Raw genomic sequence first — 72,089 nt, 5'->3', positions numbered from 1 at the left:
CTTATTATTAAGTAGAATGGATAGAATAAAACAGTATATTTGATTGGCTTATTTACAATTGTTCACTGATTTCCTTGGAAGAAGATTTAATCTGTATGAGTATATAATGTTTAAGTGTTTGTAATGTTTAAATTGTTAATAAAATATAGTGTGAAAAAGTGGCTAACTAGTATAAAATGGCAAGCAGATGCAATAAAGTCAGATAATATTTTTAAAAAAATCAAAATACAACCAAGACAGATAGAGGCTAAAAAAGTTTATATATTTAGACCAATGAGATCAGAGCCAGATAATGGCCCTCTGAAATATACAGAGTTTGCATACAGATAGTTCCACAGTTCTGGTCCACACCAAGGGACACAGATATGTAGAAGAGCAGTGTAAGTAACAGCTGGCCAGAGGAGTGCATTTGGCACATGGGTTCATACAAAGAGATGAGGTCCTTCAAATATGTATGTTTCAGCATGTGAAAGGAAAGAACCAGCACCTTAAATTGAGCCAGGAGGAAAATGTGCAGCCACTGGAGCAGTTTCAAAAAAGGTATATTAAGTTCAAAGGAACCTGCCACTGTTAAAAGATGGGCAGCTGCATTTTGCACTAATTGAAATGTCCAAGTTGTTTTCAGGAGTACTCCCATGTTGTGTTCTACAAAAGTCCAGCCTAAAAGTTAATGTACCATGAATCAGTGTAGCTAGGTTGGAACAGTACAAGTACAGAGCCAATTATGTGAGGAATGTAATTGACAGAAGGTACTTTTAGCAACAGCTGCAATATTCTTCTCTATTAGCAAGGCTTGGGTCCAAAAGCTCTCCCAAAATTATAAGAAACAAGTGATTATATAAAATGTACTGATTCATTATATCTGTAGTGGCCTGTGGCTCTGAACAAATAATTCAGATTTCAAAACCAATGCTGTTTAGTTTTCCTAGTCCCTTCTTTAGGCAGTTTAGTTAGAAAGCTCTATCAGTTTACACTACCATGTAAGCAAAGCATCTCCTAAATCCAGTTCTTCCCTTGAAGGCGTGAGAATTTCTCTGCTGCTTGAGGTTTGTGCAAATTATCTGCACTACAAAGGAATAGCATCCCAGTGTATTTTCGTAATCTGGGAAGGGCAAATATTTAGAAACACTCTGTGTAACAATAGCAAAAAGAGAAGTAGATTAAAGTTTTCTGGGACCTTGTCCTGAGCTGTGTGTGGCTTAAAGATGAGGAAGGATCCTCTTTAATTCAGTTGTTTAAAGAGGGGGAGAGATGATTCCACACCCCAAATAAAGACAAAAATGAGGGTTTGCTTTCAGATTGTAGCTTTAAACTTCTTTGTTTTGCCAAATCCCATAGCATTCTGGTGTAACAATGTGAAGCAAAACTTGCTGCAAAATGCAGATAAGTTGAGAAATGATCATGTTTGTCTCAGCTGTTGCATCAGTGGAAATGTGTCTTTAAAATATGGTGTCTATACATATAATACAAAATTTGTAATTAAGATTTTAAAAACTAAATATAATGTAGGCCTCACCATAGGGTGAAAGTGTAGTAACTTGCTTTGTGTCAGTTCTGCTTCTGATCAGAAATCTGTAGTAATTCTCACAAGTATACAAATGTTTCACAATAAAATCATTAAAAGTAACCACCTTAATATAAAACGCTACAAGGCCTTGCTAAGTGTCCAAGCTCAAAACATACAAAACTTGAGGGACCCAATTGAGTGATGTGTGGCTTCCACAGTTCCTCATTTTAGTCTTGCCTAATAGGTAGGAACCAGGGTATCACTTCAGCTACTTAAGAGCTTTCTGTTTTTGATATTTCTTTCATTAATATTCTTTTAATTACTCCCCCCCCATCTTGACTGTTTTCCTTCCTGATATGATTCAGTAGATTCAGATACCTTTATTGGCATAGAAAGGACACTGATATTAAAATAACAATGGTACAAAGCTATATAATAAACACTCCATCCTACAAACATAACAATACATGTATCCAACAAGTGACTATGAGCTACAATAGACCCCTGCACTCTATTTGATGATGAAGCCCCGTGCTTTCAAATAACCTAGGTTAATTTTATACCATTTACTTAATCGTTACTCTTTTGTTTTGTTTGATGACAGCCATCAGAAACTCAGCCACATGATCAGTGACAGCAGGAATCTTGTACTCAAGTAAAAATTTAATGATATCATGCGTTGTATTTTCTGAAGGTGTAATATGGGGATTTATTAATTCTAGACAATAATTATGGTACAGGGGACAATGCAGAAGAATATGTTCAACTGATTCTGGTTTTGCCATCTGGCAGGTACAAATTCTTTTATTCCAGGGTATGCCCCTGTATCTGCCAGAAACTATAGCAGATAGGAATATATTTAATCTGGCTAGCATGAAGGCCCTGCGCTGGAATGGGTGAGTTAGGCTGGAAACATAATCGGCCATTGAGTTTTTTTTGAAAAGTAAGGCCAAAATATGTAGGGGAGCAGATCTTGTTTGCTCCTGCAATTATATTCTGCGAATCAATATCCCTAATTCGCCCTGAGATTGTCCGGAGGATATAGGCATCCTCGGAATTAGCCAGACCCTCAATATCAATGCCTAAGGTCTTTATTTTCTTTTGAATAAATTCAGACCATTTGGATATATACGGGTCAGCGACCAAACTTGCTATAAGGCTGTTTGAGGGGGCACCGAAGTGTATGTGCAGCCAGAACTTGATAGTTGAGATCCAGGCTCTGCTTTCAATAGAATGGAGGCCTAGCTCCACACAAAGTGTATGATAACCAACGGAGTTGGGTATGCCAAGTATACGCCGAAGAAACGACATATTAATCCTTTCCACCTCCTTGTTAAAGGTCTGGATCCACACCGGGGCACCATACAATAGATGCGGAATTAGTGTGGTCTGGAAAATTCTTATGGCCACAGGGACAAATTGGTTCCCATTTCTAAAATAAAATTGGGCAATAACTGAAAGTTTACTCTTAGTTGATATAAGTGCTCGCTCCCTATGTAAAGACCAGTTCAAGTTGTAGGAAAACAATAAACCCAAGTAACGGAATGTTATGACTTGTTTGATTTCCCTGTCCCCAATTCTCCAGATCTGTCTCCATGATCTGGAGAAAACCAATATTTTTGTTTTAGTATAGTTAATACTTAAAAGGTTTTTATCACAGTAAGAAGCAAAGGCTGATAATGCCCGCTTCATGCCTACTCTGGTGTAAGAAAGCACCGCTGCATCATCTGCATATAGCAATATAGGCACATGGTAGGAGTTCAGTTTGGGGGGATGGTTACCTTGATTAAACATATGAGATGGGAGGTCAGAAAGGAATAGATTAAATAAGGCTGGGGCTAGAATACAGCCTTGCTTCACACCTTTGGTGACCGGGATCTTATTGGTCAGGGACCCCTTGTTGTCTATTTTAACTTGGCAGGTGTTAGAAAGGTGGATTTTGCGTAATAGCCATAAGAGGCGTTGATCTATTCGCAATTTTTCCAATTTCTCCCAAAGGATTGGCCTGTTAATAGAGTCAAAAGCGCCTTGAAGTCCACATATAATTTCCCTTTGGGGAAATGAAGATATTTTTCAGCCAAAAAAGACAATGTGATGCAGTAGTCTAAGGTCGAATGGTTTGCCCCAAAACCAATTTGTTCTTTCCCCGGGAGCCTGTGCATGCTCATCCATTCATTTAGCTTTGACTGTAGATGTTTGGAATACAATGTACTCGGGGCAACCCTTGAAGAGTGTTTGGAAGCTGCAGCTAGTGCAAAACGCTGTGTCTGGACTGCTGGTTGGGGCCTCTATCAGGAGCGTGTGACCACAATGTTATAGCAATTGCACTGGCTACCACTCCTGAGGCCAGTTCAAGGTACTGGTTTAAAGCCCTATACAGTTTGTGACAGGGGTCTCTGAAGGACTGTCTTCTCCCGTATGCTCCTGCCTGGGAATTAAGTTCCTCCTGACTGCACCATCAAAGAAGATTGTTTGGTGGGTACACGAGAGAGGGTCTTTTCAGTGGCATCCTCAAGGTTATGGAGCAATCTTCCCAGGGAGGTGTGCCTGGCCCTCTTCCCTTTCAATCATTAGGAGGTAGTTAAAGACAGTTTTTATTTAGGACTGCATTTTGTTAAGTTTACTAGCAATCCCAAGTTGTGATTTTAAATTTTGTTTATGTTTTTGATGTATTCTATTGTATGTGTTTTGTCTAAGCCACCTTGTGCTCCATAAGGAAGGAAGGCACTTAATAAATGTTTTAAACAAATAAAATAAAAAAAATAGGTCAAGATAGGTCTTTTAAGGCTAGGAATAAGTACCATTTGTGATCCTACTGCCCAAGAGCCTGACATGACTGGGATCCTCAGCTACTTGCTGCCTCCTTTTAATGTCTCCAGTCCGCTTACTCTATGCCTTTGCTTCTGGCCCTCATTAGGGCTACAGCTTGCAATACTCTATTTCTACTTTAGCCAAACCTTCCCTAGCCCAGACTGAATGAACGGAAGTGGCAAAGAGCAATACTTTGCCTCCTTGTGATCACATCTTTTTCTTCCAGGAGCAACTTGCCAGGGAAAGGAATAAAACCCAGTGGCAATTCCTATCTCCTCCTCCTAGGAAGTCAATATTAAAGACAGGTCTAGCCAGGAGCAAGACAGGCCTAGCCAGGAGTAAAACAGGTCATCGGCTAGTAAACTAATTTTTATTCCTTACCTGAGAAGGTCTTGGAACATTTCAATGTCTTGCCTCTGGATACTGGAGCTGCAGCTACCATCATCAACAGGAATAATTCTTACTGAGTGGGAAGGAGGGCCCAAGGATAAGTTAGTGAAATTTTGTAATCATGGAGGTATCTTCACTAACCGTGCAATCCTGAAGGGGGGGACAAAGCGCTATAGGAGCCGGCGTAACCCCGTGCCGGCATCCATTCCACTTTGCACCATGATATAGTGGCACCCACGCTGGCGCGGGGGTACTTAACACTGGCGCAGTGGAGTGACACAGCAACTCAGGCATCAAAAACCCAGAAGCAAGTGCCCACGCCAGCATCGGGGGGGGGGGGCATTCTCAGGGTCAGAGTTGACGTTAGCTTCCAAACCCCTTTCAGGAACGCCTATCTATGCTGCAGTGTTGCTACGCCAGCAAAATAACCCCATGTAACTCCATGGAGGAGTTTCACTGGTTTTTTAAAATTGAATTTTGAACCTTTATTTTTTGGCTGGGAAACCTCTGTGGAAATGGTACAGTTGCGCTGCTCCTGGCTGTCACCTATCTACCCCCCCTCCCAAAATGGGCTGTAAGTGTTCTTTGTCTCAGTTAATTTGGCCATTCGGGTTTCTGTTCTGCATTGCATTACATTCTGTTCTGCACTAGCATTTTGAATCTGGTCTTAGGAACTGTGGAGGGCCACCCCATGGTGGACTTTGCCATCTGAAATTTCCTTGTGATAGGATGAGATTGGATATTAAAAAAATACCCTTCTACCTTCCTCAAGAACAGGAATTTATAAAAGTTGTTTTTTTGTCATCCTCACCACCAGTGCATGCCCTTGAATGGGTTCTAATAATTGGTTAACTCTGACACAAGTCTTCAGTCACTTGTGCACCCATGTGCACCCATTTTTTACCTCTTGGACATCTACTCTAAAGAGAAGAAAGAGGATGCCTCTACTTATCAGTAACCATTAAAAAAGAAAACAGTTGTGGGGGAAGCTGTAGGATTTGAAGGGGCATAGCCAATGAAGATAGTGTCGTACTGTTCTCAGATGAGCATCAGAACCTGGCTGGGGTAGGTGAGGGGGTGCCCACACACCCCTTTGACTTAAAACTGGACCCCAACTCACTCTTTCTATATAATTGGGGCTGTTTAAGTGCACAGAACTCCTGCTGTCACATCCAGTTTTGGCACCTCCTGCTTATTTTATATAAGTGTCTTTCCCTCTTGTGCCATTACAGAAATTAACAAAGTTGTATTTCAAACACAAATACGAAAGCTACATAGGAAGTATTTACATTTATCTCACTTTAGATGTGCATATGTGCTTGCCTGACATTACAACAGCAAGAAATTTGTCTTTTGTGCAGTGCTGAACTCGTTACTTAAAACAACATTTTTATCATGTTGGCATCTTCTAGTAAAATGGAAAATCATTTGTCATTAGTTAAATTTACAGTGGCAGTTTTAAATTTTGAGGAAGCTCTAGTGACCTCTAAAAAGTAATTCGTTGAACCTGTCACTAATAATTCAGCTCTTTAGCTAATAGTACTGAGTTTAATCCAGAAATTATGAGCTAGGCCCCTTTCCCCCAGGGAAGAATTTCTTACCATCTTGAAGAGTAGGAGTATGTGTACACTGTATTCTTCTCTGAGCCTCAGGCATCTTGAGTTGTGGGCTATTTTCCTTGCTCCATCCAGGGAGGCAGGACCAAGAGTATGTGTACACTGTATTTAAACTAGTTTTCATAGGTTTTGTACTTTTTGAAAAGGACTTAAGCTTTCTTTAAGTTCCAGAGTGTTATACTTCAATGTAAGTCATAAGTTATATATGATAGTATCCTTCTTAATTTGATGTTCCTAATTCTGAAACGACACACAAATTTGCCTGAATTCTTTTGAATAAAAGTGTGTTCTCACAAAACGTTAGCTAGTAAAGGGATTACTCTAGCATTACTCGCCAGGAGACCGGAAGTTGTTAGTTTAGTCCTGCCTACCCCTAGCAATGGGCGAGAAACACCCAAAGATCAAGATGCCCTTCTACTTCAGAGCGAAAAGGAACTTCTCGGTGAGTAAACAATGTACCTTTTTGGCTTCCTGAACCTGATTACTTTAGGGTAGAGGAAAATGCTCTCAAATTTATTTTTGTGATAATGCCTCTCTTCCCACCACCCCCAAATTAAAGGCATCACCAAACAATTGATGTAACTGAGAGACTGGTTAACACAAGTAGACATTATAAACAGTTGACAATTAATAGGGCTTTCTGACAATATATAAAATTGATACCTAAAGTGGCAAATAAAGTTCTAGTTTGAACAAACTGCAACTGTACAGTATTTACTCAAATGCAAGACTACTTTTTTTCACAGTGATGCCACGTCTTACATTCACGTTACAGTTATGTCCAAGAATAGTTTTTGTGTGTGTATGTTTTAAGGAGGTTGTCTTGCATTCAGGGTCATCTTCGTTTCAAGTAAATAAGGTATTTACATACTGCTGTTCATGTTTTAAAAGATTTTAAACATTTACTACAAATTCATTTGAACCGGTATATTGCAATAGTTAGTAGCTAATAATTAGAGGTACTGGGTTTCATTTAGCATGCAGTATACAAAATCAGTGTGACCCAGAGAAATTTAACACATACTTCTGAAAGCATTGATGGTTTGTATTCTAAAGGCTTCATCATTGATTTATCTGCATGTGGGAGAAATTCCCAGGCTCCCGTCTCTTGGCAAAGTGACAACTAGAAAAGATTGTCTCTGCATTGGAAGATCTGTGTTTGGGCAGTTCTCTAAAAACGAAGCAGTCTAGTGAATAAACATTTAAATTTGTGCTCAAATAACATTTTCTCTTGCCTTGTCTGCTTCAGCCTTCATTAGCGTGTCAGCAAATCTCAAATCAAATAAAACCTTCTGGATGAGCTGTTGCAGTGTCCAGTTTACTCAAACCACTTGGACCTCTTTTGTCAAGAAGGAAAAACCTAGTCTAGTACTTATTTCCCTAAGCAGGAAATGAGGCAGTATTCAGTAGGTGCCCAATAAAGGCAGGAAAAAATGTTCTTATGTGCACCATTTGAAGTTTTGTGCTCTACTTTCTGGAAACTGCTTGGAAAAATAATCCCAAGTGACTAGAGCCCTTGGTGTTACAGTTCTCAAACAAGTACCAACCTCCCAGGTTGAAACCAAGATTATTAATTCAATTATTAATTCAATAAGCGAAATATTTGTAAGAACCACATACATAGCTTAATTTGTTCTTAACTGAACATTCACAATCTTCCACTGCTCATGTCCATGGAAAAAACTAACAAGTCTTATTCTGAACCTCTGCAACTAGCCATAGTTCAGATTTTTGAGACTTTTTTCATAACCATTACTCCTACTGAGTCCTTTAAACAGAACCCTAAGAGCCAAGTTTTAGGGCAAAAGGACTAATGACCATTTAGTCCACTCTGGCCCTTGCCTTAACTGTCTCAAAGTTATCCCAAGAAAATATCCCCTCACCTTCTTTCTTTCTAACAGCATTGATCATAAATGGGCAGGTGGTATTTTTTAATAGACATCTGACGAACAATGCAGTGATTACATATCAAGATGGTAGGATTTTTTTCTTTAAGTGCCATCCGTGACCAGTTTATGATGTGCTATATATGGCTATTTGTATCATTTGTTATTTTTATGAATGATGAGTTCTCTTATATCACTTCTCTCCTTGCTGCTTGTAAAAGCAAAAATCCAGCCTGGAGTTTTGCGTGTACTTGTTGGAATAAGTTTCCTATTATAACCCATAGTGGAAAGCCAACACCTGTGATAATGGAATGCATATGACTATGTAACTTTGTATAAATGTTAGTACAGCTGCACTTCGGTGTTACTCGTTCATTATTGTGAATGTTGTAGGATCATGCAGCATACTTGAAGTTACAAACAGGTGTGCTAAATGGCAGCTAGAAAGTCAGACTCTTACGATTGGTAGCATGAGTGATTTTTGGTATCCAGTTTGACATGTTTGATCAAGGCCTTCTTATAACATTGCTTGAAACAGACACAGATTTTTGTACAGGCACTTTGTATGTGATGCAGGGAGAGCCAAGCTGATCTTCTACATGATCTATTGATGGCTTATCAAAATCCTATTATTTGAATATACGTTTCATATTTAAGACATTTAATTGTCTTAATCCTGTGATTAGTATGAAGGCTTTCGGTTATTTAATGACGTAAATATAACAACTGTGCTGATCTGAGTAGCCCAGCACACCGACAAGTATCAATATAAGGTGTATCAACATAATCAATATAAGGGTATATCCGAACAATTGACTGCGAATTTTTAAGGAATAGTTCACTAGCATGCAAATACAGTGCCAGTAAGCATGGACATAGGGCTCCTTGGCCCAGTCTGCCCTTTCCACTTCTGTGAAATGTATACATGTCATTTGGCAACCTTTGGCTGACATGTGGAGCACTACAGGCACATAGAGCCTTTCCTGGCAATTGTGTCTCTATATGCAACACTTGGCTTCCAAGTTCTGCATAGGGTTGTGTGTGTGTGGTGTGGTGCCAGAGAGCCAGTTTGGCAGGGGGAAGGACGGTAGTGATGTGGTTGTACTGGTTGTAATGTTTCCATTTTCCATAGTATCTTGTGATCTAGAAAAAATACATGGTACCAGGTGTCTAAGGTATAACATATTTTAGAAGAATCACATTATACCAGCTTTATTGCCTTAGTTCACTGTATCCCTAAAAAATGAAGGATTGCATAAATTGGCAAATGAATAGCCATATCATACTATACGTTATTTAATTTTAGTCCTTATTCCTGCGAATATATAGAGTATGATAACTTTATATGTATGAGTAAAGTTTATAGGCTCATAAGTGGTGCTCTAAAGGTTGGCACCGGACCTACTCTCCTACCTCATAATAAGCCCCCAGGCCTTTTAAGTTGCCAGAAAGGAAAGACACGTGGGACCCTCACTCCAGAAAAGCCACACATTCCACAGCTGACTATATGAAGTGAAATGGAGATCAGTCAAATAGGTTTTGTGGTTTGATTGAAACTCCACAGGTGTGTGTATGCGTAGTGTTTCTTTTGAACTCAAGAGGCTATATTATTTATCTCTACAGAGCTGAAATTAAAGCATGTCTGGCAAGTGTATTTCTATTGTTTGAAAAAAAATTGGTTCTTTTTCAAACCTGGCATCATTACTTGTCTTGTTTTTAATCGTTTTGACCTTTAAAGTGATGATGGCAAAAAGACCATAGTTCTCCACCACCATTATATCTGCAAGTAATCATCCAGCTGAGGTGTTTTGCGTGGTCTGGGGGCTTTTATATCATAGCTCAAGGGAATTGGATTCTGACCACACAATAGCCTGCTGTGATCAATTTGCTATTTACTTTGAAGAAGAAGAAGAGGTGGTTTTCACATGCCGACTTTCTCTACCAGAAATCAAACTCTACCAGAATCAAACCGGCTTACAATCACCTTCCCCTCCCCTCCCACAACAGACACCCTGTGAGGTACGTGGAGCTGAGAGAGCTCCCAAGAGAGCTGTGAGTAGCCCAAGGTCACCCAGCTGGCTTCATGTGTAGGAGTGGAGAAACCAACCCATTTCACCAGATTAGTGTCTACCGCTCATGTGGAGGAGTGGTGAATCGAATCCAGTTCTCCAGATCAGAGTCTACCACTTCAAACCACTGCTCTTAACCACTATACCATGCTGACTTTGCAGATGAAATCAGCCATATCCTCTCTGGGTTAGATGCTGGCATGGTTGTTTGTTCAGTTGATGTACCTTTGGCACCTGCTTGACCAATTTATATGGATAACTTTCAGCTTGTGGAACCTGAGGATGTGGACAAGATTCTTGGAGAGGTGAGACCTACCACCTTCTCTCAACCCTTGCTCTTCTTGGCGGAGCTGGCTGAGTGGGTAAGGGGAGTGGTAAATGCTTCCTTGAGGGTGGGGTTGTACCACCTATGGTTCAAGGAGGCAGTGGTTAGACCTGCTTTGAAAAAACCCTCCCTAAGTCCTACTATGTTGGAGAACTTCCAGCCAATCTTTGAACTAATGAAGTTGCCTTGTACTGAATCGGACCCTTGGTCCAGCAAGGTCAGTATTATCTACTGTCATTATTTTCTATTGTCAGCGGCTCTCCAGGGTCTCAGTCTTTCACATCACCTACTGCCAGATCCTTTAACTGGAGTTGTCAGGGACTGAACCTGGGACTTTCTGCTTGCCAAGCAAAGGCTCTTCCACTGAGCCATGGCCTCTTCCCTAAGATCTTCAATCTTCCATTCTTGGGCAAGGTGCTTGAGTGGATGGCTGTTTCTCTGCTCCAGTGGCTTTTAATTTTCCGAACCCATTTCCACCTAACTTCAGGATGGGATTTGGAACAAAGACTGCTTTGGTCACCTTGGCTGATGACCTTTACTGAGAACTAGGTGGGGGGGGGTGACCCTTCTAGTTCTGCTGGATCTCTCAGCAGCCTTTGATGCGATCAACCAGTGTCCTACTGAGCTGCCTCTTGGCACTGGGACTGTGTCATGGTGGTTTGAGTCCTACTGGGGTGCAGTCAGAGGGTGGTGCTGTGGGATTTCTGCTGTGCCCCATGGTCACTGACCTGTGGGGTTCCGCAGGGTTCGAGCGTATCCCCCATGCTATTTAATAGCTATGTGTAGCTGCTGGGAGAGGTCATCATGAGGTTTGGGCTGTGGTGTCACCAGTATGCAGATGATACCTACCTCTACCTTTCTTTCCCACCTACTTCTGAGGATGCTGTTGATGCTCTGAACTAGTGGTTGGAGTCAGTAATGGGCTGGATGAGGGTGAACAAACTGAAACTCAATCCTGACAAGATAGAGGTTCTCTGGGTTAACAGAAAGGCAGACCTGAGACTTGAGAGCTTTCCTGTCTTGGGCGGGGTTATGCTTCCCTTGAAAAGCCAGGTTCACAGCTTGGGAGTGCTACTGTACACAACAGTCACCTTAAAAAACCAAGTGGCCCCAGTGATTCAGAGTGCTTTTGTCCAGCTTCAACTGGTGTGTCAACTGCGTCCATTCCTGGTTCAGTCAGATCTAGCCACAGTGATGCATGCCTTAGTCACATCCAGACTGAACTATTGCAATGCACTCTACTTGGTTCTACCCTTGAAGAGGCTGCAGCTATTGCAAAATGCTGTGGCTAGATTATGAGCAGGCTATTCTTACATTCTTTGTTTGTTGGCTATTGAGCATGTCACTGGACAGGCAGCATGTATGCTTTCTTAATAAATTTTACTGTTTGGGATTTTCAGAAAAACGTAAGGGCTTTTATCCCACTGAACGTTTTTTCTGTCTATACAATAGACTTCCTTCATCTCCCCTGTTCCACAGCAACCTACAGTGCCCCTTGAAATACTGCTCCCGGGGACAGTGGACCCCTCCAGGATCAGGTATGAAGGGGGGGGGAAGTCATAGGTCTGCAGTGTGAGAGCCAGTGTGGTATAGTTGCTAAGAGCGGAAGTTTGGAGTGGTGGAGTTTGATCTGGAGAACCAGTTTTGATTCCCCACTCCTCCACATGAGCTGTGGAGGCTAATCTGGTGAACTGGGTTGGTTTCCCCACTCCTACACACGAAGCCAACTAGGTGACCTTGGGCTAGTCACACTCTCTCAGCCCCACCTACCTCACAGGGTGTCTGTTGTGGGGAGAGGAAGGTGATTGTAAGCTGGTTTGATCCTGCCTTAAGTGGTAGAGAAAGTCTGCATATAAAAACCATCTCTTCTTCTTCTGTAATGAATTAGTGAAAACCTCCCACCCTTCTATTCACAATAATCCTCTGCAGGACCCAACCCAATGGTCTTAATCCAGTCCTAGTAAATTTGATTTCTTCTTTTAAAGTTATAATTAATAGAAGCATTATTTCAATCCCCTATAGAAATAGGGAGGAGACCCAAAATATTCACATGCTACCTTTATCTCCTGGCTTTCTAGCCTTGCTCTGTGATCAAGCCTTCCCCATGCCAGCTGTTACCTTTAAATCCTTGCCCCTTGAGGTTAAATGGGAGAGAAACTCAGCTGTCCTATGAGAGAGAAAGGGAGGACTGGAAATTCCAGCCCCCGTGAAGCTTAAATCAAGGCAATCTGCATGTGCTGTGTCACTCCTCTCTGCAGTATTGCAGAGCAACCAGCTTTTTTGTTTCTGCCAAATTGAGTGGCTAGCCAACAGCATTTGGCTTTGAGGAGATTTCCTAAAAATATCACATGCATATCTCTGAGTTTTCTTCAGCTCCCTTTAAGGTAATACTTTAATTCAGTATTTTGCTGTTCTTTGTTAACCGTGGAGACAGTTTTAAGAAGAAATGTGCTTCATTTTCATCTGTGCTTTCTGCACTACATTTTTTGATACAGTTTTGAAAGCTAGACACTTCAGAATAATTTAGGTGAGTTAATGTACACAGTAAGATTTTTGCTTTGTTTTGGCACCGGTATGTTTAACGTGCATAGAATTGTTGGTTTAGAACGAGACTGCTGTAGAAGAAAGGTTTAGGATGCCTGAAGAAGGGTGGCAAAACTTAACTATGTTCTGTGGTATATGTATCTGCTGTTGCTGAATGTGTCTTACTGTGTATAAGAATCATTCTATTTTTAATTAGTGTGAGGCAAATATTTGCTTGAACAGTCACTTTAGATAATAAATATCAGGTGTCAGCAAAATTGGAAGGCAAGAGACTTTAAACGTAAACTTAGTTTTTATCTTACATTTACTTGGAGACATACAAGCCATTTTCTCAGCAGATAAAGATTTGAATGGCACTGAATGCCATCTAAAGCTTAATTGTCAGTTTTTTAACATACTGAAATTGTATTGTGCTGATGTTAGTTTTCCATATTAATTGTGTACAGATGTGTTAAGGTATTCCAAATATAGCTTCACTTTGAAAAGTATGCACATACTGTTTAGGTATAAAATGTTTAACCAGTTATATGTTTAATTTGTAGCTCAGAGGGCTAACAGTTGTGTGTTAGAAGTTGCCTTAATTTATTTCAGATACATAACTTTTGCTAGTGCAAATACACTGAAAGGTAAATTTATAGTATAATTATAGTTATAGTATAATTAAATAATAAGTATAAATTATAGTATAATTTATATATTATACTATAGATTATGTATAGAATTATATGTAATGTATAGTATATACTATACATTATATATATATAGTGTATATATATACTATATATAATATATGGTATAATTTATATTATATGTTTTTAAGCTTCTTGTATAGAGTAGTAATCAAGAGTGCACACTGAGATTTTTTTTACAGTAATTAGTATACCCTACCAGGATTTGCTACTAACATGTTAATTTAAATGTTGACCTTCCCTGTTTGCATAACTTATTGCATATCTATCTGAAATTATCAGGAAAAACTAGTTTCTTTCAGTTGAAAAAGTATCATTGTAGCCACCATGAGTACACTCAGTGTGTGTAGCGCATTATTGAGCAAAGGCTGTAAAATAATAAAAACTACATTTATATAGTAATGGAATATCATTTCATATTAAGCTTTGTAAATAAGGATATTTATGCTACTTAAATTATAGGTTTTATAGCTTGTCTTTTAAAACTGTGCTGAGACTTATGTTTTCCTTGGTTTACCTGATGCAGAATATCTTATAGTATTTAATGTCTTGATGATACATAATTTTAGTCTGAATTATTATTTAATTATTTTAAATAACTGCTTAATATGACCATTGGCCTTTGCTGAACTTAGTAGCTTGGGTAACTATCCAGTTATGTAATAACTTGAGCCAATGTGGTGTAGGGAGTAGAGTACTGGACTTGGATCTGGGAGAGAGGGACTAAGGTTCGATTCCCCACTGTACTATGGTTTGCCTGCTGGGTGACCATGGGCCAGTCACATGTTCTCAGCCTGACCTACCTCACAGTATTGTTGTGAGGATAAAATGGATTAGAGCAGGATGATGTAAGCTGTTTGGTCCCACTTTGGGGGAAATGCAGTAAATAAATTAAATAAATAAAAATAATGTTAAGTTATGTATTTTATTTTGGGCTGTGTGCAGTTTTACCCTAAAGCAATTGCAGTTGTATAACTAAGCTCCTACTAGTTAATTTGGTGTGACCTGAGGTTTCAGGGGGGGGGATTGTTTTACGTCAACTATTACCCATCTTTCTCACGGAAAGTCAAGGTGAATTACAAAATATTAAAAAACAATTCAGCTGGAAAGCATAAAAATATCCAATAAATAATGCAGTAGGACCAGGATTACAGAATTAGAAAATTGTTTGAACAGTAGACTGCCTAAGGCATGACATAAAAGTGTAGCCAGTGGATTACAAAAGTGGAAGACTGTACAGTTAAGAGCAAGATGATAATGTAGTACCGTATATACTCATGTATAAGCCGACCCGCGTATAAGTCGAGGTGCCTAATTTTACCCCAAAAATGGGGAAAAATTAGGCACCCGTGTATAAGCCGAGGGTCGGCTTACACAATGCCCCTGCCCCAGGTCGCCCTCCCGCCCGGCCTCCCGGGCCCTCCAGACCCACCCCGACCCCAGTGCCACCCCCTCCCGGGCCCTCCACACCCACCCTGACCCCAGCGCCACCCTAGGGGGGAGGGAGAAGAGCCCCTGAACCCCTTACTCACTGGGACGACGAGGCCTGCTGATCAGCTGGAGGTGGCGGCAGGGAAGGCCCGGAGGCGGCAGCGGGGCCCTGCCTGAGCGCAGGCAGGCCCTGCAGGCCTCAAAAAAGGGGCGGGGGGCGGCGGGGGGGGGGCGGCAGGCCCTGCCTGCACTCAGGCAGGCCCTGCAGGCCTCTCCCAGGCCGCAGAGAAGGCGCGGGGGGGGGGGGGGCCTGCCTGCACTCAGGCAGGCCCTGCAGGCCTCTCCCAGGCCGCAGAGAAGGCGCGGGGGGGCGGGGGGGGCTGCCTGCACTCAGGCAGGCTCTGCAGGCCTCTCCCAGGCCGCAGAGAAGGCGCGGGGGGGCGGCGGGGGCTGCCTGCACTCAGGCAGGCCCTGCAGGCCTCTCCTAGGCCGCAGAGAAGGCGCGGGGGGGCGGCGGGGGGGGCGGCGGGGCCTGCCTGCACTCAGGCAGGCCCTGCAGGCCTCTCCCAGGCCGCAGAGAAGGCGCGGGGGGGGCGGGGGGGGCGGGGCCTGCCTGCACTCAGGCAGGCCCTGTAGGCCTCTCCCAGGCCGCAGAGAAGGCGCGGGAGGGGGGGCGGCGGCAGCGGCGGTAAGTTCCCCCTCCCTCTATCCCTCCTCCCCCCTCCCCCCTCCCCTCGCCTACCGTATTGACCCGCGTATAAACCGAGTTGGCTTTTTTCAGTACTTTTTTTGGGCTGAAAAACTCGGCTTATACGCGAGTATATACGGTAAGCATTGCAATCGACTACAATCTTGAGTGGACATTCATCTTTACATTTCGTTTCTCCTAGGTAAGTTAACTTGTTAGTAGAATTTTCATAAGGCTTTTCATTTCATCTCCCCAACTCTGTCCATATTCCCATTAGTCATTCCTTCTGCCAGCAATGAGTTAAATGTGCATTCTCAAATTTAATTCATTCTGTGCCTGTCCTCAGTATAGTTTTTACAACCCTGGCATAGTGATCTCTGAAACTCTTTCAGAGGCACTGCATTTCCTGATGCAGCTTTCAGCACAGGAAATGAAATAATGATTTCTCGAGGTCAGGAGAGACACATAAAGTCACTTAGCGTGTGGATTGGCAGTAGCGTAACAAATATGTTGGTGTTTAAGAGCCTTGTTTTGTAGCTTGGGTGTTATATTGTGACTATTCGGTTTGGCTAACAAATATGTAAAGAAATGGCAGCAAATGATGGACTTGATGACCATGTTAACGTGAAGTTCATGTACATTGTGTAAATACCCTGTGCAAAAAGCCTTGTGGTAGAAAAGTAAGAATGTAAAATTAATCAGTGACATTTATAATATAGCTAGTTGCCCTGATCCAGAGAATCCTGTCTGTGTGCTAATGCAAGTGAGTGTGCACACAGCTCCGCTGCTGAAGCTAAATTTTGGTGAGGGTGCATTCTCATTGGGTACCTAAGGGTTGAGCTGGAAACTATAAATTCTTATACAGTAATATATTTATTAGGTGTACTCAATAAAATGGATAAAAACTCTGGGCCTGGAATGCAGGCTACATATCAGACCACTAGTCTAAACAGTTACAAAAATAATCAACACCGTTGATGATATACAAAATATAAATGATCAATATACAAAATAAAAATGACTAATAGACCATACATGTTTCAGCCTCTTGGGCCTTCCTCGGTAAAAGTCCCTTGTGCAAGCACTGGGTCATTCCTGACCCATGGGGTGATGTTACATCCCGTCATTTACTAGTCAGACTTTGTTTACGGGGTGGTTTGCCAGTGCCTTCCCCAGTCATCTTCCCTTTACCCCCAGCAAGCTGGGTACTCATTTTACCGACCACGGAAGGATGGAAGGCTGAGTCAACCGTGAGCCGGCTACCTGAAACAGACTTCCGTTGGGATCTAACTCAGGTCGTGAGCAGAGCTTGGACTGCAGTACTGCAGTTTACCACTCTGCGTCACGGGGCCTTCCTCACTACACCTAATAAATATATTACTTTACAAGAATTTTTAGGTTCCAGCTCAACCTCTTTAGGTCCCTTGTAATTTTCTGGTTGAGTTCTTTCCCCCTTTTTGGTTTGTGCATTCACATTTGGTGCCATGGGTACACTGTCGCACAAGTGTTTGGTGTCTTCAGCTCTAATGGCTCTGAACTCTTCATCAAAGCCTGGGAGGGAAAAAAATGTTTCAATCCAGGTACTGGTTATATCAGGGGAGTGTCGGGGGGGGGATTTGTGAGTTGTGCTCATGTTGCAAGCAGGGTACTTGCTTGGGGATGAGGGACAGAGAAGATAGTTGACTAAGACAGTTGTATTGCTGAAGAGTTGTTTGTTTTATTCCGTTATAAGTGTCTTGGGACAGACATTTCTTGATAAGCATGTTAGTGTATCAAAATAACAAGGTTTTAAAAAAACAGCTAGCTGTCCACGAACAAAATAGAAAGCAAGTGCCAGGAAACTGAGACCAACACCCACATATTGTTAATAGCCAAGATGTTAGGGAATTTAAAAAATGCATAGCTGGAAGCCAGAAGCTAAAATTAGTGACATAAAACATTTTTAAAATCCTTAACTGCTTAAGGAGTACTGACTTAATAGGTAAATAGGTTTTGCCCATAAAGTATTAAGAACCACCTGTTGGTTTTATTAATGGGGGAGTAGGGAGATGATCCTGAAGAGGAAAGCTAGCTTTCACAGCTTGCCTGTATATAGGTTGGAAAGGCTTATATCCAGCTGATGTATACATTTTTTTCTCAAAAAAGAGGAATTATATGAATGTAAGCTGGGCCTGAGTTTCAAGAAGACAAGGCTTGTCTTCTAAGTATTCTGTTGAGAACCATAGAAAAGTAACTTTTACAGACGGCTCTTTGTATAACGCATGAGGATGAGTGAAATGGGGCCATATGCAGTAATCTTGCAAAATTTAAGAATAATATTTAGTTGAAGACTTCGGCATGTGAAGACATTTCACATGATCAGGTATGATATTTCTACAGCTGTTGTGTTTATTTGACAGAAATTTCAAAAAATGAAAAATTACCTGATTAGAATGAATAGGCTAAATAGTTGAAAGCTTTTTTTTTAGCAGTATATAGGAATGGATTCAGACTGTGCAATAGCATGAGCCGGAGTGCAGGCTTAATGTGAGAGGGGGGCATTTTTATTTAAAGCTGGACCTTACTCTTTTTCAAGAGTCTTGGAATTCAATATATTAAATTGTTAAATAAGCCCATTAGCTGACTCCCAAGTATTCTAAAGATCTAAATGCTGTGTGCTGTAAAGCAATTTAAACCATATTTCCAATACATCATCCCTACCTGAATTTTCACATATCATTTTGAACAGTAAGTAGTGGCGGTCCAGATGGCTTTTCTTGAGCCAGTGTTATTTCAAGCTTGCTCCCCCCTTTAAATAAAAAAACAACTTTTGGAGCAATAAAAAATGTCACCTGGATCCTGAGTAATGGGTAACGTTTATCCACAGCTAAAATTAATGTTCACTCGAGTGAACACAAAATCCTACACATGTTTGAATGTAGTACATTACAGTTCTTCCTGAAATGCTTGAACTCCAGAGGGCAGCTGTCTGCAAAGAAAACAGCGCTCAGTGTTGTTTAAAAGAAGAAGCAGGATTGTTAATGGAAACTGTTCATGTGTAGAGTTGCTGTACTGCTTGAGTAGATGAGTTTTCCCCCAGATTCTCTGCATGCCACCTGGTGCCCATTTGGGCCATTAACTGGTCTGGATTCTTGGCTTCATTTAAACAAAAAAATCTCTAGCCTTTGTGGTTGCAAGGGTGTTAGTGAAAATTGGCAGTTGGCAGTATTCTGCCGAATGCCCTGACCTGGATGGCCCAGGCTAGCCTGATCTCATCAGATCTCAGAAGCTAAGCAGGGTAGGCATTGACTAGTCCTTGGATGGGAGACCACCAGGGAATACCAGGGTCTTATGCAGATGAAGGCAATGGCAAACTGTCTCTAGCCTTGAAAACCCTACTGGGTCGCAGTAAGTCAGCTGCCACTTGACAGCCCTTCACACACACACACACACACACACACACACACACACACACACACACACACACACTCACTCACTCTACCAAATGTCTGAAGCAAGTCTGTACCCACCTACCTGCATTCTACCCAATGAGTAGAAGCCAGAGTGGTGTAGTAGTTGAAGTATAGGTACATATTTGTAGGATACAAAATATAAAATGACATGCAGAGATATTGGAAATTACAAGAGATGGCAAGGCACTTAGCCCTAAATGAATTTGTCTTGTCCATATTATGGTTTAGTTTTAGGAGAGCTGAAATGGAAGGTCTTCAGTAGTGGATTTCTTGTTTGTTTGTTTTCTACACTGTCCTCCCCGGGCTGAGAGCGGCTTACAACTATATAACGTAATAGAGTATAATAGGATAAAGCATACAAAATAATTATGTAAAATAATTAAAACCATAACAAATTGAACAAATTAATATGACTAATGCCGCACTATTCAGGCCCAGGCTGTCACCAGCTTGCCAACGCAGCCAGGACCCCCGTGTAATCAGCAAAAAAAGGGGGCAGTGAGGCCAGATTTGATAAAACCGTTGTGTTCTACACCACATTCTTAATAACTATTTACAACAGCTTGGTATCAAAAATGATTGGTTTCCAAATGTTTGTTCTGAAAATGGGCTGTGCTGGTTTGGAGGCATGGGGAGGGTAAGATGATATTAAGCAAAAATGTGAAGAATTGGTCACAAGCAAAATATTCTTGCCTAGAAAATATTGTCAAGTTAGAACTAGTTGTTTGGTATTTCCTCTCCAAAGAGCCTGGGTATAATCTAGAACAAATAATATAAAGTTACTTTATTCAGCACTTAAATGTTTTTCCCCTGTAGCTTTAGGCGAAAGACTTATTATTGGAAACCAAAGTGACTGTGAGAAGCAGCACCCTGCGTTGCTATGGGCAGCATTCCATTGTGCAAAGCACCTTCTCATTTTTGTGATGAGCCAATTAAATAGCTTGGCTGGTTGGAGTATTTGAATCACTCAGCCCACTTGGTAGTGGAGAAGGAAGAAAAAGCTAATGTTGTAAGGTCCTTGTGAAGTGAAAATCATCCGTTTGAGTCTCATCAAGCTGTATATTAACACTAAGTTTTAATTTGGTATATTTTCTAGAAAGGTTGATACAATAATGGCACTTGCCTTTTCTAAATGTATGAAGATGCATTAAGAATGTGTCCCCAATGATGTACATATAAAATAGACAAATGCCCCAGCACTTTCTCTGCCATATTCTTAAAAGTCAAAGATTCCATCACGTTCTAAGATCACAAATCAAAATAGGAATATACAGATGGAGGATGGCTCAGTTCTTAATGATTGCGCTTGTATCTTTCAGAACAAAGAAAATAGGCTACATTCTTTTTACCAATAACAGTGGGGTGACCCCACCCAGTGGGGGTGTTGCAGAAGATTATCATTTATTTTTATATGGGGAAAAAATTTGTATTGAGGGACTAATTTGCAGTGTGGGCACAGGCTACCAATTCAGATGGTGTAATCCAGTGGTTCCCAAAGTGGGCAGTACCACCCCCTGGGGGATGGTGGTATTACCTGGGGAGCATTATTTTCTTCTTCATAAAACTATAACAAAAATGTATAGGGATAACTAATGATGCTGAGTGTTCCTGAGGAAGAGCATACTTTTGTTAGCCGAAATGCTCCTTTATATGGGGAAATTAGCTGAGCAATCGGTAACTATGTATTTTTATAGCGATCTTGCACTCAACTATACCAGAATCCATTTAATGAGACGTTTGAATAAAGACAGAGACTAGGAGTTCCAAATTAAACAGTGTTTATGTATTCAAGCATTCAAATGGTGCAGTACAGACATACAAGAGGCTAAGAAATATCAGACAGTAGCACAGAGACGTTTGCCAACGTGGCAGGAGAGCGTTGACCCAATATTTACCTTATTTAGATGAGGTGTTGTCCAACTCACGTAGACTAATAACAGATTGAAAAGGAAGACCGAGATGGGGGGGGGTTCCCGTAGACTTGACCAGCAAGGCGGGAGGGAGCGTGGTAAGGCTCGCGAAACCAAACCAACAGAGTAACGGCAAAGATGCCAGTAAAGACCTAAGGTGACTAGAATGGGCCAGGGGTATCCCAGTTATACTATTTTCTGGGGGCGGGAAGAGGGGTTTGACCCCTCCCAGGTTCCCAGGTGACAAAAGGTGGCAGAAGGATTAAGCTGTGTCTACCGGGGCAGGGTAGTGAGAATTTGGAAATCTTTTCTAATGCCAATGGCTTTCGCAACCCGAGATGGTCAGGAATCTCTCTGCTGATCTGATTTACATTCAGGAACAATAGGTGCGATCTGTGCAAATGTCCTGGGGTCTCTGCAGCTGGACAGGAGAGATGACTCATCTGGATATCAGGATTACTGCTAACGACCCATTGAGCAACGGAGGAAGTTGGGAGGGGGAGCAGCTCGCATTGAGTACGTGGCTGTCAGCTCTCTGCGAAATGGCTGCTGCTAGAACAGAGGTTTTACAGGAACATGGCTCCTCTCAGGCTCACAAGAGACGGCCCTTTGCATCTGGTTCCTAATGGCTGGTTGCCCGGGCTGGCGAGAGCGGCTGTGTCAGTTTCAAATGAGCCGCGCCGCGACTGCCCAGTAGCGTTTGAGGCAGGCGCGCGGCTGGAAAGCAGTCAGTGCGCTTGCATACCGGGTTGCCAGGTCCAGTCCTGGAGATTTAGGCAGGCCCGTATGCTATCACTTTGCTGCTCCTTACATTAAGATCACGGTCTCCTTTTGACTTTTTCTAAGCTTTAGGACTTCATTCAGTTTATGCATTTTTGACCCCCATTGACTGCTCAGCACACAGGAAAACCTTTTCTCTTTAAAGTGCTTTTTTCTAGTTACAGCCATTCTTCCTATGCAAACCACATCTTCTTGCCTTTGATTTCTGCTGCTTGGGAGCCTCAGCAGGCCACACTGATCTTGCCGGGAAATCACAGTGAAAGGTTAGAACAGAAAATTCCCATCCCAGTAAATGTCAATACTAGGTCAATGTAAATGTCAATACTTTTTTTTTACAGAAAAAGCACAGCCTTTGATTCAAGGAAGGAGCCTTAGTAGGATTCGTGGTATCTTTTAAAAATATCCTCATCTTCCAAATTCTGTATGCTTTTTGTATTGTTCTTTTCGATATAAAGTCTCTTCACCAGCACCATCAATGCTCCTAATTGCCAGTTACTTTCCCTTCCAAACTGAGTACCCTGTACAGCTCCCCATTATTTAAGCTCTCGTTCTGTTTGCCGTTGCTTGCTTTTCAAATTCCTCTTGTGTACAAAACGGGCTGCTTCCACTACTAGCCCTAAATGCCGTCTTAAGTCTCTTCTAGCGTCCAAAGGCTGCCACACCCATTTTTGTATGCAAATACTCAAGTAACAGATTTTCACCCCTTTGTTACCAGCTCTGCTTGTTTAATTAAAAGAGGGGAGAGGGTGATTAAGGACACATGTAACAGAAACTAATAGAAGGTTAACCCATATAATTTCTATCTTAAGGCCACTTTTTTTAAGCTATTAAGTTGGCTCAGTAGTTTTTGTGGACTGTAGCAGAAATCCTACCTTGGGAATCCTAGGAGTCCTGATGACTAGAAAACTATGATGTGCCTTCCTTACCCAGATTAATCTTTCTTCAGGAGATCATCTCAGAGTTGAGATTTGTATAGTTCTGAAAGAATTGTATCTTTTGAAACATTATGCTTAACTTTCCTTCCCCCCCCCTTTACAGTATTGCAGGCCATCAGGACTCTGGAGTATGGCTACAATCAATGGAAACAACGATTTTGTGGTTCTGAGTAATGGCAACATTCCGTCCAGTGTCACTAGTCCTGATATCCTTGCAACCAGTGATTGCAATGTTGCAGTCCCAAATCTCCCATCTAAGGAAACCACAAGAAGAAAAGTGAGTGAAAATGGGTGCCTTCAGCTTAATGGTGTGCTAAAAGCATCATTTTTGTCTGTAGATGACCAAAGAACCCCACAGGTGCTATCACAATGTTGTCATCCTTGCCCATATCATCATCCACTAAATAACCGTGGTAGTCAACAAGAATGTCTTCCGCTGACTGGCAATGCAGCACCATCTCCATTGACTTCCTGCTGTTTAAACCCTCATACCGAGTATTCAGCTTCTGCTTGTCAAAAACGCACACCCCTATATCAGCCTGCCTGCTGCCTTCAGTCCTCCCCATCTTTCTGCCTACATCATCAGTGGCCAGAACATTTTCAGCACCAGCCTGTACCACAACATATCACCATTATAAGGTAAGTTGATTAGGTTTTCTGTAATGTCTAAACTGATATCAGTGTTATACCCTACTTCTCAATTATAGTATTCAAAGCAGCTAGTGAGAAGTTCCTCAAAAACCAAAGTACAAATTAAAATAACATAAAACAATCAATAAAAGAGCACAATCACACTGTTCAGAAAATAAAAAATGGTAGCAGCAGCAGTTCAGACACTATTTGAAAAAAAAGTCTTCCCATCTTGCTGCCTAAATGCCAACCAGGACTGAGCGAAGTGGACCTCCCTTTAAGAAGTTCTGCAGTGTTGGTGCCCTGCCCTTTGCTGCAGGGTTAGAGTATTCTAACTGGTTGGTCTTCACTTGCATCCAAATAGTAGCATTCTGAACTGCTAGTAGTATATGGCCAAGCTTCAGAGACCATTTACACACCATGCAGGCATACACCTCAAAGGGCCTAACTACTCAATAGCTATGCTTGAAAATGTTAGGGTGGAAGAAAAGTACAATTATTATTATTATTATTTTTGCCATCACCAGATTTGTGGAGTAAGCTGAGCTCTAGTTTGTTTTCAGTTGAATTCATCAGGAATATTCAGCTGTCAATAATGGAGCTGTTGCTACTGCTGTTTCACTGTTCCAGCTCCTCACTTAATCAAGGGGCTAGCCAGTCTCCACTGATTTTGAAAGGGTATCTAGGCATGTTGACTGTCTTGCTAAATTCGTTATTCCCTGAGATCAGGCAAGGTTTGAACAAGACTGCCAGCCATGCTAAAGGGAATTTTTTTCTAGAACCTGCAGGGATCCATCAGTCTCTGAGGATGGACCAATCTACTTTGTTCCTCCTCTCTCTCCCACCCCCAAGTTTCAGCCCACTTCCAAACATCTCTTGCCTTGAAAACCCTACGGGGTCACCATAATTCAGCTGTGACTTGACTGCACACAAAAAATGTTGTTTCCTCCCACTCCTTTCTTGCCCTAAGCAGAGCATCAAATTGAAGATATAAACTGCCAGACATATATAGCAGGGAATAACTTGAGACTTTATGAGAATGCGTATATTTCAACTGAGTTTTAATAGCAGATGGTCTTCAATAAAATTCCTTGAAAACGATCTTTAGTCGTACTTTTTTGGACTCCCATGTTGAATGCATACCTTGTATAGCAAGCACCAAGTCATGATTTGGTGGTGGTAATTGAGCCCAATTTGTCCCAGTTTGCCCCCGCTCTTGCCAGTGATAGTTATTTTCCACAGGTCCTCACAACACAGACTGAACCTGTGGATAACAACCATCATTGGTGGGGTTGGGGTGGCATAAGTGCACATAGAGCAGTCTGGGAAGATCATGATCAGCATGGCATTCAGGAAATATGTAGGGGAGCATTTCACGTCTCCAGCCTAGATGGCATGGACTTTTGTGGGGTGAGTTTAGTAAGAGAAAAGATCTGTGGCTTAGCAAGAGAAAAGATCTGTGAAGGAGAGGCATAAAGCAATCTGGAGCAAATTGGAGTGGATTAACAGGTGTTAGGCCTGAACTGTCTGAGACTGTCTTGAGTCAGTTGTTGGGAATGCAGTTCACAAAACCACTGTGTGTGTGAAACAGCCCTAGCTGGAAGTCGTCCAGTGCTGTACTTGTTATGACAGAGTAATATTAAATGCAGGTGTCGTCCTGTTTTTTGGTAAGGCACATTAATTAAATCTAGTGTATAATCAAACCAGCTTTCACCGCTGTTCGTTAACTGCGTATGCCCACATTGTTAACTTTAATTGGGAACGGGAAGAAAGTGGTACTATTACAGGGGAAGGAACACAGTACCACATTCAACTAGAATTTGATGCTTGGCAAGTAATCAAATATACAACACAGCAGGTTGAAGTATGTTTTTCAAGCCTGTAGAGCTTAATGTTTCTCAGTGACCTGACATTAAAAGAACAAAACATTGATTCTTTCCATAAATTTATTAGAAAATTATGCTCTGTTTCATTGTAGTTGGTTTCAGTTGTATATGCAGCTTAATTATCTGTCATCCTCTAACTTGTTTTTGTGTGTGTGTGTGTGTTATGTTTGGGAGATGAAGGGGAAAAGTGCGAGTCAGAGTAACAGATTTCATTTACAACTTGTAAAACAATTTTGCATATCTCCTTTTAAATCAATATAATTACATCCAGATCTTTCCCCCACATTTGTGAACAGTATCACTGTTGTACTCATCATAGCTACCAGTGTAGCGGGTATCGTTTCCCGTTAGAGGCCACAAGGATTTTAGTAAGGGGAAGAAGTGAAGCCTCCCCTGGCATAAAATATGGCATTGCCATATCCCGTTCTAATGTGTTAGTTACCTCTGTCACCCATTAACACTACTTCTGGGGTCTCCAACCTTTTTGAGCCTATGAAATTCAGACACGGGAATGGGCACAACCACAAAATGGCTGCCACAAGAGGCGGAGCTACCCATAAAATGTCAGGGAGTGAATTCATCCATAACTCTTTATAGTAACTCTTCAACATTTCAGGCAGAAGCTCTGTTTAACAGCATGCCTTTTAAAACGAACATATTATTTTAAAATATTTTCTTGCATGCACACACCTTACCTAACAGTCATTCATTGAAGATCCTTGTGCTGTAGTGGCACAAAGTTGCTCTGGAAGCAGCTTTTAAAAAAAATCTGCACAGCCAATCAGAAACACTGCTGGACGAAAGCCCCACCCCTTTCTAAAAACACTTGGCGGGGAAGGTGTTGATTGGCACCATGTTGGACCCCTGCATTCCTCTAACAGAGGAAGTATAATTACTGGTTTTAGCAGTGTGGAAATTTCAAATACTGGTGCAGGCTAATGCTGGCTCACACATATTTGTTCACCACTTGCTGACAACATCAAATAATAACTCGGTTGTGTGAAAAAGCCATAACACATATTATGCCACAGCTAGTACTTTCAAATCACCTTAAACACACTTTCTGATTGAGTCAATTCACAGATTCAGCCGCCAGTGATTTGCATACATTTGTGAGCAAGCACTAAGACTGAGGGAAGCTGATAGGTAATACATATGATACTGCTGCATAGTGCTCAGTCAACTACATTTTATTTGGCTGAAACATACCCGTGTTCTATTTTTTGTGGTGTGTCAACCATGTTGTTGACATGAAATATAGCACAATGAAATATAGCCTTCATGGGGAATGGGACTGTCAGTTAATCAAATGCGCTGCTTTCTCAAGCTTTACGCTTTGTGAATTTGTTTAGAGGCTTGAAGGCATGCCTGCACATCTCCCCATGTTCCAAGTGCCTCTTGCATTGCTTTGGTCTTCCTGTGGTTTGCTGTCTTGGCTGCTGGCTTGCCACCCCTCCCTTTAACCCTGCCCCCCCATGGCCCAAGTTCTCTTGTGTGCAGCTTCATTGCCACCATGGCTCACCGTCTCTTCTCCCAGCCACCAATTTCACAAGCCATTTCAGTTAACTGAGCTTTCCAGATAATAAAGTTTGTATTGTAATAGCAAAAGGACTTACAGGTGAGGTGTATTGTTTTGTTGTGAAAGAAAATCAAAGCTGTTTGTGACATATAATGGTGATAATTTCTCTGTATGTAAAAGTTCCAGCAGTTTTACAAAACAAAGAAATGAATTTTGCACATTGGCTCTTGGGTATTAAGTGAGTGTATGTGTAAAGGTGCTCCCCCCAACCATCTTGCACATAACTTATGAAGCTTCTATTGTATTCAGTAGCGGAGCTGGAGGTCTTGGAGCTGTGACAATTTAGATATAGTGGGCCTTTCAGAAACTGGAGGACTGGGAGAAAATCAATGAAACACTACAATCCCTGGATATAAACTCTGTAGGTAGGACAGAAAGGATCATGTTTGGGGCAGTGTTGCTCTTCATATCAAGAAATAGTCTCTGGAGCATGGGGTAGGTGTCATATTGGACAGCTCTGAAGATCTACATGTGTCTCCTGAGCCACTGTGAGTATCACTGCCCCAGTCCCTTCGCCATGTTTGTGTCTGTTCATTGAGCCATTTCAATTCCTATAGCCGAACTAGTTTTAATTTTCAACTAGTTGTAGAATATCTTCAGGAAACCTCAGAGGTTTAGTGATAGCCATCAAGACTCTTTTTTTTTTTTATATAGATTTTATTGGATTTTATACTAAAAATTTTCCATTGCATTAAACAACATCTATGACAATATAAAATTTCAATTCTAACCTAAAGTTGTTATAGTTCCATAACATATAATAAAGAAAAAAAAAATGGAAAATTTTGACTTCCCCTTCACCTCTATCTTCCTCTTAATAAAAAGTTCATCTCGTCGTAGTTAATCTAATCTTAATAAACTATCAATATCCTGTATAAAAAAAACCATAATCTGTTAGTAAATATAATTATGCTTATTCATTATAAAAAAAAACCAAAAATAATCCTCTGGATCAGATTAGAAAATATTCTTCCATTCTTCCCAATTTTAACTCATATTCACAATAATGCATCCACGCCCCCCATTCCCCCAGAAACCGAACGTCATTTTCTTCATTTAGAATAGCTGTGAGTTTTGCCATTTCTGCCACTTCAAACATTTTAACAATCCAGTCTTTTTTCTCAAGAATTTCTAACCCTTTATTCCCAAAATGATGTCTTAATCTTAATTCCACTACATCATTAATAGCCATGCCACCCGTCCACACTATCAAAGCCTTTGGATCCAGCAATCATATTTAAATCAATCCTTTAACCATGGTCTAATAGTTCCTTCTGTAACTGAAATAGGCCAGTCAGGTATGGGAACAGGATTTCTTTGTTCTCTCTCATTTCCTCAGACAGGATACGTATCCAAAAATAACTCTTTCTGGGCTTCATCTCCATCGTGGCTTCAATCTGTATTCCTTGACCTGCTCTCTTCTTCCTTATATCCACACGTCGTTCCATGACTTTTTTAAATGAAAAGTCTATTTCTTGTATGTCTGATCTCTTTATCGCCGGCTGGTTGCTTTCTTGAACTTCTGTCTTCTTCTTTGTATCCTTGTATTCTTCCATGACTTTTTGGGCAGAAGAGTCCATTGCTTGTATGTCTGTATTTGTGGTCATCGTTTGAATTTTCAAGACTTTTATGTCTTCTATAACCAGATCCAACTTCTGATTGCCTACCTGTGATGATTGGTCAAGAGTCGTCATCATTGAAATCAGTTGAGCCATCTGTGTTGAAATCTGTTTTAATTGTTTAATTGTCGCCTCAGAATGTTTAGCAAGCATGTCCTGTATTTTTTTTTCCATGTTTGAATTCTGTAAAATTCCCTTTGATTTCATAGGAGCAGGGCTATGTATTAAGCCAAAAGAAGCTGGTAAAATACATGTCCACAGACAGGGCCTTTAAAGTTCTAATTAAAAGATAATAATTCAAACATCAGCCTTATAATTTTTTCGGGTTGAAAAGAGTCGAAATTGGCTCTAGAATTGCGTTTTAAAGTTTTGAAATACCAGTGAGTTTTTTTCGGTCGCTCTAGGTCGGGCTGATCAGGAAGTATACAGGAAGTTGCTAGTGCCGTGGACCTTCTACCGCCTCTTCTCGATGGTTGTTCCTTCAGGAATGATTTCCAAGTAACTCGAGTGCGACGCGTAATCGGTCCTACAACTACTTCCTGTTATTTTAGTTCCGATGATAGATAGGTTGTTATAGAGGGTCTTCCGTTCCAGGCGCTCCCTTACTGCAAACGTGGCAGGATATTCTTCGCCGAAAAATCAGGAAGAAAAATCACCCTCCCCTTCCCTTGGACCCATTGGTGATAGTTCTTGTCAATCAAAAGGTATCCTTCCGACTCTTTATTATGGTTTAGGCTGATCGGATTGATAAGGCTCCTGTTGCTAATCCCGATGGCTAACTCAGATCAAACTTTTTCAGTTCGGATTAAGGAGGAATGGGGGTCCCAGAAATATTCTTATCAGCCCCCCGTCTGTTCAAGTTTCCAGTAAGTAGACGAAGAGTTCTTTTGTACTCACTTGGGTGTCAAGAGGTGAGGTTCTTTTCTTTATGTAGTCCTTATGTTGGTATTAAGGTGGTGGAGGGTGGAGCTTGATGCCTAAGTTGCGTTTTGGCGATGTCCTTCCCTAGTGCCCTCGCAGGACCGGCGTCCAGGACTCCGAGGGGCTTAAAAAGCCCCCTCAGAGTACCTAGGAGGTCAAACCGCGTTTGCGGGCTGCAGGGAGTTCCTGCTTTCCAACCCACTTGCAAGGGTCGGATTGGGGTATCTATGTACCCCAGAAATAACGCAAACTTGGATTTCTCCCAGGACAGCCTGGGGAAATGGAGTGCTCTCCCCAGCAACACCACCGGAAGTCCTATAGCCATCAAGACTCTTGTTCCTCTTCTTTCTCCCTCAATCACTACCTCAACCACTACACAAAAGTAGAAACATAGCATTAGATTCCACAGAAGATTTCCGCTGGCAGAAGGGAGGGGGAGATTTTTGCTAATGTACCCTTCCCATGGCAGAACTGACAGAACCATGGCTTTGCTGACAGAAATCTTTGTAGAGGAAATTTTTGGAAGGATCCAAGCTGAATTCTCTTTTGTCTGAAACTGCGTCAGTGACATTTTCTGCTCTAGAAATTTCTCATCTGTGAGTTCTCTGTTGGGTTTCAGCTGTTGGGTGAGTTAGTCAACATTTAGTAGGTTTGTTCAGACTTTATTAATATATGAAAAGATATCCCATATTGATTATTATTCAGCATGTGTTACACATGAACAGAATATGCTGCACTTCTTGCTTAAACTTTGCCCCCATTGCCTTAGAGTCTATGATACTATACTAGACTATAGCAAACCTTTTTAAATTTAATACTAAACGTTTAACATGATAAAAAGACCACATTTGCTTAGTGTAATAAAACAGCACATGAAATAATGACCCCCTCAAGGACTTGTAATCATAATTAAGCTGCACTCTTTCTTTAAATCTTTGTGGTTTACAAAAAAAAAAGGCTCCTTAAGTCTTGCTTTGGCTGCAGTTCCACAGTCCTGGAGCACTGATGTCTTCTGACCTTTAGAATCTGGCATTTGCAAATGGTAGCAACAAAGTATTAAACTCGATTCCCATGCCCTGTTTCCCTCACCTTCCATGAAAAAGCAGAATAGTTAGTACTTAACCTAATGATCTGTTAGTCCTTTGAACTGTGGTGTCTAAATGAGATAATTAATAAGAATAGGCGTCTTCTGCCTATGCAAGAAAACTGGAATGGTGTTCCTCTGTTAAATATGACAAGTACTGCTTAAAACAGCTTGCAACAAACTATACAGAAGTTGTGTTCAAAACGGGGGCTGAGAGTGTTGTAATTCAGTCACAAAAAAAGCAAAGATGTTTTGGCCAGATGGATGAATGGCTTCCTTCTTCCAAGGGTTTAAGCAAGAAGACTCTTCTAAACAAGACACTAACAGTCTGAAAAAAGACCAGACTCAACAAGAGTCTCTTGGCTTTTCAGCATTCTTGAATGTATGTAGAAGTGCTAGACATTTTTATTTTTCTGAAGCTTCTTTATTGGATGGACTTCAAGAAGAGTGTTTTTGGAAGTGTGTGTATATATACACACTTTCCTATTTTCTGTCCTCCTCAAAGGTACTTGATATGACGTTAGTAATTTTGTATGGTGCATTAGCTGAGAAATCCATCATAACATATACAGTTGCTGCATTAAAGCATAAAAAGACTTTTTATGAACAAATGGCATCATACTAAGTGACGCTGTAAGGGTAGTACTAGAAAACTGTGTCTCCTGTGTTTAAACTTCATTTTTCCCATTTCTACAAATAACATACAGAAGTGTTAGCATATTCTTTGGATGTAGCTAAAGTCTTTTTTAAGTTTCCTCTTAATGAAGACTACATTTTAAAAAGTTTTTTTTTTCCTCACAGGAAATGAAGTAGGTGTCTAAACAAGCTGAAGAAATTTTAATAACTAGGTGTGTCACCAATGAGTCAAACTTTTTACTGGATTTATAAGGATCACTAATGGGGGGGTGCTGTAGGCTGAACACATGTTGTAAGCTTTATAAAGAAAGCACAGCTAAGGTGCCATTTGTTATTAGCAATGAGCTGTCTTGGTGAAAACTGTGAAAAACAGCCCGTAGAAACAATAAAGAGCTTTGCTGTGCTGCTTCCTTCTCCTGGCCTCACTGCCATGGGAGATCGCCTCAGAGGCCCTTAAGCCTATCTCCCATTTCCTGAACGTGGAAGGGTCCACCTAAGGCAATGAAAACCAAGGGGGAATTGAAAGTCAGATGTTCTAAGAACAGTTTCTAGTTTAGACAGGTACAAAATATGGCAGCCTTGGTAGCTGCATGGATAAATCGTGTGTTCACAGTAAGCACTTTTGGAAGTCCTGTGTCCACTTTTAAAGGCTACTAGGAAATACAAGAGTAGCATCCAGCTCCCACAAACTTGAATACTTCGCGTTTATGATTAGAGCAGAACAAGAAAATTTTATTAGCTGCTGTAAACATAAATGTTTTATTGGATCCATTAATGTTCCTTCTGATGTAGTTTTAAAGGACATCAAGAGTTCTGATTTTTGGTAAGTCGTTTGTTTCAGATGCCCACTTAGGAGACCCTGTTTGGGTGGAAAGGCGGCATAAAAATGTTTTAAATAAATAAAAATGAGATGGGGCTTGGCCTTGTGGTGACGTATTAACAGCATTCACAGCACAATCCTGAGGGCTGCTTTGCCATAGGAACCCTGGCAACACCCACCAGTCAGAAAACGGCAGCTGACGACATTCCTGTTAGCGTTACACACAGGCGCAACCCATCACCACTGTCTGAACTGGCCTCTGCCTCTTGAGTACACTACCCTCCCCTGCCCCACGGAGAGCCAGTGGACAGGGAGGAAGGACCCAGCAACAGCACAACCCCAACAGGGTCATGTATCCTATGTGATGGATGCTGCTTCCTGGTGAAAGGCCTGACTGGGAGCAAAAGTGCTGCCCACACACAAGCATCCCTGCTCCAAGCTATACACACTCATGAAAAAGTAAAGAAACAGAAGAGAAGACAGAGATCAGACTCAAACCCACATCCCCTACACCCAAGACCAGTGTTGTAACCTCTGGGCCAAGAGGATAGGTTGAAAAGAGGCATTCCGTCAGGCACAGGGCACTCCACTGCAGCCCTGACATCGCTAACAGCCACAGGGGACTGGGCTGAGACTATTGCACTGACAGGCATGGCTCAGTGGAAAGCCACTGGGATAGTTTGGCTGGTACTCTTGGTTCAGTCCCCACATGGGGAGAAACCAGTCCCCACATGAGGCAAAAGCCTCAGTGATAATGTTTTGTCCCCCAGAAACTGCCAAAGGGAGAACAGGATGGCCTAGCTGTTGGGCCACCCTGGACATCCATCACTGCGGCAGGGACGCCACTCCACAACCTCTCTGTGCTGCACCAACGCCAACAGCTCCCTTGCATCCACTCTGGGTCCCCTGAGGGGGAGAAAACGCTGTTGGAACTGCTGGAGTTGCTGCATAGGTTTGTACAGGGAGCAGTAATCCATTAAGTATGTGGGTCCCAGCTGTTGCAGCGAAACAGGAAAAATTAAATACTCCATTCCCCCCTTCGGAAATTAGCTATCTTAATCTGTTCATTTGTGTATAGCGTGCTGTGGCCTACCATAACATTTATCAGACTGGAATCTGGGGACCCATGGGGATCTGCAAGGGTTCATCCTTTGTAAAGACAGCGCACATCCATTTGGCTATCATGAAACTGGAGACCTCTCAGTTTGCTAAAAATGAAGAGGGACTATCTGCCTTGGGGAGGGGGTGGAATCGGCGTCATCCTCTTCCAAAGGGTATGAGCTGATAGAGCAGCTATTACTTTGCAGTCTCCTGGTTTCCAGTTCACCTTCGATCCAGAAAACACATTGATTGGTTTCTGGGTTCCTGTAGCTCAGCCCTAGGAACCTCAGGTGGCACCAAAAGAGGTACAGTCATTGTTGTTTCAGGTATAAAGCAGAACAGGTTTTCACTCTATCTTATTGACACTTTCAACCCACTTTTAGTGCACTTTGCAACTGGATTTTACTGTGAAATGGCAAAATCCACTTGCAAATTACTAAAGTGCATTAAAAGTGGATTGAAAGTGCAATATTCAGCATGTGTGAAAGCACCATGAAGTTAGGATTTCAGCATAAGCAGGTGCCACTCTGCACCCATGGATAATCACCAACATCCATTTTTCAGTTTAATACTGAACATCCATGTTTTTTATGGCACTGGGCATTTCCTGTTTCTTTGAACACCTCTGAAAAGCACCTTCACACCCCTTTTGATCTAGCCTCTAACTAGAAGTTATTAAACAAAAAGGAAGTTTCTTGTTGTCTCTGGCACAGAGTTCCTTCCAGTCAAGAGTGGGATTGATTAGAACTATGGGTCAGGGTCTTTTAAACTGTGAGCATAGAATCAGCTGTCCCCTGAGACTTGACTTTATAGGCTGCATACAGATGATAAATAAAACATTTTACTTGAACTGTCAAAGTGTAGCTGGTAAGGGTCTCTGCTTTGAGGATACAAGAGGTCTGAGGCTTCCATGGACATGTAGAGCTTGAGTCTCTGCAAGACAAGCGGGCTATAAATAAAGCAAATGAATTTTAAAGCTGTGTGGTGTGTGCCAATTAAGGAGGTGGGGAAGATCTGGAGGTTTGTGAAAATTAATCAAAATAGTGGTCCCTGGTTTGCTAAAATTTGGGAGCCACTGACTAACAACAGAGTATGCAGCTGGAAGATGTATAACGTGTACTGCTAAGAAAATGGAAGTTTGTTCAAGGCATATGAACAAGCTAATAATCCACATGATGTAGTGGTTAAGAACAGTGGTTTGGAGCAGTGGAGTCTGATCTGGAGAACTGGGTTTGATTCCCCACTCCTCCACAGGAGCGGGGGAGGCTAATCTGGTGAACTGGGTTGGTTTCCCCACTCCTACACACGAAGCCAGCTGGGTGAGCAAGTCATTCTCTCTCAGCCTCACCTACCTCACAGGGTGTCTGTTGTGGGGAGGGGAAGGGAAGGTGTTTGTAAGCCGGTTTGATTCTCCCTTAAGTGGCAGAGAAAGTCAGCATATAAAAACCAACTCTTCTTATATGCACAAAAACTGTGTTCTGCAGCCCTTTTGAAGTCTTTGCCTCTACAGCTACTGTATCCTGCAAACTTGATTCCCTCTCAGCTTCTGAGAAATGTTACAGGGATGTGTAGCCCTGGGAAGGCATGCAGTTGTTGCTGGCTGCCTCCTACAAATGGGAACTTATTGATGATACCATACAATTGAAGGCACAGGGTTACTCTATCCCTGCTATCAGCATCTTCCATGGGTTTGGTGAAGCAACATCCTTATTATTCAGTAAAAGTTTGCCAAATGTATTCATGGCTTGTGTAATAACTGTTATGTATCGAAAGGGTGTACTGAGTTCTGTGGTTTTAACACACAACTGAAGTTTTTATAAAGTTACAATGTAATATCTGTTGGCAGCCTGCCAAACAGCATCAAGTTATTGTTCTTATTATAACCAAGGAAATTATTACACTGGTTGTTAATCACTGTGTGCTTGCAATATCCACCAAGTTGTTGTTAAGCGACCTCACGGGGAGATCTGTGGTATGAAGGAGTGACTTAGAGTTGCTAGAATAACATTGCAGCCAATGTTAAGCTGATTAAATCTCACTTGCCACACTATTGTCCGCTCACCCATTTGGGGAGATCCTCTTGGAAGTCTTTACAATTTGCTTTGTTTTACAACATTCTGAATAACTTGGTATCATCTGCAAACTTGGACACTTCTGTATTCAGCCCTGGTTCCATATGAATTATGACTAAATTTAAATAGCACTTATCCCAATACAGTATTGGATTGGATTCAATGGAAATTTCTACAGAGCGTGACTTTCCCACCTCCCCTCCCTTGTTGCAGTCCAAAACCCTCATTCCCCACAGTGCTGCTGCTCAGGAACAAGGGAATCTCAGGCATAGTGTGAGGGTGGAGTTGGCACAAAATTTTCCTGACCACCCATGGAACTCTTCCACTGGATCCCATCCAGCGATCCCTGTAGGACTCCGAAGTTTACTTCCCTCAGCTGCCCGTTTACTTTTGCTTTCGGCCTACCCAGTTTCTAATCCTCAAGAGGACCAGGCTTCTCATCCCATGACTGCTAAATTTACTTTGGAGTCTTTGGGGTGGGACTTTGTCAAAAGCTCTTTAAAAGTCTAACAGTGCAGTCCTAAAGGGGGAGAACAGTTTCACCAGCGCAGACCCCCAGGGCCACTGTGCTGTTCTTAGTCACTGGGGCTGCTGCCCACCGGTGGAGCTCAGGCACAGGGCTTTGTGCTAGCATAGTTGTGGATGAATCACCAGGTGCGAGCGGAATTCGTTTGCTCCCTAATTTCTTTCAGCCTGGGAATGCCCCCAACAGAGGCACAAAGTCACGCCAAGAAAAAATGCAGTGCAGCCCATAGGCAAAAAAACAAGTCCCCCCCCCCCACTGCTGCTATGCCAATGAGGCCCCAAGCTCAGGATGCCAGCTAAGGCACAACCAGTCACTGGGGGGAGGTGGCTTCCTCAGCTGGTGAGCCTGCAGCGGGCTTGCCAGCCCAATTTGGAACAGGGGTGTTTGGCTACCTCAGCTGGCTTGTGGACTGGGTAAGAGCCTTCAAGGGTCCGGATCCGGCCCCCGGGCCTTATGTTTGACACCCATGCTTTACAGGATAAGCTGCAAGCTGATTTCTAAAGGTGTATATTTATTCCTTAGTAACTGGTTTTATACAGAGTCATTTTAGAATTTTGGTCACATCATGAGAAGTCAAGACTCGCTGGAAAAGTCAGTAATCCTAGGAAAAGTTGAAGGCAGTAGGAAATGAGGAAGACCCAACATGAGGTGGACTCAATAAAAAGAAGCCACAGCCTTCTGTTTGCAAGATCCCTTCTGTTTGCAAGATCCAAGCAAGGCTATTAACGATAGGATGTTTTGGAGTCATTAATTCATAGGTTTGCCGTAAGTCAGAAATGACTTGATAGCATATAACACACACACAGTGTTTTGGAATATTTTTTCTGGAAAAGAGAGGCTATGATCTAAACAACAGCGGCTTTATAATTTGCTGTTATCAAAAAGTAGCTCCACCTTTGATCTATATCAGCAGTGCTACTTTCAAAAGGAAAAAAGAGTTTCAAAAACGTTTAAAAATATTTTAAAACCCCATTGAACTTATACAAAGAGTTATGTGTGCAATCCAGTCTGTATTCTGTATTTTACTTCCTTGGTGCTCATAAGCTTCTAATTTTACTTCCTTGGTGCTCTTAAGCTTCCAGTGTGTTGTACAAAATGATAAAATCTTCCCAGTCTGGAAGGTTAAAGATCACACCTGCTAGCAAATTGTGCTGTTCTCAAAGCATGCACAAAAAACCCTGTGTATCAAAATGAATTTTTACACTGTATCCAGTATGTTGCAGCTGTTTATGACATCTTCATTGTATTGCTTGGTTAGAAATGTTATCCCTTTGGACATCCTCAAAAAAATTATTAGTTATGCCCTAAAATACAGAAACACATAGCAAAACAGCTTTTCTGCTCTCTTGACAGATGTTTATATGCACAATTTTATGCTTCAATTTAGTTTGCCTAGAGAAGGCTGCCCAAACTGTGAAGACTGTAGAATTGAGGAAAGGGAGGAGGTGCTGTCTACCCTTCATGAAAGAATAGTGACATTTCACCATTTATCTAAATGTTGTTGCATATTGGTAATCCAAAAGTACATTCCCCAAAGTGTGTAGTACAACAAATCAGTATAATGTTGCTTATAAGTTGTTAATTGGAACAGTAGTGAAACACTAATCTCATGTACTTTGCACAAGCTACTGCTGGAAGTATGTTTTAAACATCTAATCACAGGAAAGTATATATTTAGAACTGGAAAAGACACCTTACTCTTGAAAGTAATACTTTTCAGTGTTTAAGTACTTCGGAGAGAAAACTGGTTTAATTGTGGAAGTCTATGCTGTTTTTTAGTATCTTGTCCTTTTATGATCTCAGAAGTGGTATTGTTGCCTGTCATTTAAAAAAAAAAACTGTACTGTTTCAGTACTAGAAATACAGTACCTTCAAGTTAACCTCTTTTCAAAATGCCCAATATCATGCAAATACACAGAAGCACCTTTGAGGGCTAACCTTCACTGTGAAGCAAAGTTCCTGTTTTACCTGACGCTTAAGTTACTGCTGAACATCTGTTTCTTATGTTTGTCATGTTTCTATATCTGGTGTTTTTCAAAGGATTTTCAGGTTCCCCAGGAGGCCCTGATTACAGTTTTCTGAAGCTGAAAGCACAGCTTGAGTTGCTTTATTCTAAATATAAGCATGGTTATTATTTTTTCTCAGGGAAGCAAACATTGGCCAAAGCTCTTGGTCCAGCTCTCTTGGTCCAGAGCCGAAATAAAATTAATAGAGCTTACTTAAGGAACCAGGTAAAGAACTTGTGTGTTCCATTTTGGTGTGGTCTATTTGTTACATATATTTCTATTGATGAAGAAAGACAGTGGCCTTTAAAAATAACCCTGCACACAAATCGCATCGTATAATTAAGGATCATTTGGGAACAAGGATTTTAAGTGTCCTCTGAATTTCTCCTAACAGCCAGTCAAGTCACTGTTTTAAAGAGTGTCCTGTAAATTGGCCTCTGGAAAGCTGCTTGAGAGAGCTTTGCAGCGTTTCTTCTGAGGAATGGGGAGAGTGTTTTTGATCTTCTTTTTATTTTGACTCAGTTTTGTGAATTCTTTGTCACATAAGATTTACTTGCATTAAAATACTAGCACAAGGCAGATTCAGAATTCCGGAGATTGGCCTTTGTTATTTTAAGCCGTTGAGAGCTGTTCTGCAAAGCATACTGTAGTATAAGTGTGTTACTTAAAATCGTTCTGTGTTTGATTTTTCAGGCCAGTTAGAACACTCACGTTGCCCAAAAGGTAAGACACACTCTCTTGTTTGAATTCTTTGGTTTTCTTTTAGGGTTTTATGCATTTGTGCAAGGGGTGTGGGCAGGGCTACCTTTTGTGTGCAATGGTTCAAAGTAGGGATGCTGCAAAATTAAAGTACAATCTACATTTTAACTTACATGGTCAAAATGCCTATTAATTCCCTTGTGACTTTGCTGGCAATTTAGAAGAAGAAGAGTTGGTTTTTATATGCCAACGTTCTCTACCACTTAAGGGAGACTCAAACCGGCTTACAATCGTCTTCCCCTCCTCATAACAGGCACCCTATGAGGTAGGTGGGGCTGAGAGAGTGTGACTAGCCCAAGGTCACCCAGCTGGCTTTGTGTGTAGGAGTGGCAAAACAAATCCAGTTCACCAGATTAGCCTCCGCCGCTCCTGTGGAGGAGTGGGGAATCAAACCCGGTTGTCCAGATCAGAGTCCACCGCTCCAAACCACCGCTCTTAACCACTACACCACGCTGGTTCTCTTTAGAATTAGTAATATTGCAAGCCTTTTGGCATCTGCTTAGTGGCAGTGTACAGCAAAATGGTTTGCTAGGTAGCTGCTGACTGCTTGCTTGATTGCTACGCTGCAGTCCTCGTGGGGCATCTCCTTTAAAAACAGCTAATAGGTTAGATGTGCTGCTTTTATCCCTGTACAGTTGGCACTATTCCTTTTTTGTTTGCTTTTCACAGCCAGGATCCTTTTTCTGTTGTATATTTCCCAAAGGTGAGGCGTTCTGCATCTAAAAAAGCCTTGGTTAGTTTCATTTCAAATTCCAGTGGGAGCTGTACTCAGCGCAGTTCCGAGACTAGGAACTTGAAATTATGCTAGCTGGGGTATGGATCTTCAGGAAATGTGGGGCTAAAAGGATAAAAGAAAAAAAATCTGGGTGTTGAGAACTGATCCTTAATTGAAGGTCAACTTGTTTGATTTTCCCTCCCTTTGGGCAGAAAGTGGTTTTTCTTTAGAGAACGTTTATTTGGTGTTTTGGGCTGGTGGGTGCACAAGTAGCGGGGGACAAGGCAGCCATGACAAAACACACATGGAAATATTTGTGATCCACTTGGAAGTGTTTGGATTTTTTAAAAACTTTAAGTGTTTGAGGTGCTGATTACAATTGGCTTGCAAACTGAGGTCATATTTTGAAATATGACACTCTTTCTCAGTGTTTAAGAATAATGAAGAGCTTCGAGCCATTAAAGTATGTACTATGATCTTGTGAGGCAGGAGACAGGGGTGGTCTTATATAACTGTAGACGAAGCCATCTTCAGTGCTTTGGCTGTATCACCCCCCCCCCCCAGTGCTGGCCATTGTTTAAAAGCTGGTGTATAGCTAACAATAGGATTAAAAATGGAATTAATGTAAAACAGATCACAAATGAGATAAAATACAGAACACCTTTATCTTTGATGTAATAAACTTCTTCCAGCTACCTTTGTCTTGGATGTGTAATAGATTTTGCAGTGACTGGAGGTTGCTAAAAAGAATTGGCAGGAAAATCCTCCCATTTGTAACTTTGCCTACTTTGTATAAACTCCACGTTGCAAGACGAGATTGAAACTTGCATCCCCTTAAGTGACAAAAACTGCATTGCAGGGCTGAGTGTAGAAAAATAAGAATACATTTGTTGGAATGATATCTTGGTGCCAACAGCAATATGTTTGTGTTTGCTAATTTGGTCATTTGAGTATTCAGTAGGTGACAGAAGTAGAGAGGCACATTCAGTATATCTGAACTGTTTGCTTTTTCCCTAATTGGTTTTTGAATAAACTAAGTCATATTTGCAAATAAATTCAGCCTTATAAATCTGACTAGATCTGTTGAGCACATAAGAATTCATGTAGACATAAATAACCAACATTGCCATACAGACAGACCGAAGTATATTTTAAGCCCATTTATAAATTGTTTGTCTCCAAACCTCTTTACAAGCATTGTATTAGTTTATTATGAAATTGCTGTTTCTAAAAGCCAAGAATAGCCCACGAATGCAGATTCTTTGAGCTCACTGACTTTTTCTTTGGAAATGTTGCATAGCTGTCAGACTTATTTCTGTAAGATGCCTCATTTATTACCCTGTTAATAATTGATGAGGCTTCTTCATAGGCTTTTACTAATGAAAATTTATTATCTCTATTTAAAACATTAAGTAATTGCTCTCAGTTTATTTACAAAAATAACAAGGCACCAAGGGAATTGCTTGTGGGAGCGGGACTAGATATGCTGATATTCTTAGTTCACAAAGCATTTGTAGGAACCACTATACCAGCTGGTGCACCTCAACTTTCTTCCCCCACACACTCTCCTGAATTCAAGAACATCTAGATTAAAGTCCAGTAGCACTGATCAACAAGATTTTCAGGATGTCAACAGGTTCTGTCTCTCCCTAAGAGTGAGTGAATGAATGAATGAATGAATGAATTTATTTTTACGGCCTTAGCCAGAACACTCCCTAAGAGTGATCTTCATTGTGGCAGACAGTTTTAAATTATCTTGTCATCTTCCGTCTTTTTTATTAGAGTAAATATTATCAAAGGCTTTCAGTGGTTCCTTAAGAGTGACAGGTTGATCAAAGACAAAAACCACAAAGTGCTGAGGTGGTAGTATTACCCTGGGGTAATGCTACCACCAGCCCCCTTAACTAACCCACCAGCCAGAGACCAAGGGACTAAGTCTCCTGCCGTCCTGGGTCTAAGAAGTCAGCCCTGCAAGGTAGGACACTTGCAAGTTGAGTCCCAGAAAACAGTTATTCTGGTAGCTGTAGCCAATAAGAGCTAAAATACTGGATTCAGATTGAAGCCCCAAAACCCAAGAGCACCAAAGTATAATTAATGAGATTTACTAAAGAATGTGCATGAATATACAATATATGAGCAGAGAATAGTGAGGATAAAACTAATCACATTTACAAGCACTGGTTCGGTAGATCCAGATGTTACCTGACAAGATTATATCCAACAAAGTTTAAAAGTCCAAAGCAGGGGCTCCAGCTAGCATGGCCCATCTAGAATTAAGAGATGTAACCAAAACAGATGTAACCCAGACAAAAAGCAAAACTAGAATGAAAGAGCTTTTTTATGCCCAACAATCCTCATTGGCATGATTCTAGTTGACCAATCAAATGTATACCGAATGATGTAACTTGACCAGTCAGTTGTGTTGCTAACCAGGTAACCCCACCAATCAGGTGACTTGCCATAATGAGACCATATGCTCTGCAACTATATGGGGCCTAACCAAGGAAGCACCTTCTCCCACCCTTGGGTCTTCCACTAACAAAATGGAATGCATTGGCCAAACTCCCTCCTGGATTGTTGGGTGTTGAAACTGTTAGGCCTAATGGTCTGACCGGCACCTGTGTGAGCCTCCCATCTTCCTTATCTCACTCTTTGAAGCTACAGTCAACTTGACCTTGGGGGTTACCACACTTTGTATTCCCAGCAATGTATTAAGAGTTTGAAAATGTTGTAAAAAACATCGCTTTAAAAGGGTTTTTGGATACCACGGCTTATAAATGGTTGGAAGACGTCTTCACAGCTAAAGGGGCCAAACAAAGTGCGAACAGTTTTTTTTTTATAACGTTTTCAAACTCTTAATACATCGATGGGAATACATAGAAAGTGCAAACAGTATTTTTTATAACATTTTCAAACTCTTAATACATCACTGGGAATACAAGTGCGGTAACCCCCCCTTGAGTTCTCAGAGAGAAAAGTTTCCATGATTTTTATTAGGCCTCTGCCTGAACCAGTTTTCTGCATAGACAAGAGAACACTGGGTAAGCTAGTCTCTTGACAAATATGGTCAAGACCTTCCTCTTTTCATCAAGTCTTACATCCTGTATTTTAATCAGTTTTGTTGCAGTTTCCTAATTCTATCCGGTTGGTTGGTTTTGTCTTTAAGTTGCGTGTAGTTTTCTGAGGTCTACCCAATGCTGAGTAATGGAGTGTGATCATCATTACAGCCTGAGCCCCAAATGTCATTTTCATATTTTGTAATGTAATCATATCAAAGTCCCCAAGACCTCCACAGTAGAGCTTGAGTCTAGTCAATCGTAAGTTAAAATATTGCATAGATTTTAATTTTTGTATTGAATTTGGAAACATCCTGACCAGACCTGAGGAAGAAAATCATATTGTGTACTTAAGCTAGTTAGTACAACATTTTTATTCATTATGGCATTGTTTTTCTAATCTGTAAGTGCCAAGATGGTTTGCAGAAAATACAGCAATTATCTGTGAGCCAAAGAAATCTATTTTTAGTTGGCCAGAGATTGCAAAGAGTTACAGTATGCATACAAATATTAACCTTTTGTTAGACATTTTTGTACCTTTTTGTTAGACATTTGGAGCAAACATTCATAGATTGGTGTAAAAGTTTCTTTAGAACAATACTCTGAAGAAAATTGCATGGGGAAAAATGGCTGGACTGGAGTAACTCTCCTTAGGAATGCACTGTAAGGCCTGTTTTCTGAAAAGGCAATGATGGAATTCCTGTACAAGATTTGTTCAAGTCCTAAAATTAATTCCACTTCAATAGTTTTATCCATTTAAAGACAATGTAAAGTGACCCAATTAGTTCTGTTCTCTCCTGGACACTCTTCTTCTGTCATTGCTGTTTTTCATTTGTTTCAGCTATGCAGCCCTGATAGCCGATTGGCCTGTGGTGGTTTTAGGCATGTGTACTGTGCTAATTGTGGTGTGTGCATTAGTTGGAATATTAGTACCAGATCTGCCAGACTTCTCTGATCCATTATTGGTAAGTAAACATTATTATCCTGTTCTGACATTTTCCAGCAATAATAAGCAGAGTTTTAAGGAGTTGTCCGTAAATATACTACATAGCTTTCAAATGCAGATGTGCCCAGCTCTCAGACTTCAAATCTGAATATTTATGAAGTTTAGTAGTTAAGTCCAGATGTTCTTTCAGATGTGACCCAATGGCTGAATCTTTTCAGCAATAACAAAAATTGAAAAGGCCTTCTTCCAGCAACACCCCTAAAACTAATTTTCACTTCTAATTACAGTAACAGCAAAGTTACTGTTCATCTTCGTGGCTTCTGTGCAGTCCCACATGGGACTGCGCATGCACAGGCCAGCTCAGGAAAGATTTCCAAAGCTTTCTAGCAGACTAGGAGCACCCCTCCTCCCTCTGGCAGTTAACTGCCAAAATGGTCACCTGACCAGGAGGAGGAGCGCTACTCCCTCAGTTCTCTTTTTGCCGCTGCAAATTTGTTGTACTGTAGTAATATGAGTACAGAGCATTATACAACACCATCAGTGTTCTGAAGTACTAACTTCCAAGAAAAAATGGAAGTCCTGACTTTTAAGGTTGATCAATTGTGTTCATCTAAAAGCACAGTATCTAAAATACAATCTGTAACTGTTGTAATCTTCTGTTTTTGTCCAGGCCTAGCCAGAATATTGTCTTCCAAAGAGACTGAAAAATATAGCAACTGTGCTATGTGGCACAGAATGTTAAGCCCTTGAGTTAGAAAAATGGAAGAAGCCACGTCTTCTTCCCTTAAAATGATGCTTAAGTGAAGGCTGCTTGGAGCTGTGTTGCATTGCATCTCACCAACTGCCAGTGTAGTTTATTGTCAGAGACACATCTTCCCTGTGTTCCCTTTCCCCCAACAACAGCTGCTTCTTACCCCTGAAATTCTGATTCTGGGGGTCATGGGACTGGCACAAGAAAGTGGAGGGATAGTTCACTTAGGTTTCCCTTCTCACTGCAGCCCTTTTTATTCAGAGGTTCATGTGACCTCCAGCAACAACTTTTTTTGGATCATAAGGGGCTTCTGAGGATCATTCCTTCCTCTTCCACCAGCAGAGGGGCAATTTCACGCCCTTCCCCCTGTAACTCGAGTTCCCTGATCTGTGCAGCTGTTTTTCAGCGGGGGTCTCACAACCCCAGGATTCATCTTTCCAAAGTTGGAAGGAGTTACTCAGGGCAGCAGCCTCATTTGGAATACTGTGTGAATTTCTGGTTGCTTTATTGCAGAGCTGGAAATCAGAAGAGCTGGAAAGGGTGAGCAAACAAAACAATTAAGGGATTTGAACCCCTTTGCTATATGAAGAATTACTAAATAGTCTGGGACTTCTCAGTTGTGGGGAGGGAAGATGAAGGGGTGACATAATAGAGGTTTATAAAATTATGCACGGGATGGAAAAAATAGAGAGCTTTTTTCTCCCTGTCCCACAATAATAGTATTCAGGGACACCCAGTGGAATTGATGGACAATAGATTCATGACAGACAAAACAAAATACTTCTTTATTTAACAAATTATTAAACGCTAGAATTTTCTGCCAGGGGATGTAGTGACAGCCACAAGTGTATTTGGCTTTAAAATGGATTAGTGGAGGATAGTTCTGGTTGAAAGGCAGCAAACCTCTGAATATCAGTGCTTGGAGGCAACATCAGGGAAGGCCTGTGTGCCCTGCTTGTTGGCCCTCCAGGGGAACTGGTTGGCCATGTGTGAAACAGGGTTCTGGACTAGACAGAGCACTGGTCTGATCCAGCAGGGCTCTTCTGATGTTCTTATGAGGGGAGTGTTGTGAAAAACTGCATCTACCAGTGCCTTCCACAGATAGACTGCAAAAGCCAACAATCAGATATCAATGATACGAGAAGCTTTTCCTATTTATTGAATAACCATTCGCCCCATATATTAGAGACGGTGGCACATTTTTTAAAGTTTGTTTTAAAAGCCCGGTTAATTAGATGGCAGTATCAACAAACAGCACTATTTGATGTAACTGTCTTTTAACTATGCCATAAAGGGCACTTTTTAATATCTCCATTCCTTTTGCACCCTTTTTGTATTATGTTTTTATGCCAATAAAGGAATGATGATGATGATACGAGAAGCACTTAAGTTGTTCACCTTAAAATACAGTAAATGTGAGGTTTTTATTTCTGAACACAGTGCCATTGTATTTTCAAAGTTCTCTTCACAGCACTGTGAGTTTGAATTGCTTGGGGGTGCATGCTGCCTTCCCTTGATTCAGTGAGTAAGTTGTTATAAAATAGAAAGCTGGTAAAACGTGTTAACCAAACACTTTATAAACATTGCATGATTTGCTTGCTTGTGGTGAAGAAGTAGAAGAAAGGATATTTGGAGATTTATTTGGGAATATTTGTACGGTCTAACCTCCAGTTGAAAGGCAACACCCACCCACTAGTCCTACACAGACCACAGTGTGCAGTCCATATCACACCATTAAAGATGCAGATAATCTTTATCTCTGCCAAGTGAAGTAAGCCCAAAAAGCTTTGCTTTACATTATACGTTATGAAGAATTGCTATGCACTGCAGTAGTTCCTTCTGAAATGTTGCTGTTGCAGCATTGTTGGCTGCTTTGGCTCCAACACAGATATTCTTATTGAGCTCCAAGGTATATATAATTTCCATTATAAAATCCGACCAATTACTGTTCCTCGTCAAAGCTGTGGATGATCCCATGTGCAGTAGTCCAGGTCTTCCTTGTCCTCTCCACAGTCTATTCTACCTGTATTGAGCGCTTAAGGTGGAAAAGGGATTGAGCTGCTGCCAAAAATAGCAGACCCATCTAGAGTTCTTTCTGTCCATAGTGGAGAATAAGTTGCTTAATTTTTGTCCTATGGTATGCTGTGCATTTTCCTCCCCACTTCCCCATCATGGGCAGGGCAATGCAGAATGTGGAAACATCCAGACACTAAATTATGCCACATGTGGCAAGGAAAAGGACTTTGTCAGGAGGCAGGCGAAGCACTCAGAGCAGGTGGGAAGCCATTCCACTTCTATTTCAGTGGATAAAAACAGCCCTTGACAGAGCAGAATCACACCAGCATTGCCAAGTATTAGGTCATGTTCCTTAATGTTTTCAACATAATTTCTCTTACATCTGTTCTTGCTAATCAGTGTTCACTGTAGCAATTTTCAAGTGCAAATACTTAATTCAAGCTTATGAGCAAATAGTTTACCCGGCAGTTATGTACTAAAGGTGGTGATTGTGCTAAATTTAAAACAAACCATCACTTCCTTTTTACTCCAACTACTGGCACTGGACAAGGCTGTTGTTTTTGGTGGTGATGGCCTGTTTCTTGTTGTTCTGCTGCCATAATATTAAGCAACTCTATAGAGCATATGCTTTCTAATTAAACTTGTTGGTTGACTTCGATTGTTTTCCTCCTGATAATGTGTAAGGATAACATGCTAAAAGAGTTATCTAATGTTCTTTCTTAGGGTTTTGAACCAAGAGGTACTGCAATAGGGCAGAGGCTAGTCACATGGAATAATATGGTGAAAAATACAGGCTACAAAGCAACGTTAGCAAATTATCCTTTTAAATATGCAGATGAACAAGCTAAAAGGTAGGGATTTTCAATCACTTTCTTCCTTGCCATTGTCTTACACTGATTATTTACATATCATATAGCCAAGTTTGTGGACTTGAAGTAAGTAAGCATAATAAACTTGTCCTATCATAGGTTTTCACATTTAGCATCTGGTTTTCTCTTAATTAAAAACACTGTTTAGTGTTAATAAATATTTACTATGAGATAAACATTTATTTTGGCAACGTAAGCACTGGAAGGCATGTGAATTCTCATTTTCTTAAGGAATCTTATTTTATCCAGGTATAAAAATTGAAAGTGTGTAATGGGACTGTATTAACTTCTCTCCCCCCCCCCCCCAATTTTAGTTCACTTTTAATGATACAAGACACTGGTTTCTTTTTGATCCAGGCACTTTATAAATATTTGGGTTTTAATTTTTCCTTTTTTTAGTTTTTTATGGTGCTTGTTCTCTGTTTGTGAGTTTATTATTGAAACTGAAATCAAGCTATTAAAATGCGTCGCTGGTTTGGCTTCTATAGATTAACAGTAAACGTTCTCTCTTAGTCATCGAGACAACAGATGGTCAGATGATCACTATGAAAGGGAGAGAAGGGAAGCAGACTGGAATTTCCACAAGGACAGCTTTTTCTGTGACATTCCAAGTGAGTTGGTGCTGAAGCCAGCAATACCCTGGGTACCAAACAGCCGTGCTTTTGTTTGAAGGTTTAAGAAATTTGAACTAATTCATGTTTATCTGATTCCACATTATTTTCCAATTTTCTAGAAGTAATTGCTTTTGATTTGGAAGTATAGAGGGTTGTTGACCATGATATTTTAAACCAAATCACTCATTAAGCTAATTTTAGTATAGCTGTGGCATTTAACATTTGCAGTTTGTTTTCACCAGTGAGAAAAAAAATCTGAAGCATAATATCATCTGTCTGAAACAATTCCTGGTGACCTATCAGCACTTCTTTGCTTGCTTCAGGGTTAGGATGTGACTTTAGGGAATGGGTAGGGTTAGGCTTCTCACTGCATGAAATAAACCAATAACAGAGTCCTTCCATCTTCCAGATGCACAAGACTTATATGAACACTGAGGTCAAACTTGGCTCTACTGTTCCAAGAGCCTTGGTCACTCCTCATCTGACAGGAAAGCAGGAGCTGGTGGGCCTGTAGACCACAAGCCTGATTGCTGGGTAGCTGCAAGTTCCTCCTCATCACCCCTCTCCTCACAATGGAGGGAGCTGTCTCTGGAGCAGGCAGACGATCTCCAGGCATTTGAAAGAAGACTTGTTTGCAATCAGCAATGGAGAATAAGCATTGCTGCTAGAATAAATGGGAGCGTCATGATATTATCTATCCCCTCTGGGTCTCCGGAGGGAAGGAGACATTGTATAGCCCAATATCATCTGATCTCAGAAGCTAAGAGGGAAGGGAGACCACCAAAGAAGACTCTGCAGAGGAAGGCCACTTCTGCGTTTCACTTACCTTTCCACAAATCACTTCTGCTTTTCACTTCTGTTTTTCATTGCCTTTTCACAAACCACTTCTGCATTTCACTTCTGCTTTTCACTTGCCTTTTCACAAATCATGTCTGCGTTTCACTTGCCTTGAAAGCCCCATGCTAGGGTTACCGTAAGTCAGTTGTGGCTTGACAGCACTTTACACACATACTGTGTCTCCCAATAGCACAAGATTTGACTCTATTAAGATTCTGGCCTATATTACAGTGATGTTGCAGGTGTGTATTTTAATATTCTAAAATACTCTTGACACTTCGTTCTGCTTAATAAAACATGTGGCTGTTGAATTTATAAATGTTCATTTTTTTGGCAACAAGTTTCTTCACGTTCATAAAGTACAAAAGATGTATTCAAAGCTTTTTTTAGTTAGGTTATATTAAGACCATTGGCTGTAACTCCATACTGAAAACAGGATCTGATATTTTCAATCATCACGACAAAGTGATAATAAAATTCTGTGAATTTTTATCTGTAAAATTCTGTGATATTATACATATATTATATATATATATATAATCTCAATTGTTTTCAGGTGATCGCTATTCACGAGTGGTATTTACATCAACAGATGGTGAGAACCTATGGAATTTACCCTCCATAAAATCAATGTGCAATGTCGATAATTTGAGGGTAAGTAAACATACTTATCTTGATAGGAAAAATATTTTGGCTTTGTCTTGAACAGCCAGTAAATGGCATATTGGCAGGCAGACATTAAGGAAGACAGAATTACTTTGCCTTTCCAGTGATAAGGATGCAGCTCAGCATTTCTCTGTGAACCATTCTCAAGACTAACAATGCCATCTGTTTCTTTTCTCCAACATTTCCTGTACTGAAGAATGCTTGGCGCCCGGGGGGGGGGGGGGGGGTTACCTAACTTATCTGTATTTCTTGTTTTCTGAAACTAGTCTAGAAAGTGTGTCATTGTCCATTTTTAATTCCCCTTAAAGCAGTTTTTCAGCATTATGTGGTATGCAGTTCTTAGCCAGTCGCTTATACATGTGACTCCTAAACCATAATCAGTTGGCCATCAGGACATCATACAAACATCCGTACTGTAACTGTGTGAATACTCCCCCTCCCCCCCAAAAAATTCAATCCAGATCATGGTATTCTGAAAAAGCAACGCTTGCTTCCTCTTCAGAACACAAAGAGGATGAAAGAAGACACTTTGCTCCTGACTTCTCTGATCAGGAGAGAATGTTTTCCATCACCAGAATAGTTCGGACCCAAAATAGTAAAAGTAACGTACAGCCTCTGGGGCTTCGTAAGTTCCTCTTGCATGTGTTAGAAGTTAACATTTCATATACTTGAGACTATAGTCTGGTTTTAACTAATGAAGCTTAACTGATGCAAGCTTTGTGCTGCAGCAAAGAACATATGTTTATGTTGTATATCTGTGATGATACCTAGGCTTGTCACTCTCCGAAAGCACAGTGATTGGTATGCTTTGTCAGTTGCTGGAGCCGCAGATGTTAGTAATCTCAGAGATATATGGCAGGCAGTTTAGGCTATAATGTAGGCAGGGCTGGATATAAGCAAGGTTTTCATGGAATATATAGGACTGCTGTGCCCCCCCCCCCAATTCAAGATATATATAGGCTGAGAACATAAGGAAGGAAGACCGTTCAGTTTAGTGGAGGGCCCTGTGGACAGAAATTGTTGAAAGCTACAAGTTCAAATGATGCTTTCAGTTAAAACATTTTTGCTTTTGATGTTAGTTTCTGATTATCACTTTCCATCGGCACCTGAAAAACTAAATTCAAGATAACCAGGCTTATCAAAAGTTTACAAAACAAAATAATGTTTTAAAATTGGCTGTAATAAAAATACTTTTAAAATACAACTGTACGTAAGCAGTTTGGGCAGCTTTCCCAACACTTGTCCGCTTTACTTGGTGTAAAAGTAAAAATAAATTTAAGCTGTCACGTTTTACAGCTGAGAATAAATATGTTCAATGGGTCTTTTATACTCATTGAACATCCCAGATCCCAAAGATAAGCTGTACTTCATCATCGTGGCCTCCTTGCAATCCCACATGGGAACTGTGCTTGCGCAGTCCGGCCTGTGCATGCGCAGTTCCCATGTGTGCCTGCAAGGAGAACCACGCGATGAACAACAGTTACAGGTAAGCAACACTGTTTTCTCTGGACTGCACTTCCAGGAGCCACAACCCCCCAAGGCAGGTGATGTAGCTTCCAGTCAGAGCCATGAAGTTCCAAGAGTGCTGGTCATGCTAAAGGCCACGAAGGTTGGCAAGGCCTGTGATTGACTTGAACATGATGTTTGGATTGGTCTGGGTCATGTGAGGCAAGAAGGCAAAGAGAAAATTTGACCTCTGGACCTTAGCAGCCTTACTCTGGTGGCACATAGCCAAATGAGCCGGTTGTCTTGGCCACCAGAGAGACACCTGGGTGAGACTGACTCTCTCACAAGGAAATTCAGTAGTTCCAGATGCACACGCAATTTGTTATCCTGTCTTTGACAGAAGAAGGAAAGCAGCTAAGGAGGAAGCAACCCTGTCTCAGTTCTGCTCCCCAAGGCTAGGGAGAAGGTGGAGAAGAATCCATCACAATTCCATTTTTGATACTGCCTGACCCTCCCTCTCCCCAGTTGGAATAAGACATTAGCAGAGAGCCTACACAGCTCCTCTATCCAGAAATACTAATACAGGTTCTTAGTCACAGTGTAATCTGAATAATAATATGGGGAGAACTAGCTGGTTTAACAGAATAGTGTTTTAACTACTTGGCTGCTCAAACTGCATATGTGGTGATGCTGAAATCTTGTTAGGTTTAGAAAACTTCTGCCCAACTGCAAACTTCTGGCTCTTTGAACTGGTGCTGTCTTGAACTGCTAAGAGAAACTGATGTCTTCTGTGGCCTTTAATCTTAAAACTTTCTTTGTTGGCTGCAGTCCATATTTTTCTTTAATTTGTGCTCTTTTAAAGGTCCCGCTTCTATATGCATTGAAGCAAATACTAGTAAGTCCATGGAAACAAATCCAACTGCTTTGGTGTTTATAAGTTAAGCATATGGAGAAATTTATGTTTTCGTATATTTTCCCCAGACTTTGGGGTTTAAATGGAAGCTCTTATTATGCATTTTCAACATGTTTATAGGAAAAATATTCCAGGTTGGATTGCCATCTGTGTACCATTCAAATACAAATTGTCTTGGGCATGCTATATCACCTTTAGCCATCTGGTTTTCTTGTGCTTGAGATTGTATCCTATAACAGTTCCACACAGCACCCTAATAATCCTAATAGTATTGCCATATGGTGAGTCGCCATAGGATCTGGCCCCTATCTTAGAAATTACTAACATTTATTAACCATATGCTTTCAAATTTCAGCTAATCTGAAAATTCTCCCTAGCATGCTTCCTAACATATAGGATTAAAAGTATGTATAGTGTGTGTCTATACACACACACACACACACACGGTTGGCAGTTTTCAAACTCTTGAGTTTACATGAAAATTTATCAGGTGTTCATCAATGAAGAAAACAAAGATTTCTGCCATTACTGATCTTGATCTGCAGTGTACATTGACAAGGAAGAATTAGGTTGATTTTAGAGAATATGGGTATGCAGGAAGATAATGTGCCTTTCACCCCTTGTTGGACAAGCAGTGGCTTGGATCCACTGAAGCGTTTCTGCAGATGGAAGTATTTCTACTCTTGGGGCATGCTCCCCCTGCAGCCCAGTGTGCCCCCTGAAAAACAGCTCTTGGGGAACGGGGATGGGGGCACATTCGGCTGGAGCTGTGGGGTAGAAGTCTTGCTGTGTGTGTGGAAATCCGTCTTTCAGTAGAAGTGCTACAGTGGATTCAAGCCGCTGCACCTTGATACTCTGCAATGTACAGGCTTTGTTGGCAGGTGAGTCAATATGGAAAGTATTCCCTGAGGATAAGAAATTTGAAAATTATGGGATCGTGCATATACACTGTTTTGAGAGCCAGTGTAGTGTAGTGGTTCAGAGCAGTGGACTCTGATCTGGAGAACCGGGTTTGATTCCCCATTCCTACACATGAAGCTAGCTGGGTGACCTTGGGGTAGTCACAGTTCTCTGTGAACTCTCTCAGCCCCATCTACCTTACAAGGTGTCTGTTGTGGGGAGAGGAAGGGAAGGAGATTGTAAGCCGGTTTGATTCTCCTTAAAAAGGTAGAGAAAGTTGGCATATAACAACCAACTCTTCTTCTTTTGTTCCATGTCTCAGAACAGGTACCATAATGGTATTGTTGCAACAGTACATCTTAACCTGTTATGCCCAGAGTGGCTTGTGTTGCCTTTTGGTTAAGCCCCAAAGTAGAACCAAACCCCAGAATACCAGTAATTCTAAAACTGTTTTCTTGTGATATTTTGAGAAGTGATTTCTCCTTCCAAGTTCTTGCAGCCAATTCATCTTTATTTGTAGGGATGGTTGCTTTTGTAGCAAACGTATATGGCCTTCAGTGTGCTGAAGAACTGCAAATAAAACTCGGTTTCTTTCTGAATTAGAATAAGCTCAGTGGACAATGAATGTTTCCTCCCAGCTTTCCTGACTGACCCAAAGGGCTTGCATATTGTATCCTCCTTGGATAAATTTGGACACATGCCATGAAAAATAGAGATGACATTCCAGGGCTTCCTTTTATTTATTAGGTTGTTCATTTGTTTCCTGAGTTTCTCTGCAGGAGTGTTTTTATCTGGAAACAATCAAATGTGAATTATCCTGTTTTCATGGATTGCTAGGTCATTCTTGTTCTGAGGTTGTTTGACAAAATTAAGACCATAGTACATTATTATAATAATCACATGAATTTGAAAATCCTTTCCCACCTCCAGTCTGTGCTATCAGAAAGATTGTTCAAAATAAGCCCAAGTAATTTCAGTATGAATGAAAAGCAGAATGCTTGAATGTCTGTCTGAAATTTGCCTGCCCTTCAAATGCCCTTCAAGAAATAATCGTAAGCATATTGGGTTTGTTCATGTTTTCAAGTATATCTCCAAACAGTAAATTTAGTGTCCAAAATAGCATATCTTTAAAATGTAAATTATTAGCTTATGATTACATCACTTATACAGTGCTGTAAACCACGGATTATGTAAATTTAAATCAGAGTAATTTAAATTAATAAACTAAAAGTGTGCTCAGAATAAAGTGTTGTCACCAAATTACTCCAAAGCATTTCTTGGGAAAGTTGAGGGGTGATAAATGGTTTTGTTGTCTCTATAGATAATTGCAATTGACATTGGGGGGAAATTTAGTGCATTCTGACATCACTACAAACTCTAATTAGACTGATGTTTGTTGGCATCTGGAACAAACACAGCTGAGTTGCCATAGTCGTCCCTTGTTTTTCCAACCTCCTCTTTTTTAGTGCACACAGTACTGGATTGCACACTTCCAGATTTGATCACCCTTCAATTTACCATAATGTCCAAATGCTTCCGTAAACTAGTGTCTCCTCCTATAATCTGGGGCTCTAAACCTTGGTTAAATCCCAGTGTAGCACCCCATCTTGGGTGGGACAGCAAATTCCAGCTTGCAAGAGCATCTGCATTCAAACATCACAAGCAAATAAGAGCTTAATCAAATCTTGGGGTGTTCAATGTGCACATGAAGAGAGAGGTGGTTGGAGCAGCGAGGGAAGCACACAAATGCAACAAGCAAGCGGCAGTGGTGTCAGGTGCTGACAAACCAGTTTCATTAGTTTGTCCTGATGTCTGAACGCAGCCATGTTTCCGTTTCTCTCTAGCTTTGCACTTTTGCTTGGAACGATAATTTTGTGTCTCTCTCTTTCTATAGATACGATCCCATTTTCAGTTTGGTGATCTCTGCCAGAGGACCACTGCTGCTTCTTGCTGTCCCAGCTGGACCTTGGGCAATTATATTGCCATTTTAAACAACAGATCATCCTGTCAAAAAATTGTAGAGAGAGATGTTTCTCATACTCTGAAGCTGCTCCGTACATGTGCCAAATACTATTACAATGGGACCCTGGGACCAGAATGCTGGGATACAGCAGCCAGGAGAAAGGACCAACTCAAGTGTACAAATGTGCCTCGTAAATGTACAAAGTATAATGCTGTTTATCAGATCCTCCACTACCTAGTAGACAAAGATTTTCTGAGCCCAAAGACTGTGGATTATGTCTTACCAGCTTTAAAGTACAGCATGCTTTTTTCACCTACAGAAAAAGGGGAGAGCATGATGAATATCTATCTGGATAACTTCGAGAACTGGAACTCTTCTGATGGGATAACCACCATCACAGGGATAGAGTTTGGAATAAAGCACAACTTATTCCAAGATTACCTTTTAATGGATACCGTGTATCCTGCTATAGCCATTGTGATTGTTCTGTTAGTCATGTGCATATACACCAAGTCCATGTTTATCACACTGATGACCATGTTTGCCATAATAAGCTCCTTGATTGTTTCTTACTTCCTTTATAGGGTAGTATTTAATTTTGAGTTTTTCCCCTTCATGAATCTCACTGCACTGATTATTCTCGTTGGCATTGGAGCAGATGATGCTTTTGTCTTGTGCGATGTCTGGAGCTACACAAAATTTGACAAGTCTCATGCTGAAACTTCAGAGACAGTGAGCATAACCTTGCAACATGCTGCCCTTTCCATGTTTGTCACCAGTTTTACCACTGCTGCTGCCTTTTATGCCAATTACGTAAACAATATTACAGCAATCAGGTGCTTTGGGGTTTATGCTGGCACCGCCATATTGGTGAACTATGTTCTAATGGTAACATGGTTACCTGCAGTCGTCGTGTTACATGAACGGTACCTACTCAATATATTTAGTTGTTTCAGAAAGCCTCAGTCAAGGGCATATAACAAAAGCTGCTGGACAGTGCTGTGCCAAATGTTCCAGAAGGTTGTTTTTGCTGGCTCAGAAGTGTCCAGAATATTTTTTGAAAAAGTGTTGCCATGCATTGTTATCAAGTTTCGCTATGTTTGGTTGGTCTGGTTCTTAGCCTTAACTGTTGGTGGAGCATATATTGTGTGTGTGAATCCAAAGATGAAGCTACCATCACTGGAGCTGTCAGAGTTTCAAGTGTTTCGGTCTTCTCATCCTTTTGAGCGTTATGATGCTGAATTCAAAAAGCTTTTTATGTTCGAGCGTGTCCATCATGGGGAGGAGCTTCATATGCCCATCACAATAATCTGGGGGGTCTCTCCTGAGGATAATGGAGACCCCTTAAATCCTAAAAGTAAAGGAAATCTAAAATTGGATAGCAGTTTTAATATTGCAAATCCAGATTCTCAGCTCTGGATTTTAAGGTTCTGCCAAAAGCTAAGGAATCAAACCTTTTTTTATCAAACAGAAGAGCAAGACTTCACAAGCTGCTTCATTGAGACGTTTAAGCAGTGGATGGAAAATCAGGACTGTGATGAGCCAGCTCTTTATCCATGCTGCAGCCACTGGAGTTTCCCCTACAAACAGGAGGTGTTTGAATTATGTATCAAGAGGGCCATCATGGAACTCGAAAGAAGCACAGGGTACCATTTAGACAGCAAAACTCCAGGGCCTCGCTTTGACATAAATGACACCATCAGAGCAGTGGTACTGGAGTTCCAAAGCACCTACCTCTTCACCTTAGCTTACGATAAGATGCATCAATTTTACAGAGAGGTGGATTCGTGGATTTCAGATGAGCTGAGTACTGCTCCCGAAGGTCTAAGCAGTGGTTGGTTTGTGAGTAATTTAGAGTTCTATGACCTCCAGGACAGCCTCTCTGATGGTACTTTGATCGCCATGGGTCTTTCAGTGGCTGTTGCATTCAGCGTAATGCTGCTTACAACTTGGAATATAATAATAAGCCTTTATGCAATAGTTTCAATTGCAGGGTCAATATTTGTCACTGTCGGGTCGCTTGTTCTTTTAGGATGGGAGCTGAATGTATTAGAGTCTGTCACCATTTCTGTCGCTGTTGGCTTATCTGTAGATTTTGCTGTCCATTATGGGGTCGCATACCGCTTAGCTCCTGATCCTGACCGGGAAGGAAAAGTCGTCTTCTCTCTAAGCCGCATGGGTTCGGCAATTGCTATGGCTGCACTGACAACATTTGTAGCTGGAGCAATGATGATGCCTTCTACGGTTCTAGCATACACTCAGCTTGGCACTTTCATGATGCTTATAATGTGCATTAGTTGGACATTTGCAACCTTCTTTTTCCAGTGCATGTGCCGTTGCCTTGGGCCCCAAGGTACTTTTGGCCAAATTCCTCTGCCTAAAAAGATGCAGTGTAGTGCCTTTTCCCAGGCATTGTCAGGAAACAAAGGAGACAAGGAACGAGATCAAACTCATCCAGTTAACAAATACCACTTGGATTCCAGAACTCAAAAAACAGACATGGAGCATGAGCATTATGAGTTAGAGCCTTTGGCATTGCATACTAACAATTGCACTGCGTCAGAGAAGAGAACCTATGAAGAAACGCACATCTGCTCTGAGCTTTTCAATGGTAGACCTTCAGATTCACACGTTCTTCCCCAGTCAGCTTACAATAACGAACAGAACATAGGCACTAAAAGTGAATCTGGGTTGGTCATGATGTCTTCTGGGGAACAGAATACCTCTTGCCAGCTGCTGTCTCAAAATCAACAGTGTAATTGTTCAGATAGTTATAAGCATGTGGGCAGGAAATGGAGCCCACGTTCATGCCAGCAGTTAAATGAAGCTTTTTGCTACCAGTGCTCTCCTTCTGGAAGCATGCAAATCCAAAACTCTCTGATTCCCATAAATGCGTTGCATCATTCCTCTGATACTTATATGAACACTGTCCAGCATGTCCTCCACTGTAACTGTCTACATGGCAGATTAAAAAGACCTCCAGTCCAGAATTCACTCCCCAGAAACATTTTTCTTCATTCAGCACAAACTTTTCAAGGCCATAGTCTTTCAAACACAGAGGAGAATTTAATAAATCTTCCAAAGGAAGCAAGTCCATCCCATTTTATCTGCAAAAGTGTCGGTTCACTAATGAAACCTTGTTGTGAAATGGAGAAAAGTGTACCTGATAATCAAAAAGGACTCTGTAATAACCACAGAGACAAATGGGATGTAATGGTCACTGAAGTAAACGGGAATGAAAATGGGACTTCTGCATCAAAGCAGAACAAGAAAACGGAAACAGAGGACATACAGAACTTACCGCAAACAGTACCAGGTATAAAGGCTAGTCAGAATGTGTGGGAATTGGGGAACAGTACTGCAAGAGAAGACTGTTATGAGTCCTGCCCTGATAATTCACAGTATTGTAACAGAACCAGAGCAATGAAGTGCAATTCTGTTGAGTGTCATATGCCAAACAATGAAGCCCATGTGCCTGCTCTGTTAGCACACCCAGAACTTTCCAATGAAAGTTTACTAATAAAAACACTATAATAAATCTTAACTTTGGCAGTTTTGTTCTTTTAAAACAGTTTAAAATACTGAAACCAAGTTATAGAGTCTGGCCTTAAGCTATCTAGTTGATAACCACGATACTCTCCATACAAACTTCACAAAGATCTTTATTTAGACTATATTTGTGTTGATAGTAGGTTCTCTTGTAGGGAAAACATTTGCAGGCATCACTTTCTACACATTTACACACATTTTCTATTGCATGTGTGAGCATTTGCTTTCACCAAGGACTAATTTGTGCAGCCCTGCTGAATCATCTCAAGGTCCATCTACTCCAGCACTGCTCAAAATCTATTTATTTATGTACAAAATTTATATGCCGCCTTTCTGCCCTCACAAGGGCCACCAAGGGTCCAAGAGGACACCCAGACTACAGACCTGTTCCTTCAAGGGGATTGACACCATAAATCCTTGGTCACACCTGAACACCTGTAGCACTTCCATCTTGCTGGGATTAAGGTTAAGTTTATTAGCCTACATCCCCTGCAAAACTGCCTCAAGGCACTGGTTCAGGGTTTCTACAGCCTTCCTGGGATTAGCTGGAAGCACGAGATAGAACTGAGTGTCATCCACATATTGGTGACAATCCACCCCAAATCTCTGGATGACCTCACCCAGTGGTTTCATGTAGATGTTAAAGAGCTTAGAGGACCAGATGGAACTTTGCAAGGCTCGGACTGGAACCTTTGTAGAATGGTTCCTCCCAATCCCAGTCCAGAAAGATACTGTGATTAATGGTATTGAATGCCACTGAGAGGTCCAGGAAAATCAAAGAGTCATACTCGCTCTGTTCAACTTCCAGCGCAGGGTGACCAAGGCTGTTTCAGGCCCATAACCAGGCCTAAACAATTTGCCTCATTCAGGAAAGCTTGAAGTTGTCCAGCTGCCATCTATTCAGTCACCTTTCTCAAGAATGGAACATTTGAGACAGGTCAATCATTTATGATAACTCCTAGGTTCAGAGTAGGCTGCTTTAGAAGTGGGCACACCACATCAAATAAGCATTAACTAACCCTCAGACCCATTCAATGGGCAACTAGATGCACCCAAGAAGTTCCAGAGCAGGTCAAGAATGCAAAATATTTGGATATGAATTCTAGAATCAACATTACACACAAGCCTTATCATGTGAGTGTGTGTGAAGACCTCAGCTCCAGGCACTAGTTTTCAAACTGGTTTGTGTTTTGTGCCCTAAGGTGATGTCCATTGTTTTTCTACATCCAGCTTGGAGAGATTTTCATGAAATTAGGTACCGTATATACTCGAGTATAAGCCGAGTTTTTTAGCCATGATTTTTGGCTTAAAAAACTCACCTTGGCTTATACTTGGGTCAATACGGTAATTCGCCTACCGGGCCCTCTCCCAGCGCGCTCCTGCTGGCCAGCTGATGGGCGGGCTGTCCCGCCTTCTCCCCCCCACCCGATCGCGCCTTCTGCACGGCGGCGACGGTGGTTTCTTCCCCCCCACGCCCTTTTGCGCAATCGCGCCAAATCGCTCCTTTTGCGCGATCACGCCTTTTGCGCGGCGGCGGCAGTTTCTTCACCCCGCACCCCACCCCACCCCGCCTTCTGCTGGGCGGCGGCGGTTTCTTCCCCCCCACCTCACCCCCACCTCACCCGGGCTGGTCCTCCCGCTTGCCAGCTGACCCTCTGGGCCTCCTGCGCGCAGGGAGGGGGCCGCTGCCGCCTGCCCGCGCGCCGCCTCCTGTGCACCACCGCCACCTGCGCGCCTGAAGCCCGGTCAGGTAAGCCTGCAAGGGGGGAGGGGGTGCATTTCCCCCTCGGCTTATACGTGGGTGCCTAATTTTTCAATTAGGCACCTCGGCTTATACTTGGGTCGGCTTATATCCGAGTATATACGGTATATGTGACCTGGCCCTGTCTGTCATTTCATACATGCTTAATGTGAGAGGCAAACAGCAAGATTGACTGTTTTTAAATAGCATTCTTGGTAGAGGGGAAAGGGGGAATGTATATTTATAAAACAAAGTTATCTGTGTCCTTGGCTAGTGAACAAAACAATATGTATGTTATGAAGTTTTGTGATTACATTCAACTTTATTCTTAACGTTCTTGCCAAGGCATTCTGAAACTCAGACTTTGACAAGCAAATTCTTTCAATAGTGAGCAGCCATATAAAAGTGAAATTTCTGAAGCATATAAAGGCAAGCTGCTCTGAAACATAGACTGACAACTCAGCTCAGCCAAGCAGCTTTTTATTTAATAAAGAGCACACAAAGAAAGGAGAGGTGGAGCCAATAATAAAAACTGTGTATTGCCTATATATATTCTATTGATTTTAAATTTTAACACCTCACCTTTCATCAATATAAGCAAGGCATGACAAAAGATAAGAACAAGAACATAAAACTATCCAATCGAATCTAACTAAAAACATAAGCAGTAGCCAAAATCTGTTCATTAAACATCTGTTTCTATTTGCACCAATCAAATACATCAAGCACTTTGGATTGCATCCTCATAAACCAGGTGCTGCAGCTCCAGGCCTTGCCAGTGGCGGACAAAAATACAGTAGGCACTTGTGATGTAAAGTAAGAGGCCTGGTACTAGCTAACATGACCCAAAGAATCATTTTGTTTGTTTGCTAGTCTCATCGGAGGGTATGAAAACAGTCAAGGTTTCATAACAGGATCAAGTTTACAGCACTAAAATATAGTAACTAGGGGTGTGCATTTGGCAAAGTAGAACTGAAAAAAATGGCCCCTTTAAACAGTAGCCCACAAATCCCAAAGCTGGGGGAAATCAGCTTTTTCAGGATTGTTTTCAGATTGCAGGCTACAACCTCTTTTAAAAGGAAGAAAAAACGCTTCGTCACATTTGCACCAAGCACTTTAAAGTTTAAATCCCCCCTCCCTTCTTCTCCATTATAGTCTATGGAGAATTTTTCTGGGGCTCGGGAGGGGCTCCTTAAGGTAGAAGCACAAAATTTGCAACATAGCTGCTGGTGACTCTCATTAGAAGAACCCCCAAGTTTGGTAAAGATTGGGTCAGGTCCCATTTTAAGGGGCCCCATTTTTCCTCCATTTGGTAGCCCATAAAATTGTACCCCCGAACTCAATCTTTACCAAACTTGGGGTGGTTATTAAAAAGAGTCACTAGCATCTAAGCTGCAAATTTGGTCCCTGTACCTTAAAAAACGGGGGAAGGCAGAGCTCCTGAAAGATTCCCCATAGGTTTGAATGCAGCCAGATTGTTTTAGATCCCCCCCCCTTCCGGGGAAAAAAAACCCATGCCAGTATGGATATTCAGAAAAATTCTGGACTCCCAACAATTTTTCGATCCAATATTCCCAAATCTGAATTTTCATGGGTTTTTTTGCACACCCCTAATAGTAACTGCTTTTGTTATTAGACTGAGGTGCTGTAAACTCCGAGGTTCACTTACAGAATATTGATGAGCACTAAACATCATCGGTAAAATCTTCTCTCTCTCTCTCTCTCTCTCTCAATGCCCATTAATGGTTATTGTAACACCTTTTATGAAACACTTTTTTGATACTCCCAAATAACACTCTAAATTTAAGTCTATGTAGGAGAAGTCAAAGTAAAATGAAAGGGGAAGTAACCTAATGTTTATTTACTTTAGTCTCCTTCCAATAGTCCCTACCCTCCATCCCTCAATACAATTCTTAACTCATCAGCAGACATCTGGCAAGGCCTCCAAGCTTGTACTTTAGAATAGGGATATTCCCTTGAAAATACATTTGGAGCATGTCTCACTGTACCAGATGGAAACTGAGAAATTGGTCCAAGAAAAATCTGTGTGTGTGTAAGAGACTCAGTGTATTTAAAAAATCTCATATATAGCAAACCTAAAAAAGATTTTGCCTCAGTAAAAATGTCAAGCAAATTTATTTTTGTATGAAGTATTATTAGGAAGAGGTACATTTTTCGTGGACTATATGCAATTCTCTGTATACATCTGTCTGTCTCCCACGTGCTTCCTTTTCCCAAATGAGCATCTAGGTCTAGCTTGTACAGCATCTAATGAGGATAAAAATCTCTTTCTGGACACTACTCCTTCAGAAAGTAAGCAGGGACTAGTTGATCGAATTGCACCTCTGTACACAACGAGAAATGTTCCTCATATAGAAAATTGGCAACAAGTTACGAGAAGACGAGGGTAGAGTCCATCTCTCTGACATTTAGTGCAGTGCCTCTTTCTGCATGGGAGAACATTTGATCACACAACGAGCCCACCTTTGTAGTCAATCCAGAAACAATTTCACTACCACCTGAGCTATTAGTGAGAACTATGAATAGAACCACCCCCAATCAAAATCTGCTGAACAGATTAGCAGTCTCCTTTGCCAAACACTAGCTGTACCAAGAAAGTCTTGCAATCTTTTCAAAATCCTGAGAGGGAGAAGAAACTTCTAACCTCTACAGTAAGGTCATTCCATAACTATGGGGACACAGCAGAAGATATACCTCTACTACCTGATGTTCTAATCTCTTTGTGAGGGGATGCAAAGCATCTAGCTCAGTATTGTTCCTCTGACTGACAGCGGTTCTCCATCGTCTCAAGCAGACACTGTTTTCTCAACACTGAGTTGTTACATGAAGCCATCCAGCAAAACAGTGTTACGGGACATAATGGACAGCTTTCAGAGTAACCGCTTTGATCATCATTTGTAGAACATTTATTTATATTTATTTATTGAACTTGTATCCCTCTCTCTATCCCAGCCAAAGCTGGGCTCAGAGTGGCTAACATCAAGTCAATCACAATACAAGTCATACAGTATATAAATTAAATTCAAATATAAAATACTAACAATAAAATTATAATGGTAAAATCCAGTTGGCACCTATTATTTGGCCCACAGGTCCACAGCGAGCCCAGGGAGAAGCAATCAGGGTCCCCAATTAAAATTTAGTGTGATGGAAGTAAGAAAAGGTGAAGGGAAGCTGGTGGTTTGACAGGCTTGGGCCCAGGTAGTCAGTGGTAGCTTAACTGCTGTCCTATCTGTTGTTCAGGCTGAGGAGCAAGGCCAGAAAGAAAAGTTATGTAAGGCCAGGTGAGACCTTATTGATTTCTCAGATCAAGCTTGAAAACTGCAGTATGATTAAAAAACAAACCCAGATTTAGCTCGGCTCCAGGTAAATATAAGTGAACTTCCTATGCAGCAGGACTTTTCTATTTCTTCCTTTACAACCTTTTACATCATCCAGAAAGCAATTCCTGAGGATGGGTGGAACCTTTCCAGTAATGTGGGATTGGATGCAAGATAGGCAGAGGTGGGGAGAATTGTCAGAAACCAGAGAAACTGTCCCTGGACAGCAATTTGGTGTCATTGGATCTTCACCTGATGAGTCATTAGCCACAACTGGATCACTCTATAGCAGTGTACTGCCCTTTCCTTCTGCAATTTCTTTTTAGGGAAGGTGATAAGGGGGAGAAAAAGGAGAATGGAATAGAAAAAAACAGGTGCAGGGGGGAAGGGGGAAATGGACAATACGGTAAAAATATAAAAGGCTCAAGAGTCTGGAAAAGCTGGATGCAGCTGCTTTCAACAACAAGAATCTTATATGTCGGAAGTTTTGGACAGGACCTGTGATTGTTGTTCACATCTGCTTACTTTCAGATTTCACTGTATTTCGATGTTCAGTCACAAGTATCACTTGTTGTTTTTATTATGGGGTGGATACTGAAAATGCTTTGCTCATAAGGCCATGCGAGTGCTTTCAAAGCCCACTTGTTAGTTTATTCCTGTGGTGAGTCTTGTTTTTCTCAGGCCTTTCCCCTAGTATCTCTTACCCTCCACCCTTGCTTGGAAATCTGCATGAAGCACATAGCAACACTTTACACTAGCATACTGGAATAGGCATTGGCGTTCTTATTTCATATATCACCTGAAACATGAGTTGTGGAGAGGTAGCTGTAGATAGTGGGTTGTATCTAATAGGCTGGACCCTGTGAAAAAGCTTGCCAAAAGGGTTAGCAGATTGTATCTTTCCCTGCCATCCCTTTACTTGCCTGGAAAGTGTTCCTTGAAGTTGGGTGACCCTTGTGAAAAGAAATGTGCCACAGTCCAAGGGGCTGCAATGAGGAGGAACCCTTGAGTGACAACCCACTGGTGTTAACGTTTACTTTCCACTAAGACCTCCTCCAACAGAGGCAATATTTCTATGAAGACGACTGGGTGGAAATGAATGCTTAGATCCAACTTAGAAGGAGGGAGTCGCAGGATCCAATCATTAAATTTCTTCTTGCAGTTGATTGTTAAATTACTGTCTTTCTGTGCTGTGAATGAGGATAACCTTATAGCCATTCTCCATTTCTGAAAGACAAAAAGGCAAATGTCTTAATGCAACATTTGTACTGTAAGATTAAACCAAAGGAACAGTTTGCAGTGGCCTAGGATCTGCAGGAGTGCACATGGTTTTACCTACCCTCCTCTTACATGACTTGGCCTATAAGCCCACATCTCCAGCATAGCTCATTAATGACTTAATAATCACCTGCTTTTCATTAAACCTAATAATGATGGTAAAATGAATAAGTGGGTTTCTAATCCATTCAACTGCTCTCCCCACCACCACCACTTCCCTCCTCTGGATGAGGAAAAGCCATCTGCGCAAGATAAACAGTTTCTTATACTTTCTTGGGGGAACTAATTGCTTGCATTTTAAGAGATTTAATTTTAGCAACAACTATACACACACACACACACACACACATCACAAAGCATGAATCTTCTATTAAAGTTTAAAAATTCAGTATGTTGAGCATTAGCACCAATAAAACCACACATACAAAAAGACTGGGTTAAATCCCATAATTTGTACAGCACTAAAGCAATATGATACCTTGCCAAAGGGGAAAGTTTCTTAATCAAGACAATCTCTCAAGCACTACGTCATTGCTTCTATTGTCTGCAGCAGAAAAGCAGTGCATGGGATGTGAACTGAGTTATTTTAACTTCAAGATACATAAGCTCCAAAACAAGAATTTGACACGGCTCTGTGGGGGATCTGGACAGCCCAGATCAATTGACAGGCCAATAAAAGCACCAAGGTCTGTGCTCCAGAGGCAGTTGTAGCAGGGTCTTGTCAGAGATACCAATTAACTTTAGCATCTTTTAAAATCTTAATTCCTCCAACCCAACTTCCTTCAAAGACAATAAACTATGAGCCAAGTAATACTCCCAATTCAAATCTTGTTTTAGTCAAGATCCACTCCCCCTTGTCATGTAACCATTTTGGTGGGAAGAGCAGTTGGCGGGAGTGGGAACAGACAAGGGGGAGAGGAAGCATCCCTTCTAGAGCTTTCCATGAAAAGTTCTCCGTGACTGGCCTGTGCATGCACAGTTCCCACGTGTGCCGTAAGCAACACTGTTTATTTGGGTGGTGACTTTAAACAAGCCATCTCAGTCATGGTGTTCTGAAATATTGGGAAACTAATACTGACCCAACTTTACTGTTGAGGGTTACTGAGGAAATGGTTGACATCTGAATGGCCACGTGCAGTGTCTCAGCCCTCCCCTCTCCCCCCACAGATCCTGCAAGTCTGTGAACCTCTTGGAGTGGGATTTGATGTGATAGGCAGGGGGACATGGCACCCAGATTGCACTAAGATCCAACCAGAAATATGTAGGAGGGCTGTGATTGCCCTGGTTTACAGAATATCAGTAGCAGACATGGGGGTTGGACTGAGTTGGAAACAGACCAGGGTGCTTGGGGGAGAGTGTTAGCAGCCTCGGGCCATGAAGTTGTGTCACGGCCTCCCTGAGCTGCTTTTTGACCTGAGAAGTGAAGGACTTGCAACATCCTGGAGGGAAGTGCCTCAGACACAAGCATTGTTCTCCCTGTATCCTGTGTTATGTGAAGTCTTTGAAAGCTCTCAAGTGCTACACAAATGCTAAATATTTTATCATGACAAGAAATCTAAAGGGCAAGCTGGTGGCCCTCAAGGAATCACAGGAGGGACAACGTTTAGGAAATTCCACCCCATCCATCCCTCAAAAATCTCCAATCCAGGGATACCCTAAGCAAGAAACTTGATTTTTTTCTCCTTTCCCCTCTTTAATTGACACTCACTGCCCTCAATATTTCATGCCTTCCAAAGCATTTTCAGCCCTCATTATGATTTGTTTAATTTCTGTTTTATTTTGTTTAACTTGCCAAGTCATTTTTTTACATACCTGTCCCCAAAATATGTAGAATCCTCTGCAATGTCTGTTGATAGTCCATTTGCCATGGATAAACCATGTCTGGCCAGCCAGTTCATTTTTAGAAATACTGATCTCGTGTTTGAGAGAGATCAGATAGTGTCATTTGTATGCATTTTTGTCAAGCATCCATTAAGGCACCTGTATCTAGTGGTCAAACTGTGGCAGTGTGTAGTTTTATACAAGACAAGTTGAAAAAAAAATATAATTCCAGTTTCTCTTGTGAAATATTATTTACTTATTGTACTCACTGCTGTTTAAGAAAAGTTGTCCTCTGGGTAATTTGCAGTTTTAAAAAGGTAAAGCTAAGTCAATGGCACTGCCGGGAGGGGAACCTTTGCAGGAGCTGGGTCCACAATGGGGAAGTGCCTGGCTTGCAGCCTCCATTTCCCCCTGGCTGGGCTCAGTGGTGATAGCAATAAAAATTCACTACGTCTGCAACATGAAGACTACCAAACCTTGGATATAAGCCTGTTTAAGTGTGCCCAACTGAAATCAATATGTTATTCTAAAAATCTCCAGGTATTTTCTAACCAAGAACTGGCAACCCTCCGTGTATGCTACCTTGCACAAATGATCCTTAAACCAAATCTACTTTTGCATTTCTTGCCTCTGTATTTGAATGTAAAATCTACATCAACTAGTACACACACTTGCTTTAAAACTGGGTCTGAGTCTTTAATTTCTATGTGTCATCATCAGCATTCACAAACATTGTTCCCATACTAAAAGGCATACTTATCATTTCTTCAGAAATGTTTAACAGGCATTATATTAGGTGGAGATTTCAATGCAATGATGGAGTTAGATTTAGAACTAGTAGAGAGAATAAGAATAAAACAATTAGCAAATCACTTTGTTCTCTTTTTCAAAAAACCTTATCCTACTTTCCTTTAATAGATATATGGAGGTTACATCAGCGAGTTGAAAAAGATTATACATACTTCTTGCATACCCGTAATACCTATTTTAGGATTTATTTGTTTTTTATCTCAAAAACTTTCGCAAATAAAATAGAAGATACAGCAATGCAGACAACACCCCAATTTATTTAACCATGAGTAATAAAAAACATTTTTTTAACCTGGCATCTAAGTAAAGAAGTATTGAATAGCCTTAGTATTAAGAAGAAACTATGTAAAGATCTTGAGGTCTTTTTTACAATAAATACCCAACCTGTAAACTCTCCAATTTATATGCGGAAGGCAGCAAAAGCATATATTAGAGGGTTAGCTATAAGTTAAACCTCACACCTTAATAAAATTCGAACCACAGGAATGATCGTAATAACTTCTTTATAAAGACAATACAAGATGAACAGGCAGGGAATACCTTTTAAAAGTGATGAAGTTGGAAAAAACACTCTTCAACAAATTGATTCATTCTCCCTCCATTAAAAAATGCTTTATACAAAGCAAAAATTATTTGAAAATAGGGACAAAGCTGGTAGATTACTAGCAGCAAAAATTAGAGAGAGACAAGCTACAGAAACAGTTGTTGGAATAAAAATGAAAGACGGGTCAATTGTTTCACGTAATAGTTTGATCATTAAGACCTTTAACTGATTTAACTGATATCAGGCATTATATGAAACAAGATCTCCAAATAGAGACAAGGTTAAAAATTTCTTGAGTAAAGCTAAGATTCCTAAATTAACAGATGAAGATAAAAAGATCATGGATGAAAAAATAACTTTGCAAGAAGTAGTTATAGCAATTCAAAATCTTAAATTGAACAATCCACCTGGACCTCATTAATTTACTCCAGAGTTTTACAAAAGTTTCCTTCAAATAATTCGATTACCTCTGTTTCGAGCTATTAATAGCATACTTGAATTGGGAAGCTTACCTAAAATGTGGACTGAGAGTAAAATTATAGAGATCTCTGAACCCTCAAAAGGTCCTACTTTTGTAAACTCTTATCCTATTAGTCTATTAAACCTAGACTATAAAATTTTGAAATCTATTTTAGCAAATCGATTGAAGGGCATGATTAGTATGTACATATGTCTGACCAGGCTGGCTTTATACCAGGTCGCCATATTACCATGAACATTCAAAAAGTTGTTAATCTGGTTGATGCAGTTAAGAAAGAAGGGATTAAGTCAGCTTTCTTGTTTTTGGATTAAGTCTGCTTTCTTGTTTTTGGAGTGGAGCATAGGTTTTTTTTGTTGGAATCTCTTGTGGGTTTTGGTTTTGGAAGTAATTTCAGAAAGTGGGCAAGTCTGCTCTATGTACATTCTTTAGCTAAAGTAAGCATAAACTGGTGCCTGTCTCCACAAATAGACATTACTAGAGGTATACATCAAGGATGCTTTCTCTCTGCTCTTCTGTTTACAATTGCCTTAGAATCACTAGTAGTTTCAGTGAGGGAAGAACCGAAAATTCATGGCATTAAAGTTGGCCTCTACACAGATGACACTGGTTTTTAAAAAAATAAATATTGAGCAATCTGGTAAAGAATGAGAAAATCTTATTATTCAATATGCGAATGTTTCTAGGTATAAACTGAATGAGAATTCTCTGTCTTAATACAGACTTAAATGAATGTAATAAAGATACTTGGATTTGTGATATGAAGAGAACAAACCAAATCAAATATCTAGGTATCTGGTTAAATAGGAACAATGTTGGACTTTTAAAGATTAATTGTGATGCAGGATTAGTTAAAATAAAATAAAAGCTTCAATTTTGGAATTACTTAAATTCATCTCTTCTTGGACATATAAATACAATAAAAATTAAGGCTTCTTCCTAAAAAAAATTTTTTTTTGGTAATCTACCCGCTGAAATTCCAAAAAGGATTCTAAAATAGTGGCAGCTAGTGTTAATACATTTATTTTTGATAAAAAGAAGCCTAGGATATGATGCAGCAATATGTATGACAAAAAATTAAATGGTGACTTGGAAGTATATAATCTTAAACTATATTATCAAGCTGCTAGAGTAAAATGGTTGAAAGATTGGTTATCAAATACTGCTGAAAGTATGCCAATTCATATAGAACAATCCTTTGTAATGGGACCTTTGAAAACTAGGCCTAGGGTGAAGAAAATAAATAGGCAGAAGTACCACAATAATGATAACACTGTTATAAATATAATCCTTAAAATATGGGACCAAGTAAATAATAAATTGGCACCTAGAATTTCTCCTGTAGCATCTGTGAGTGATGTGATGGATGAGTTGAGCCCCCCAGAATTATCCCCCTTGGGAAGGTGGGAGAATTCAGGACTCAGTGAATATAGAAATCTGATAATTAACAACCAGTAGTCCCTTCTAATAGTATCAAAGATTTATAGAACCTAAGTTTACAATATTTGAGCATTTACAAGTTAAGGGGTTATCCATGTGATCTGAAATAAAATGCTGTTGTGCTGAGACTTGTATCTGAATTTGGGAAGTTGTTATTAGCAGACAATTTTTTTTTACCTCGAGTACGTATACTATTTTATTGAATATGACTCTGAAATCTGATCAAAACTTCCACAGAAGGTGGCAAAAAAATAGGCAGTGATTGAGACAACTGAAAATGGAAGTTTATCTTCACCCATGGTACTACCTTTACGGTTTGTCTCTTCTTTAGAGAAAATCTGCTGAAAATGATTCACAGATGGCATTTGACTCCTTTAAGGTTGGCTCAGATCTATAAGACTGAAACCAGCAAACGCGGGTTCTGTGGAAAAAATCAGGCAAACATTTTTCATACATGGTGGACTTGTATGTGTGCCTCCGGCTATTGGAAACAAGTTGTGAAAATAATTTCAGCTGGGCTGAGAAAATAGATCCCCCACAAGCCAGAGACACTGCTGCTAAATTATCTACCTGATATCCCTAGTGACCTGTTAATGGTTGACTTACACATGATTACTGCTGCCAGGTTGGTGTTTGCAAGGCAATGGAAGAAAAACCCCACTCCTAAATTACAAGACTGGCTGTTGAAAATAAAAGAGATCTATACCCTAGTGAAATTAACAGCAGATTAGAAAAGCAGAGACACACTCTGATTAGACCTACTATGGCTAGGGGCTATACAGAGGGTGGGACTGGCCATGGAATAGACTGAATTAATACCCTAATTGCCCTATGCTGATAAAGGAAGTCTATGTCCATGGTTGTAAAGGGGAAGGGGATGGTTATGTATTTTATGTATCTTTGTATTTTATATTTTCCTCAGTTGTTTGTTTGTTTGTTTTTAATAAAGCTTTTAAAAATGTTTAGCAGAGCAAGCCTACCCGGGTGCAGAGTCAATGGGGTAAATAAAGTCCAGAAGGACATTACTGTCAGACTACAGGATGTCCTGAACTGAGGACTCAGAAGTGAAGGGGTCATTTGTAGGTTAGGTTAAGGAAGTTTGAATTATTTTTGTTTGCCTGTAGCAGGAGTATTTGGAGACCTACACTCGAATCATCCTTTGTTCCTCAAGAATGTTTTCACATCAAATTGGTACAAAAATACATAAAGTCAAGGGTGATTTTATGACACTTGTGGGATTATGTGCAGCATACCTTCCAATTTAGGGCTCACCTATATATCTCCCTGACTATGTGGAGGGTCTCCATGCCAGCAGAGCAGTGCCCTGCAGTCACTGGCATTGGAGTCTTTCCTTCAGATTGAGGTGACCCACAAGACAAAGATCTTTCAAATCTCACAGCCTTTATGGGGAACTGCTGTCATGCAAAAGTTTTCCCAGCAGCCTTCTTCCTGACCATAATGTTTGATGGAGACCCCCATTATCTACACAGGCTGTCTTCACCTAGCAACAGTAGCCAGCACAGGAATCAGTAAATATTAAAAAACCTTTTTATGCTGCCTTTCCACCTGATCAGGGTCCCCAAGGCAGCACACACAAAAAATGTCTGAACAATTAAAAATGTTTAAAATTATAAACAATTTGATAAAAACACATAAACAAACAACACTTTAACCAGGGAGTGCCAATACTGTTATTGGGAGTATGCCAGACACACACACAAAATCTCGCCTGCTGGTGAAAGACACCGATAGAGGGAGTCAGACAAATCTCCTTAGGGAGGGAATTCCAAGGTTTTAGTGCCACAACTGAGAAAACCCTTTCTCGTGTTGCCACCCATCTAGCCTCAGATGGTGGGGGCAACCATGGTAGGTAGGGTTGCCAGGTTCCTCTTTGCCACCGGTGGGAGGTTTTTGGGGCAAAGCCTGAGGAGGGTGGGGTTTGGGGAGGGGACGGACTTCAATGCCATAGAGTCCAATTGCCAAAGCAGCCATTTTCTCCAGGTGATCTGATCTCTATCCGCTGGAGATCAGTTGTAATAGCAGGAGATCTCCAGCTATTACCTGGAGGATGACTGAGGCAAAGATTGCACAGGTACTAATATAGTCAAGTTATAGGAAAAATAGTACAAGGCTCGCAATTAGCTGCAAAAACATGTATTCAAAAGTGCAAACAGTGAAAAATGTAAACATACATCAAAGGAAACTTATCAAAAACTAAAACGGACCAAGTATAAAGAAACAAAGTAGCAAAGGCTACTATAATGACTAGCTATAATGTATAACAAGTAAGGAGTTCACAATTAGTCTCAAAGAGACTTCAATAAGTCCATATGTGTTTGGATCCCACAGGAGGCGGGAGAAACGCCGGTGGACGCGGCAAGAAGTTGGAAAGAGATGGGAACGCCGTCCGGATGTCTCGCGTTTTCACTGCCGCTCAGGCAGCTTCATCAGCTCTCCGTTTAGCTGGAGACAAAGCTCCTACATTACAACAATAAACATTTTTAACTATAAGATTTCGTTCATTAAACTTAGTCACTCTCTTAATCTTAGTACAAAAAAAACATGACAAGCTAAATACAACACACATACCTTATAATTAAATGAACAGGCTTCTAGAAGAAAAAAAATTATTTGCGCCCGGTGGGCTGCTCCACTCTAGAATGCTTTGTGGTCAAAGCCCCAGGTGGAGTTAATTTAAGCTACCACCAAGGCTAACCAACTCT

The 72,089-nt window shown here is 41.0% G+C and overlaps 1 protein-coding gene across 1 annotated transcript; it reads left to right on the top strand.

Moving 5' to 3' along the window:
- Nucleotides 1-23,139: 23,139 nt before the first annotated feature.
- On the top strand, nucleotides 23,140-57,898 carry DISP1 (dispatched RND transporter family member 1). The gene is made up of 7 exons (XM_056852605.1): nucleotides 23,140-23,672; nucleotides 38,607-38,636; nucleotides 43,285-43,408; nucleotides 46,880-47,007; nucleotides 47,539-47,636; nucleotides 49,033-49,130; nucleotides 54,296-57,898. The coding sequence occupies exons 1-7, from the start codon at nucleotides 23,164-23,166 to the stop codon at nucleotides 57,896-57,898; spliced, it is 4,590 nt and encodes a 1,529-aa protein (XP_056708583.1). The 5' UTR covers nucleotides 23,140-23,163.
- The last annotated feature ends 14,191 nt before the right edge of the window (nucleotides 57,899-72,089 follow it).

This window comes from Euleptes europaea, chromosome 7 (assembly GCF_029931775.1).
Source record: "Euleptes europaea isolate rEulEur1 chromosome 7, rEulEur1.hap1, whole genome shotgun sequence".
In the NCBI taxonomy this organism is placed as follows: Eukaryota; Metazoa; Chordata; class Lepidosauria; order Squamata; family Sphaerodactylidae; genus Euleptes; species Euleptes europaea.
The sequence above is the reverse complement of the archived record's forward strand: the minus strand, read 5'-3'. Positions and strand labels throughout refer to the sequence as shown.

Coding starts and splice junctions, on each gene's coding strand:
- DISP1 (XM_056852605.1), top strand. CDS start 23,164: ATGGCTACAATCAATGGAAACAACGATTTTGTGGTTCTGAGTAATGGC. Junction 47,008..47,538: donor GCAGATGAACAAGCTAAAAG/GTAGGGATTTTC, acceptor GTTCTCTCTTAG/TCATCGAGACAACAGATGGT. Junction 49,131..54,295: donor GCAATGTCGATAATTTGAGG/GTAAGTAAACAT, acceptor CTCTTTCTATAG/ATACGATCCCATTTTCAGTT.